General features: G+C 48.7%; 1 protein-coding gene across 1 annotated transcript; it reads right to left on the reverse strand.

Moving 5' to 3' along the window:
* Window positions 1-46115: 46115 nt before the first annotated feature.
* On the reverse strand, window positions 46116-47716 carry LOC100194008 (Peroxidase 64). Its single transcript, NM_001139072.1, has 2 exons — window positions 47287-47716; window positions 46116-47213 (listed from the first exon to the last, which is right to left on the reverse strand). Exons 1-2 carry the CDS (start codon window positions 47524-47526, stop codon window positions 46443-46445), a joined length of 1011 nt encoding a protein of 336 aa, NP_001132544.1. The 5' UTR covers window positions 47527-47716; the 3' UTR covers window positions 46116-46442.
* Window positions 47717-72089: the final 24373 nt, after the last annotated feature.

A 72089-nucleotide genomic window follows, 5' to 3' on the forward strand; every position in this document is an offset into this window, starting at 1 on the left:
AAGGCAAGAAGAAGTCGCAAGTGAAACGCGACGCCACCGACGCGGACCTTGTCGCCGTCACCGAGTACAAGAACCCTCGGAAACCTCCTGGAGGTGCCAACCTCTTTGACAAGATGCTCAAGGAGTCGTGCCTCTATCATCAGGGGCCCGTCAAGCACACCCTTGAGGAGTGCGCCATGCTTCGGCGCCACTTTCACAAGGCCGGGCCACCCGCGGAGGGTGGCAGGGCTCGCGACGATGATAAGAAGGAAGATCACAAGGCGGGAGAGTTCCCCGAGGTCCACGACTGCTTCATGATCTACGGTGGGCAAGTGGCGAACGCCTCGGCTCGGCACCGCAAACAAGAACGTCGGGAGGTCTGCTCGGTAAAGGTGGCGACGCCAGTCTACCTAGACTGGTCCGGCAAACCCATCACCTTCGACCAAGACGACCACCCCGACCGCGTGCCGAGCCCGGGGAAATACCCGCTCGTTGTCGACCCCGTCATCGGCAACGTCAGGCTCACCAAGGTCCTCATGGATGGAGGCAGCAGCCTCAACATCATCTACGCCGAGACCCTCGGGCTCCTGCGGATCGATCTATCCTCCGTCCGAGCAGGCGCTGCGCCTTTCCACGGGATCATCCCCGGGAAGCGCGTATAGCCCCTCGGACGACTCGATCTACCCGTCTGCTTTGGGACACCCTCCAACTTCCGAAGGGAGACCCTCACGTTCGAAGTGGTCGGGTTTCGAGGAACCTACCATGCAGTGCTGGGGAGGCCATGCTACGCCAAGTTCATGGCCATCCCCAACTACACCTACCTCAAGCTCAAGATGTCGGGCCCCAACAGGGTCATCACCGTCAGCCCCACGTACCGACACGCGTACGAATGCGACGTGGAGTGCGTGGAGTACGCCGAGGCCCTCGCCGAATCCAAGGCCCTCATCGCCGACCTAGAGAGCCTCTCTAAGGAGGCGCCAGACGTGAAGCGCCACGCCGGCAACTTTGAGCCAGCGGAGACGGTTAAATCCGTCCCCCTCGACCCCGGCAGCGACGCCTCCAAGCAGATCCGGATCAGCTCCGAGCTCGATCCCAAATAGGAAGCAGTGCTCGTCGACTTTCTCCGCGCAAACGCTGACGTTTTCGCGTGGAGTCCCTCGGACATGCCCGGCATACCGAGGGATGTCGCCGAGCACTCACTGGATATCCGAGCTGGAGCCTGACCCGTGAAGCAGCCTCTGCGCCGATTCGACGAAGAAAAGCGCAGAGCCATAGGCGAGGAGATCCACAAGCTAATGTCGGCAGGGTTCATCAAAGAGGTATTCCATCCTGAATGGCTTGCCAACCCTGTGCTTGTGAGAAAGAAAGGAGGGAAATGGCGGATGTGTGTAGACTACACTGGTCTAAACAAAGCATGTCCGAAAGTTCCCTACCCTCTGCCTCGCATCGATCAAATCGTGGATTCCACTGCTGGGTGTGAAACCCTGTCTTTCCTCGATGCCTACTCGGGGTATCACCAGATCAAGATGAAAGAGTCTGACCAGCTCGCGACTTCTTTCATCACACCCTTTGGCATGTACTGCTGTGTTACCATGTCGTTCGGTTTGAGGAATGCGGGTGCAACATACCAACGGTGCATGAACCACGTGTTCGGCGAACACATTGGTCGAACGGTCGAGGCCTACATCGATGACATCGTAGTCAAGACGAGGAAAGCCTCCGACCTCCTTTTCGACCTTGAAGCGACATTCCGATGTCTCAAGGCGAAAGGCGTGAAGCTCAATCCCGAGAAGTGTGTCTTCGGGGTTCCCCGAGGCATGCTCTTGGGGTTCATCGTCTCCGAGCGGGGCATCGAGGCCAACCCGGAGAAGATCGTGGCCATCACCAGCATGGGGCCCATCAAGGACTTGAAAGGCGTACAGAGAGTCACGGGATGCCTTGCGGCTCTGAGCCGTTTCATCTCGCGCCTCGGCGAAAGAGGCCTGCCTCTGTACCGCCTCTTAAGGAAGGCCGAGTGCTTCACTTGGACCCCTGAGGCCGAGGAAGCCCTCGGGAACCTGAAGACGCTCCTCACGAACGCGCCCATCTTGGTGCCCCCCGCTGCCGGAGAAGCCCTCTTGATCTACGTCGCCGCGACCACTCAGGTGGTTAGCGCCGCGATTGTGGTTGAGAGACGAGAAGAGGGGCATGCATTGCCCGTCCAAAGGCCAGTCTACTTCAGTGAGGTACTGTCCGAGACCAAGATCCGCTACCCACAAATTCAGAAGCTGCTGTACGCGGTGATCCTGACACGGCGGAAGTTGCGACACTACTTCGAGTCTCATCCGGTAACTGTGGTGTCATCCTTCCCCCTGGGGGAGATCATCCAGTGCCGAGAGGCCTCGGGTAGAATTGCAAAGTGGGCGGTGGAAATCATGGGCGAGACGATCTTGTTCACCCCTCGGAAGGCCATCAAGTCCCAGGTATTGGCGGACTTTGTGGCTGAATGGGTCGACACCCAGCTCCCAACAGCTTCGATCCAACCGGAACTCTGGACCATGTTCTTCGATGGGTCACTGATGAAGACAGGAGCAGGCGCAGGCCTGCTCTTCATCTCGCCCCTCGGGAAGCATCTACGCTACGTGCTACGCCTCCACTTCCCGGCGTCCAACAATGTGGTTGAGTACGAGGCTCTGGTCAACGGGTTGCGCATCGCCATCGAGCTGGGGATCCGACGCCTCGACGCTCGCGGTGACTCGTAGCTCGTCATCGACCAAGTCATGAAGAACTCCCACTGCCGCGACCCGAAGATGGAAGCCTACTGCGATGAGGTTCGGCGCCTGGAAGACTAGTTCTACGGGCTCAAGCTCAACCACATCGCCCGACATTACAACGAGACTGCGGACGAGCTGGCTAAAATAGCCTCGGGGCGAACAGCGGTTCCCCCGCACGTCTTCTCCCGAGACCTGCATCGACCCTCCGTCAAGACCGACGACACGCCCGAGCCCGAGACACCCTCGGCTCAGTCCGAGGCACCCTCGGCTCAGTCCGAGGCACCCTCGGCACGGCCCGAGGCACCCTCGGCTCGGCCTGAGGTACCCTCGGCCCCCGAGGGTGAGGCACTGCGCATCGAGGAGGGTGGAGCAGGGTCACGCCTAATCGAAACTGCCAGACCCCGTACCTGCAATATCTCCACCGAGGAGAGCTACCCCTCGACCGAGCCGAAGCTCGGCGGTTGGCGCGGCGCGCCAAGTCGTTTGTCTTGCTGGGAGACGGGAAGGAGCTCTACCACCGCAGCCCCTCGGGCATCCTCCAGCGATGCATTTCCATCGCCGAAGGCCAGGAGCTCCTACAAGAGATACACTCGGGGGCTTGCGGCCATCACGCAGCACCCCGAGCCCTTGTTGGGAACGCCTTCCGACAAGGTTTCTACTGGCCGACGGCGGTGGCCGACGCCACTAGAATTGTCCGCACCTGCGAAGGGTGTCAGTTCTACGCAAGGCAGACCCACCTGCCCGCTCAGGCTCTGCAGACCATACCCATCACCTGGCCGTTTGTTGTGTGGGGTCTGGACCTAGTCGGCCCCTTGCAAAAGGCACCCGGGGGCTACACGCACCTGTTGGTCGCCATCGACAAATTCTCCAAGTGGATCGAGGTCCGACCCCTAAACAATATCAGGTCCGAACAGGCGGTGGCGTTCTTCACCAACATCATCCATTGCTTTGGGGTCCTGAACTCCATCATCACCGACAATGGCACCCAGTTCACCGGCAGAAAGTTCCTGGACTTCTGCGAGGATCACCATATCCGGGTGGACTGGGCCGTCGTGGCTCACCCCATGACGAATGGGCAAGTAGAGCGTGCCAACGGCATGATTCTACAAGGACTCAAGCCTCGGATCTACAATGACCTCAACAAGTTCAGCAAGCGGTGGATGAAGGAACTCCCCTCGGTGGTCTGGAGTCTGAGGACGACGCCGAGCCGGGCCACGGGCTTCACACCGTTCTTTCTAGTCTATGGGGCCGAGGCCGTCTTGCCCACAGACTTAGAATACGATTCCCCGAGGACGAGGGCCTACGCCGACCAAAGCAATCGAGCTAATCGAGAAGATTCACTGGACTAGCTGGAAGAGGCTCGGGACATGGCCTTACTACACTCGGCGCGGTACCAGCAGTCCCTGCAACGCTACCACGCCCGAGGGGTTCGGTCCCGAGACCTCCAGGTGGGTGACCTGGTGCTTCGGCTGCGACAAGACGCCCAAGGGTGGCACAAGCTCACGCCTCCCTGGGAAGGGCCGTTCGTCATCGCCAAAGTTCTGAAGCCCGGGACGTACAAGCTGGCCAACAGTCAAGGCGAGGTCTACAGCAACGCTTGGAACATCCGACATCTACGTCGCTTCTACCCTTAACATGCTTTCAAGTTGTTCGTATACCTTGTTCACATGCAAAGTTTAGTCATCAAGGAAGGGTCAGCCTTGCCTCGGCAAAGCCCGACCCTCCCTCGAGGGCTAAAAGGGGGGAATCCCCTCTGCGTCAAAATTTTCCTCGGAAAAAGATCTTTTTTGCCAGAATGTCTTTCATGCTTTTCGACTACTTCGAAAGTGGATCCTGAAAACGACGAAGTACACGTAAGCAGCCAAGGCTGACCGAGCCGAGGGACTCCTACGCCTCCGGGATACGGATACCTCACTCATCACCTTCTGCGGTAAGTAACTCACGCTCGGATAAGTGATTCCGCGGACCGAACAAGTCTTCACGCTCGAAAACTCCTCTGCCGAAACGATTTTTCGGGTCTTCTCGACTGCGTCGGTGACAGAACCCCATGGACGAGTAAGAGTGCACGTAAGCGGCAAGGCCGACCGAGCCGAGGGATTTCTATGCCTCCGGGATACGGATACCTCACTCATCACCTTCCATGAAAAGTAACTCTCACTCGGACAAACAATTCAGTTACTGACAAATAAGTCCAGACACTCGAAACAAAAGGAAAAGAAATGCAGCTTTACAACACGACGGCAGTGTGTTTGGGCCTCGGCGGCCGCGGAAAACATACGCACACTACAAGATAACCCGATCCTACAGGCTCGGACCTTGACAGTTAAAGGGAGTAGCAGCACCCTCGGCGTCATCTACACCTTCGGCGGGGTCTGACCTAGCCTCGAACGGCGACGCGGTTGGAGGATCCCCACTCCGAAGGACGACATCAGCACCACGCCTGGCCCATCGCCGCCAGGGTCTTCTCTAGGAATCCGGCTCGAGCAGACGGCTCGGCCGGCCACCCCGAGGCCTCAGCCAGCTGTCCCCTGAGGACATCGGCCAGGCTGCGGCCCCGACAACTCGACTCCGGCGTCGGTCCCGCCAGTGGATGACCCGGCCAGGCTCTGGCCGACCAAATCTTCTTTTCGAGCCAACTCTGCCTCTGTCCGTGCTCACACCGCTACCTCCGGCTTCAGCTCATCGAAGAGCGGCCGAGGGTTCATTTAACTAAGCAAGAGAAGCCTCGGACAGCAAGGCCGACCGAGCTGAGGGACTCCTACGCCTCTGGGATAGGGATACCTCACTCGTCACCTTGGCACGAGGCAACTCACGCTTGGTGAAGCGGTTCAGATAGCCGACAGGCGAGACTTAGTGCTCGAAATGAGGAAAAAACACGGCTCCGTGCCGAAAATACATACATGTTCAGGCCCCGACAGCCGCAATGAACAAAACACCGACATTCAAGGTGCCATTACAAACGGAACCCCGGTTCCACCTCCGCAGGTACGAACAACCCCACACGATTGGGGGGCCTGCGGAGCAACAGAAGCCCGACGGATGGCTCACCGTCGCCCGCTCCAGCAGTAGCGACAACGACCCCGCTCCGGGTGGCCGAACTGCAGCAGCGATGGCCTCAGGGCAGACGCCGCAGCAACCTTGCCCTCGCCCACGCCGACGCTCGAGGGGCGAGGACAAGTACAAAGAGCCGGAGGCCCCGAGCGAGGATGGTGGCGGTGATCTCGCCGGCGACGAGGACTTCTCCAGCCGCCACCTCCGCACCGACGACAGGAGCCGTCTGCCCACCGGCAGATCCCCACTCGGATCCTCCCGGACGAGCGGAGCACCGACCTCCGCGCGGAGGCGCCGTACCGGAGCAAAGGCAGGACAGCCCCAGAACACGAACGCCGCCCTAGCAGCGCGCGACGCCTTGGGCGGTCCTCCGGTGCGTGCGGCACGACAACTGCCCTTGCGGCGGGAGGGGGCACCGGGAGCCAAGCCGGCGAGCCCAACGCGCTGAAGCTGACGACGCCCGCCGTCGATCGGCCCCGCGTTGTCGAAGTCCGCCCCTCCCGCTAGGCCAGTGAGCGCCCTCTCCCTTGAATGCTGAGGGAGAGGCTGATCCACAAACCCGCGCGGGAGGTAGAGCTCCGGCTCAGCCCGTCCTCCGCCCCAGCGAGGATGATGAAGATCCTTGAAGCTGAGGGCGGGACCAAGATCGCAGCCCGGTTCGCTTCTCCCCACCATCGGGCTGGTGGTCACCGTCTTGGGTGACCACCGGCGAGGGGGTACGGCCGGTTGCATGATGAAAATCCTTGAAGCCGAACGATGGTTGAAAGGTACCAACTTCCACGAAGTTGTGTCCCCCCAACGACAAGGCGGAAGAATCGCGGGCGTTCCCCATCCGGGGGTTCGGAAGGTGGAAAGACACGATGCATAAGGGAGCGCGAAGACATGGTCGCCTTTCAAGGGGATCACCCTCCTTTTAAAGGCGACTCTCCCCACTTGCGTCCTCAGCCATCGCGGGCTGAGTCTTCTCCAACACGCTCCAAGGTCCTCCCCCTACGACACGGAGGCTGGGTCCCACGCGTCATGCAAGCTGGCCCAGGGCGGAAGAAGCCAAACCGCCGCGCGCGGTGCATGCAACTGCCCAGCGGTTACAAGCATTCCTCCACTTTCGCCCAGACCAGCGGGTGAAAGGGCGGACAACCATGCAGGCAACATGCAACCGCGCCAAGCGGACACACCCCTTTGACTCCAACGCACCCAGCACGGAGTCCCAGGCCCACACGTCATGCAACCAGCGCGCCGCTTGCTACGTGCGAGCAACTGCACCACCACTCGTGCCACTACCGCACCTCCTCGACTGCGGAACCAGTACCGCGACTCGAGGCAACCCTGCGTATGACCCAATAGTGCCAGCCAGGCGCGACGGTCAATACAGCCAAAAATGGGCCGGCAGTAATGGCGGTGGCAGGCGGGCGGAAGCAGCAGTCACGTCGTCAGCCAAGCTTACGTCCCATCCAGGGACAGCAAGGGAACCCTCTCCCACGGCGTGAAGACGACGCGCCCGTGTTCCGTTCCTCGAACGGCTCATGCACGCGCAGCGGCTGCCCCGCGAACCACTCGCCCTGTCGCATTAACTCCGCGACGGGACAGGCGGCACCTTTGGCAGGAGAAGCGAGCGACGCTTCACCTTCGCCATAATGACCGCGTCAAAAAAGGTGCGCCACGTCATCTCGATTTCGTATTCTTTCCTTTTTCCTCTTTCTCTCTCTTACAACAGGGACCGGGAAAGGGGGATACCCCGAAAGGGATCCTTCTCCGCGAAGGAAACAGGCCCCGAGCCTCTCTACTGATCAGAGGTTCAAAGGCTGGCCCCTCCGAGGGGTTCAACAGCCGCCTCAGAGCGCTTGGGCTCCGCGCCCACTACTGGTCAGAGGTTCGAAGGCCGGCCCCTCGGAAGGGTTCAACGGCCGCCTCAGGCCACTTGGGCTCCGCGCCCACTACTGATCAGGGGTTCGTAGGCTGGCCCTCGAAGGGTTCACAGCCGCCTCAGACACAGAGCGAGGGATGACCCTGGGTACGTTCGATACATAACCAAGGCTCGGGCTACGCTCCCGAGGTACCCTAGGACATTTCCGAGACCAGCGGGAACGATCTTGTAACGGAATCCCATCAGAGGGAGGTATCGAGCCCTCGGACCCCGTCAAAAGGGGACCGGGTCCGGCAGATCACCCGCAGGTACTTTTGGAGCGCGCCTCCGGGCCTCTAGCCGACCCCTAACAAATGGGGCACGGGCGTCCACTCGGATAACCCGTCAGCAGCTCACTGGAGACACCATGTTCGGCGCCCTCCAAGGGCAACATGGCGCTTTCCCCCCTCCTCCTTGCGGAAAGGCGACGCAGGGGCGTATGTAAAAAAGTCGAGTCTGTCCCTGACCGTCCTCTCGCCCAGTGCGGAGGCTCGGGGGCTGCTCTAGCAAACTCGACTCCGGCCAAACCGTTGACAGCGTCAACATACCAGCCCGAGAACTTGGGACCCGACCGTGCACCCGGGCTACGGCCAACTCGCATGAGGGAACAACCAGACCGGCCGAAGCATTGCGAAATGCATTAAGACCTCAAAGGAGTCAAACCACTCCTCCGAGGCCTCGGGGGCTACACCCGGCGGGTGCGCTCGCTCGCACCCACCGGAACAAAACGCAACCGAGAAAGGCTGGTCCCCTTGCAAAAAATGCGACAAAAGCCTCCAAGCGAGTATTAACACTCCCTTCAAGGCTCGGGGGCTACTGTCGGGGACAATAATTAGGGGTACCCTCAAGACTCCTAATTCTTAGCTGGTAACCCCCATCAGCACAAAGCTGCAGAGGCCTGATGGGTGCGATTAAGTCAAGGATCGGTCCATTCGAGGGACGCGATCACGCCTCGCCCGAGCCCAGCCTCGGGCAAGGGCAGCCGACCCCGGAGGACTTATGTCTCGCCCGAGGCCCCCCTCCAGCAACGGACACACCTTCGGCTCGCCCGAGGCCCGGTCTTCACCAAGAAGCAACCTTGGCCAAATCGCCACGCCAACCGACCAAATCGCAGGGGCATTTAATGCAAAGGTGGCCTGACACCTTTATCCTGACGCGCGCCCTCCAGTTGACAGAGCCGAAGTGACCGTAGTCACTTCGCCGCTCCACTGACCGGCCTGACAAGAGGACAGCGCCGCCTGCGCCGCTCTGACTGCTGTGCCACTCGACAGAGTGAGGCTGACAGCAGCCAAGTCCGGCCTCAGGCGCCATAGGAAACTCCGCTTCGCCCGACCCCAGGGCTCGGACTCGGGCTCAGCATCGGAAGACGACGAACTCCGCTTCGCCCGACCCCAGGGCTCGGACTCGGGCTCAGCCCCGGAAGACGACGAACTCCGCTTCGCCCGACCCCAGGGCTCGGACTCGGGCTCAGCCTCGGAAGACGACGAACTCCGCTTCGCCCGACCCCAGGGCTCGGACTCGGGCTCAACCCCGGAAGACGACGAAATCCGCTCCGCCCGACCCCAGGGCTTGGACTCGGGCTCACCCCGGAAGACGACGAACTCCGCTCCGCCCGACCACAGGGCTCTGACTCGGGCTCAGCCCCGGAAGACGATGAACTCTGCTTCGCTCGACCCCAGGGCTCGGACTCAGCCCTGGCCTCAGCCGACGGTCTCCGCCTCGCCCGACCCAGGGGCTCGGACTCGACCTCGGCCTTGGAAGACAGACTCGACCTCGACCTCGGAGGAGCCTCAACCTCGCCCAACCCAGGGCTCGGACCGACCACGTCAACAGGAGGCGCCATAAATACCCTACCCCAAGCTGACTCAGGCTACGGGGAACAAGACCGGCGTCCCATCTGGCTCGCTCCGCTATACGAGTAATGATGGTGCCCCGCACACTCTATGACGACGACGGCTCTCAGCCCCCTTACGGAAGCAAGAGGACGTCAGCAAGGACTCGACAGCCCCGACAGCTGTCCTTCTGCCAGGCTCCGGCGCTCCTCCAACGGCCACGACATCACACGAACCGGGTGCCAAAACCTCTCCGGCTGCCACGATGGCATGTACTTAGGGCACTAGCTCTCCTCCGCTAGACACGTTAGTACACTGCTACACCCCCCCATTGTACACCTGGATCCTTTCCTTACTCCTATAAAAGGAAGGTCCAGGGCCCTCTTACAGAGGGTTGGCCGCGCGGAGAAGGACGGGACGGCGCTCGCGCAGGGCCGCTCGCTCCCTCCCGCGTGGACGCTTGTAACCCCCTACTGCAAGCGCACCCGACCTGGGCGTGGGACAAACACGAAGGCCGCGGGTTTCACCTCTCACGCCTGTCTCCCCCCGGCTTCTCTTCCCCCCTTCGCGCTCCATCTCGCGCCGACCCATCTGGGCTGGGGCACGCGGCGATAATTTACTCGTCGGTCCAGGGACCCCCCGGGTTCGAAACGCCGACAGGCGCGCTGCTTCCGTGCGCTTGTTGACGTAATCACTGCCAGTCCGCCTTCGGTCACGCCAACTGCCACGTCTGTCCCCGCGGCTGACTGACCCACGGCCCCCATGCATGATGGTTTCGCTGGGCCACTCGTGAGGTGCCTCGATACCGCTGCATTGGTTTTGAAAATTCGCCTTCTCTGTCTTCTGCGGCGGCCCCGAGGAGGCGCAGTGCTGGCACGAGCGGTGGTTCTCCTTCTTCGCACCTAGGAGCCGGTGCCCAAGGAGTATGACTCGTGGGCCCGGGCCCCCATGCCAGAGACTGAGCCATTTTTTCTTGCGGCGGAGATGAAGAGGCACACTACCGCGAGCGGCGGCTCGCTTTTTGGGCGCGCTCGGCGGTTCGCCTTCTCTGCACCTAGGAACCGAGACCCAAGGAGTATGACTCGTGGGCCCGGGCCCCCGTGTCAGCGACTGGGCCGTTGTTTTTGGTGGAGATGAAGGGGCGCACTACCGCTGGCGACGGTTCGCTCCTCGTGGCGGTTCGCCTTCTCAGCACTCAGAGGCCCGCACACCATTTGTATGACTTGTGGGCCCGGGCCCCCGTGTCATAGGCTGGGCTGCTTCAGTGCGCGCTGAGCGAGGTTTTCTGCGGTGTCTCGGGGCGTGAGCGGGAGTGTCTTCCTTGAAAAGGGATTCACCCCGCGTGCAGTAGTTATGCTTTCGCATTTTTTCCAACTGTTGCGCCCTTTCGCCTTCTAGTTCTCCGTGCCCCATTGCATTTGCGCTCCTCTGCTTTCCGCCGTCGTAGTTGCTGTGGCTTTGCCAGTCCATCCCGGGCGCTCCTAGTCCGAGGTGGCACTCAAACTGGTGCGCAACCTGCTCGGATGGGGGGCACCGGTGTTCGCCGAAAGGATCCACGTCGGCGCTTCTCTCCTCGGTGGTCTCGCTGCCGGGGAGTTTGTGCTCTTCGTCTTCTGCCTCTCCTATGGGTTGGTGCTGCCGATCTGGCCTATCTTCCTGCTGCTGCTGGAGGAGCTTGGCCTCCAACATCAGCACCTTACGCCCCACTCCATCCTTCAGGTGGCCATCTTCGCCCACCTCTGTGAGATGTTTGTGGGGGCAGCGCTTCTTCCGCCAGTGCTCGGACGAAAGGGTGTTGCGCAGCGACCTTCCGGAGATGGAAAGCGGGCTGAGCTGCGGCTCCATCTTCCGCACGAACTTCATTGCCTCCTACAGCGGCCTCGTCAGCTCCTCCCTGAGCTTCACCAGCACCTCGAGGTACGCCTCCAAGAACTGGTCGAGCTCCGGCTCCGTCTCAGCGGCCAGGCCACCGAGCGTCGTGTGCTGCCGCGCCTCCATCTCTTTGGCTTTAATGGCCTCGACATCGCCTCCAACGATGAGGGCTCCTTTGCCTTGACGCACGCACCGAGGGGCCGCCACTGTGTTCAGGTTGAGCGGCAGGTCCGCGCCCGGCGGTCGCGGCGGCAGCTGCACCACGACGACGCTGAGGGAGGATGCCCACGGGTCGTGGTAGTGATCGCTGGTTCAGTTGCTGACACTGAAGACGCCGCCCGGAAGGTCAAACAAGATGTCGTAGCGACGGCGGCCACGCGCTTCCAGCGCGACCCTGCTGATGTCGAGTAGCTCATACCTGTAGAAATGAGGCTAGGGCTCCGCTTGAAGGCGGATGTAATAACTCTTGTTTTTGTAAGATGCTTTTGAGAACTATCAATAAAACAGCTCTTATCTTTTATGGTATTTGTTCTTGCTGTGTGCGGCGTTACCAACTTCTCCCTTGGTACCTGGCCTTCCTAGGATGTAGGCTCGACGTGTCGAGACTGGATACCAGCATATCTAAGAAAGAGTTGGTGACCTGGTACCTGGACCTGTACACAACTTCGGTTAGGAAGTGTTAGTAGCACACCCATAGGACCCATCGTCTAGTATCAGCCGTCCTTTGATTCACGCAACAGGACCTGCAGGATTTAGCCTGGGAAGCCAAGCCGTGTGTCTGGACCCCTTAAATCACAGCTCCAGGTACTAGGACACCCATCGCAGAGTGGTGGAGCGTGCAGGCTTAGGGTACGGAACCAGGCTAAGCGGCTACACGGCTCCAGACCACCCCAGGAGACGTGCGTCCATTCTCTAGAACTGGACCCCGGGTTCCCGGACCCATAGGACTATAGTTCCAAATACTAGGGTACCTGTCGCAGAGTGGTGGAGCGTGCAGGCTTAGGGTACGAAACCAAGCTAAGCAGCTAAACAACTCCGGACCACCCTAGGGAACGACTACCCATTCTCTAGAACTGGCCCCCAGGCTGCCGGACACCCCTACTTTCGTAGAGGGGTCCTAAACTGCAAACCTGGCTACTCAATTCGGATGTCATCATACCAGCAAGGGTGGGAACTGTATGGGTGGGTTAGATAAAAAATAATATCCGGAATCTATAGCAGAATAAAACCATCATAGGAGCTCATCTGAGGGGGTAAATCCTTTCTTTATAACTTGACATGCATGGGTGCAGACCAACATGTCGGGCTTATGAGGGCGGACCTCACCGGGATGGCGTACACGTATGCACAACCTAGTTACAAGAAGAAACCTTAACACCCCAGACTCGCTCCTGTGGGTGGGACTTACGGAGATGCTCTATGCTCCAGGGATTGGGAAGAGGCACTCCTTCAGTTGTGGCGAGGCGGACACACCCGGGTCGGCATGCTTCCGTCACCTTGAAGGGTCCTTCCCAACTGGGGGAGAGTTTGTGGAACCCTTCTCGGTTCAGTACTCGCCGTAGGACTAGGTCCCTGACCTCGAGCTCCCTACTATGCACGAACAGTTGGCGATAGCGCCTGAGCGCCTAGTTGTATCGTGCATTTCGGGTCATTGCTTGCCATCTGCACTCGTTGATGAAGTCCACGTCCTTACGCCGCAGCTGTTCCTACATAAACCCATCAAAAAGACTGGGCCCGTGGGGAGCCCATAAGGGTTTCCGGGGGAAGGCATGCTTCGGCCCCGTAGACCAGGAAGAGCAGGGTCTCCCTGGCAGCTGTTAGGGTGTACAGAGCATGAGCCGCTGTTACCCCTCTGCGGCCGTGGGCGCTTGTTGCGCTCGTTTCGGCCCCCAGTCGCCGCTGCGACGACCAGAGCAGCAGACGACGACTTCTCGTGGCCGCGGTTCTTTTTCTTCTTCTTTTTGCCATCCTGAGCAACGGCACCCGAGCCACCTGTCTGGGCAGCCCCGGTCTGTGGCGCCGAGTGCCATGCACGGCCCTCGGTGGCTCTGGCGCACTTGTCGGCCAGAGCGAAGAGCGTGGTGACAGTCTCCACGTCATGTGCGGCTAACTTCTCCAACATCTTTTCATCACGTACTCCCTGGCGAAAAGCAGTGACGATGGAAGCATCTGAAATACGAGGTATGGTGCCTCGTACCTTGGTGAAGCAGGAGATGAACGCTCGGAGAGTTTCCCTAGGCTCCTGCCTCACTGCGTGGAGGTGAGCCTCCACGCCATGCTGTTGGTAAGCGTTGGCGAAGTTCGCTGCGAACCGCATGCAGAGCTCTTCCCAGGAGTAGATCGATCCTGGGGCAAGGTTCATGAGCCAAGTCCAGGCCGGCCCAGACAAGGCAACATGGAAGTATGTCGCCATTACGGCGGTGTCTCCACCGGCTACCGTAATGGCAGTGACGTAAACCTGCAAGAATTCCGACGGATTTGTCGTACCATCGTACTTCTCCGGCAGGTGTGGCCGGAACTTGGATGGCTAGGTCGCCACAAGGAGATGATCCGCTAGTGCGGCGCAGCCCACGCCGGCCACTGGGACACCCGCTTGGATCCCGGCGCCCGTTGGGGTCTGCGGTGCTACCGCAGCGAAGTCGTAGTCGAGGTTGCGACCCTCGACGTTCTGTCGGTGCTCACGCGCCCTCTCTAGAGAGACGCGAGCATCCTCGCCCGCACGCCTGTGGTTGAGTTCTGCCTGCAGGTCATTAGACCTCTCTAGAGAAACTGGAGCGTCCTCTCCTGCACGCTGGTGGTTGAGCTCCGCCCGCACGTCCTCAGTCGGTGCGGCCCTCACCGAGGGGAGCGCACTGATGCCGACGCATCATGTTGACGCCGGGATGACCGAGGCCAGGCCCTGGTTGAGCCAGAGTGCGCCATGCCGAGCAGGCGGTCGACGTCGTTGCGCCACTGCTTCATGGCCCCTGGCGAGGTCGTGGAACTAGGAGGGTGGTGCAGCAACTCTCTGGCCGCGGACAGCGCCCCAGGCGTCGCCCTAGACGTCCTGGACATTTGCGCGGCAGTGTGCTGCCACGCAGAGTGCACAGCAGCAGCTGCACCAGGTGCAGGGAGGTTGGTGGCCCGCGGTGTGGAAGAGGATGCCGCCTCCTCCACCATGAAGTCCTCGGGCATGAAATCATGGTGCTCGACGATGTGGACCATGGCGTCGAGCAGAAGAACAAGCAAAAACCTAAAGCTTAAGCCCCTACCTGGTGCGCCAAATGTCGGAGAGGAAACTCTTCGGCCGGGTGGCGGAACGCACCCGCCCTAAATCCTAAGATGAGGAGGGGCCTAAGCGTTTTGCCTGCTAGATGGAATCGGGAAGAACACAAGAACACACAAGGGTTTAGAGTGGTTCGGGTCGCCGGAGCGTAATACCCTACTCCACTGTGTGATGTATTGAGCTTGAGAGCTTGTATGAACTTGTGAGTCTGAGAGTCTAAGTGAGCTTGATCCTAAGTTGGGTCTGCCTTGTAACGTTGTGTGCCCTCCCTTTTATAGCTCAAAGGGGGGCACGTACAAGGGTGCTGAGCCCCACATGTGGGCCAGTGGCAAAACGGAGGGAATACAAATAGAAGTATCCAATGCCAGTGTCGCCCAGAAGATCTCCGAGCGCCATAATGTTCGTAGTCCATATAGTATTAATATCTCGCGGCTGCTTCCTCGGTAACGCGCGAGCCATGATGAGCACAGTGTATGCCGCAGCACGGGCGTACTGCCTACCAACAGAATGGACAGGCACGCCGCCTGCAGGATGGCCTGGTCGCCGCCCGTCAGCGGAGTGGACAGGGCACATTAAATGCTGAGGCGGCACATCACCTGCTAGTGGATTGGACAGGGCGCATTAAATGCTGAAGCGGCACATCGCCTGCCAGTGGAATAGACAGGCAGCGTGCCTTATCCGCAATAAATGCAGCGACCACGCGGCCCAGAGGCCTTACGTTAGGCTCCGCCTGCTGGCTTACATCACGTACAGTCGCCCACGTGGCAGCATCGGGTCTCCGCTTGAGCAGGGAGCAGGAGCGTACTCGGTATGGTCCGAACACGTGTCGGCTCCGGACCCCCGCCTGGCCTTGATTAAGGCCTGGGTATTCTTTGTCCCAGAATCCCGAGACCCTGCTGAGAGTGGCCCGGACCCCACACAGAGAGGTCCAGGACCCGTCTCAGGGGTTCGGTCTGTACCCGCGGAGGTCCTGGACCCTGCCCGAAGGTCTGGTCCGTATATGCAGGGGTCCGACACTTTCCCATGGGGGTCCGGATCCATTGTTGATACCTTGGAGGATATTGTCTTCTTTGGCCACGTGGCGGCCCTGGATCCGTCCACGTGGTGGGGTCGGGTGCTGTTCGCCACGCGACTAGAGATAGTCGTGCGGGCACCGCGTCTTCATACTGTAGTAAGGGGTACCCCTGTTTCAGGGTACCGACAACAGTGCACCATTAAGGTCATGCGTGATGAACTAACAGATGATGAATCTGAATTCATCAAATAAAAATAGAAATAGTACTTAAATAGAGTAACTCATGTGTGATGAACATACATATCTTGTTTAATGACCACTTGAGGCACATACAATTCATTATAGCAAACACATTAAAACATTGTAATCAAGACATGAAATTTTTTCTTACCACTGGAGCTCGAGAATCCATTTCATTGGTTGGTTCATCTCCAAAATCTTCAATGATGACAGGGTCAATAGGTGTAGAAATAGCAAATCGACCTCCACCACGACTACTAGTGCCTCTCCCCCTAACTCCACGGCAACCTCGAATTGCACCTCGGGCATGAGAAATAGGAGCTGAAATGGATTTGGTGGATTGAAATAGTGTGCGCGCTGATCTACCACGACCAAGAGGAGGCAAACCTAGGTCGGATCCACCATCACCTGACTGGAGAACATCTTGGTAGGATGAGAGATATGGAAAATCGGTACCCTAGGACTGGGAGTTTAGATCAAGAGCTTCAATGCGACTGCGAGGTGCTGGGACATTGATGCGTGGTGGCAAAGCAAACGGCGACTGCGAGAAGGTGCCGAAGTCGTCGTCCTTGGGAGCTTCATGACCAGTGCGGCTCCTGGACGTCGATGAAGAGCAACCTTGGGATAAGAAGTCCTTGAAGTTGCAGTGGTTCTCCATCTTGCGATCGGCGGCAGAGAAGAAGGGGCGAGCGCTGCTGCTTTGCTTCTAGGACAGAAAAAAGAAAGAATTAAAGCACTGAAATAGGAACACAATAGCCAGAAGTTGATATCCAAACAGTGCCCTCCTCCCCTCTCTTTTGGTAAACGAAATCAGATGCATTCTGAACCTTGTTCAAAAGTTAGCAGTATGCCTCCTATGGTAAACGTAGTAGGATGGATTCTGAACCGATTTTTTGTTAGGAAGTACTATTTCCAAATGTTCTGCATTTGTTCACATCCATGCAAGTGGAACATACACGACGGCGGTCGGGTAAGTAGGAAGCGACTATCAAAAAATTAAAGAAAAAACTTGATGAATGAAACACTCACTGGTGTCTTCCGACTTCCTGGTCTGATATGATGAGCGAAGGATGCAGAAGGAAAAAACACGGAAAGGAATCCAAGGCAAAGCAAGCATGAGGCTGTGACGCACGGTGTGAAGCGCCTTCTCCGCCGTGAAGAGGACCGCCTTGGGGACGAGCGCGAGTGGTAAAGGGGCGCGCGCGGTGACGGGCTGTGGCGGCGTGAAGGGGAGCGCGCTCGGGCTGCTGCGGCGGCTAGGGTTTTTTGCCGCGTTCTGCTACGCGCGTGCTGCTGCGGCCGCTCGAGGGCAGGAGAGGAAATTTTGCGTTTAGTCCCGTTTAGAAGCCCTTGGAGGGACTAGAGACTAAACTGGTTTAGTCGCTCTATTAGTTCTTGTATTTGGAGAATTAGGGACTAAAAGGTACTAAAAGGTATGGACTAAACATTAGTCCTATGGAACCAAACGGAGCCTTAGTACACCCGCCAGCAAAAAAAACTAGTGGGTATAATTTGTAGTATCTAATTTTGTTATGTGCATTTTGTATATGATGCAAGCACTATCACATCTTGCGGATTTACAGGTAGGGATGCCATTCGATGACTTGGACTCAGTAGAGAAGTTGTACAAGGATTATGCACAAAAACTAGATTACAACAATAGATGCAAGGCAAGGATATATAAGATAGATCCCCAAAAAGAGACTGTATCCATCTATCAATCAGGGAAGCATGTAGGGAGGCTGTACGCAACGCGATTTTGGTTGGCTGCGGCAAAGGGCAGAGTCGAGCCCGTCTTAGCCCAAGGCCAGGAAGCGGCCCAGCGCGGCTTTGGCCCAGCCAACGGAGGCAGACGTGTTCGACGAGGATGGTGACGCTGCAGGTGTCTCAGAACAGCGGTAGCGTTGAGCTCGCCCGCGGCAGCCTGGGCAGGAGGAGAGCGAGAGAGAGGTAGGGGGAGAGCCGGAATGCTCGGGCTCGGAGAACTGACAAAATACATGGTGGTTGCCGGCTTTCGTTCCCCAGGGCCAAACACGGGAATCCCATCCGGAATTTTCCAATACAGAAATCGTTAATACCAAAAATGAATTACATTCCTCGAGATGATTTACATAACCGAGCCACATAACCTTATCTGTGCGCCATCACGTGAATTTTCGTTACCATCACACTATATCTAAGCTTGAGAGAGGATTTAGAGTGGTTCGGAGAAATCCTCTGTGTTCAATATGGTGTCGAAGTCTTTATTGATGTTTTGGAGTGTGTTACAAGGCGGAGCATGGAGCTCTCATGCTTGTGTGATGTAAACTTGCTACTGGCTTGCTTGCTTGGTTGCTTATATGCCCCCTTGTGAAGGTCCTATCCCCCATTATAGGAAAATTTCTTTAAATACCAGATGTAAAGAATCTTTTTTACAGCCCCTCACATACACCAGCTGCTGGTCCATATAAATAAAAGAAAAACAAATTACTAAAGGGTTATTTTGTAAATTTTGATATGTCTTTGTGCGCCTTCAAGATGTGGATGTGGGGGGCTGTAAAAGATGATGTTTACATCCAGTATGTACAGTCAATGGGTGACCCTTTCCATGCCTATGGTTTGACGGCGTACGATTACTGGCTCGTCAGACCCCAAGGCCCTATCACTTCTGACCTTACCGGGAAAAGGGGGTAGCTGGGTCTTGTAGAGGACATTTGAGTCTTGCAGAGGCGCATAAGATGCCTTATTGTGAGGTGTTTCGGAGGAAGTTGTATGAGTGGTTGGCCTCAAAAGTCCCTTCCCACTTCTCATGTCTTGTTTAGGGTCGCTTGACCGCCTTACACCTATGACGAGCACTCATCATGGCCTTCTATCGATATGATTGGTCCTTATAGTCCTTTGAAGAGTAGTTAGAGAGCCATAAATGCTTACACCTATGACGAGCACTCATCATCCTCAACATCCTTTGAACCATGTCTGCATCATTCAGCGCATGCATAATCTGGCATGTGCGCCAAGTAGTTAGAGAGCCATAAATGTGTTAGCCCTGCATAGAAATTCATATGACTTATAGGTCATGACATCAAAGAGTCTAATCAGGTTAGTAAGACTTAGGTCGATTTGGCAGAGTGACTAGGGTTGGGACTGGCCTGGTCAGGTTAACAAGGTCGAGGCTACCTTGGTCAGGTTCAACCTAGTTTGGGTGACCAAGTTAGGGATGTTGTGGTCCGGGTTTGACCTGGTTAGGGCGACCAAGTCAGGGTTCCTATCATTAGGGTCGAATCTAGTCGGGTTGACCAGGTCGTGGTTGATGTGGTAGGTGTGACCTAGCTCAGGGTGACTAGGTCAGGGTTGACTAGGTCGTTCTTCGGTCTGACTCGAGTTTTGTTGGTGGTCTTCTGATCTTATACCATACTTTTGGATCATCTTGAGATACCTCTGGTATGGGTACACATCATATTTGCTTCACCAGGAAGTATTTATAGAGGTGTGTAGGAAACGATGACGCCTAAGAGGAGGGGGTGAATTAGGACGTCTAAAAACTATCTCTAAACTAGGCCACAAATAAATCCCTAGACCAAAACCTATGCAAATAAACAATATAGAATGTGTAAACTAGGTTTAGTCTATGTGTTGCTATCTCTACCGCAAAACCTAAGTTTCAATCATAAATATTCTAACTAGAGAAGAGAGATTGAAACTTAAGTTCTAAATGTAAATGTGTAAGGTAAAGACCAAGGGTAGAGATGCAAACTCATGTGGACGACGCCGGTATTTTTACCGATGTATCCAGAACCACGCAAGGTTTCGACTAATCCTCGTTGGTGCCCCTACGCAAAGGATAGCCCACGCGAGGGCCAAGCACCTCGATCGAGTAACTCCATAGAGAGTTGTGGGCCTTCTCCACGCACAAGTGGTGCTCCGCTTGTGGCTCATCTCGAACGCTCCTAGCCGTATCCACTGTCGAGCTTCCAACCGAAACGCCGTGGGCCTCGTTCCCTTCGGTACACGGTGGCGATCGTGACACAAACTTGGTTGTCACGATCTCGCAAGACTCTCGCCTGACTCGGTACAATATTACAATGGCTCACACAAGAGCCGAGGGTTTTGTGGGTTTTTCCAAACTCACTCAACTTACTAGGAACAACCTATAGCAAGAGCATAAGCGGTCTAACTAACCTAAGCACTTCACAAAGCACATCTACGCTAATCACCGAGTGATTCTATTAAGTACTTGAGTGTTTGAGCACTTGTAAATGTCTATAACATGTGTTGGCATGTTGCTTGGTCTCCCACACCTTCAAATGACCGGTTGGGTGAAGTATATATAGGCCCCAACTCGAAACTAGCAATTCGAAAGAAGTTCTGCATCTTTATGTGGCGCACCGGACAGGTGCACTAGACATTCCACGTGTACTAGCCGTTGAAGGTAGCCGTTGGAGCTTCTAAAGATGGCACACCGAACATGGAGCACCGGACCGTTCGGTGAAACAACCCTTATGCTGATGCAGTTTTTTTAGCAATTCCAACATAGTATTGTGGGCATAACTTTTAGCTCTGAACTCCGATTTTGATGATCTTGGACTTTTTGGAAAACTTATAAAATTATCTACATCTCAGAGTTGAAGCCATGTCAGTTTTAGTAGATTTGAAATCATGAAACACTCCAATTCAGTCAGCCCTTCCTCTCAACTTTGTCAACTTCACTTTTGTTTTGTTGTTTTGCATCCCACTTCTACTTCTTATTGTGTTGGACTCTTAGCATGTATAAAGTGTCTTCAATATGGCTTCATAATTCTTCTATGGGTCTTATAATATCTTCTTTTAGGTGTTGCTTCATCAATGCCCAGTCCAAATCACTTTGCATCCTATGAACTACAAACACAAACACTAGCAAATACATTAGTCCACAGGTTATGTTGATCATCAAACACCAAAACCATTTAGTCAAATGGGTCAGGTCCATTTTCCTTACAAACTGGTTACCAAAAATAATACATTTGTTATGTAGATCTTGGAGTTTATGGTGTATTAATGATAAAAATGTTGTTATGTAAAATTGCAGGTGACGTTGAGAACTGCAACATTTTTATATACCATGTTAATATTCAAGGTTGTTTGAATATTTAAATTTCTCAATTCGAGAATCCGATAACTTAAAAGAAATAACGAGACTTTTGTCACACCCGGATTTAAGGGGTAAAGCCGGGTGCGTCTCATATATGCGCCAAAGAAGAACATAACATATAATGACATAGTGTATAGAGATAAATGTCACAAGTATCATTATTACATAGCGGAAGTCTTACAAAAATAAATGATAATAATAAAGTGAACTAAACATCCATCCTTGGCAACATAAAGCTGACTGGTAGACGCCACCTAGATTAACTCGTACTCCTCATTGTATGGCTCCTCCTGGACCACCTGTTCTTCTTCTGTGGGGGGATTTATATATCGCAAGGGTGAGCTCACAAAAGATCATAGCTCAACAAGTTGTGGGAATAATATGTATGAACTCACCAAAGGTGGGAGCTCATGTGAAGTGTAAGGCTGATCAATAAATAAGGGGTAAAGCTGAGTATTACTTTTAATAAGTTAGTCAAGTTTTATTAGCAGTTACTAAATGTAAGTAGATACCAAACCAGAGTAATAGTAGATCAAAATTAATAATAAATCCCAATGCGATACAAATGACAAATTGGATTTAATTCCATAAATTAATCATGCAAGAGTCTTGAGCTGCTCATGACCGCGAGTACGGCTAGTATACTAGTTTTACACTCTGCAGAGGTCATACCCTGTACCCACAAGTCGTGTATCCCGTCCAGCCTAGGTTTGCAAGGCCCTTAGACACTGCCGAGGTGAATAGCTAGGGATCCACTACGAGGCCTTTACAAAGTTCCACTAGCTTCAGAAAACCCGCTACAGTTCTAGGAAGAGCAATGCAGGAATCCCTCGTCTGACCGCCATCGCAGCAAAATCAACCCGAGAACCTCCCTACACGGCTACTCCCCTACTGCCCTTGCCCCTTTAGGGTAAGGTAGTTGAAAGTCGCCTAGAGGGGGGGTGAATAGGGCGAAACTGAAATTCTCAAAAATAATCACAACTACAAGCCGGGTTAGCGTTAGAAATATAATAGAGTCCGTGAGAGAGTGTGCAAAACAAATCGCAAGCGAATAATGAAGTGAGACACACGGATTTAATTTACCGAGGTTCAGTTCTTTTAAACCTACTCCCCGTTGAGGAGGCCACAAAGGCCGGGTCTCTTTCAACCCTTTCCCTCTCTCAAACGGTCCCTCGGACCGAGTGAGCTTTCTCTTCTCAAATGCTTGGAACACAAAGTTCCCACAAGGACCACCACAAGATTGGTGTCTCTTGCCTCAATTACAAGTGAGTTTGATCGCAATGAAGATCGAAAGAAAGCACGATTGCAAACACCAAGCGACAAGAGCGACAAATAACACACGGATCACTTTCTCTCTCAAGTCACTAATCACTAATGATCTCTTTTCTCAATTGTGAAACTTGGAGAGATGGAGGCTTTGAATGTGTCTTGGAATGGATTGCTAGCTCTTGTATTGAATGTTGAAGGTTGGAATGCTTGGGGTGAAGTGAATGGAGGTGGTTGGGGTTGTATTTATAGCCACCAACCACTTCCTAGTCGTTGCTCCATTCTGCTGAGCGCGGACGGTCCGCCCGCCAGGTCCGGACGGTCCGCCCCTGTAGATCAACGGCTGAAAATGCAACGGTCAGCAGTAACGTCTATATCAACGGCTATATTGCATTTAATGCGTCGTCAGATGTCAGACAGACCCAGTCGCGGACGGTCCGGTCGTGCACCCCGGACGGTCCGCGAGGCCGCTATAATTCATTCTTCCGAACCCATCACCTTCGGGTTTTTCGGATCCTTGCCTACCGGACGGTCCGCGCCTGAGGCCGGACGGTCCGAGCGAGGTCTCAGACGGTTCGTGCTTATCCTTCGGACGGTCCATAGTGCAGACTCAGATTTTTGCATTGGTTCTGTCCGAGGGTCATCCTTGTGTCGCGGACGGTCCGCCGCAAGGGCCCGGACGGTCCGCGCTTGGCCTGTTTTTCCAAAAAGCTTCTCCTGTCCGGAATAATCTACGGTATTCCGGATAGTCGATTTAGTATAGTTGTAGATGAACCTTTGATACCTGTAGAACATATAATCTAGAGCAAACTAGTTAGTCCAATTATTTGTGTTGGGCAATTCAACCACCAAAATCAATTAGGAAGTAGGTGTAAGCCTAATTCCCTTACAATCTCCCCCTTTTTGGTGATTGATGCCAACACAAACCAAAGCAAATATAAAAGTGCATATTTGGACTAGTTTGCATAATGTAAGTGCAAAGGTTGCTTGGAATTGAGCCAATAAGAATTCTTGCATGGATTGTTTCTTTATTTTTAACATTTTGGACCACGCATGCACCACACGTTTTGTTTTTGCAAATTCTTTTGTAAATCTTTTTCAAAGTCTTTTTGCAATTAGTCAAAGATAGATGAATAAGATTTCGAGAAGCATTTTCAGGATTTGAAATTCTCCCCCTGTTTCAAATGCTTTTCCTTTGATTTAAACAAAACTCCCCCTAAATGAAATCCTCCTCTTAGTGTTCAAGAGGGTTTTGAGATATCAAGTTTTGAAAATACTACTTGCTCCCCCTTTAGAACACAAAGAGATACCAATTTGAAATTTACCAATTGAAAATCATTAATTTTTTAAAAAATTAGGGTGGTGGTGTGGTCCTTTTGCTTTGGGCCAATACTTTCTCCCCCTTTGGCATGAATCGCCAAAAACGGATACTAGGAATGAAGTATAGGCCCGTTCTAGCTACTTTCTCCCCTTTGGCAAGGAAAACATATAAGTGAAGATTATACCAAAGATGGAGAGTGATGCGGAGCGACGACGAAGGATGAGTAGTAGAGTGGAGTGGAAGCCTTTGTTTTCGCCGAGGACTCCAATTCCCTTTCAATATACCTATGACTTGGTTTGAAATATACTTGAAAACACATTATTCATAGCATATAAAAGAGACATGATCAAAGGTATATTTATAAGCTATGTGTGCAAATTAGCAAAAGAAATTCCTAGAATCAAGAATATTGAGCTCATGACTAAGTTTGGTAAAAGTTTGTTCATCAAGTGGCTTGGTAAAGATATCGGCTAATTGATCTTTAGTGTTAATGTATGAAATCTCGATATCCCCCTTTTGTTGGTGATCCCTAAGAAAATGATACCGAATGGCTGTGTGTTTAGTGCGGCTATGCTCAACGGGATTATCCGCCATGCGGATTGCACTCTCATTATCACATAGAAGAGGAACTTTGGTTAATTTGTAACCGTAGTCCCGCAGGGTTTGCCTCATCCAAAGCAATTGCGCGCAACAATGGCCTGCGGCAATGTACTCGGCTTCGGCGGTAGAAAGAGCGACTGAATTTTGCTTCTTTGAAGCCCAAGACACCAGGATCTTCCCAAGAACTGACAAGTCCCCGATGTGCTCTTTCTATTAATCTTACACCCCGCCCAATCGGCATCCGAATAACCAATCAAATCAAATGTGGATCCCCGAGGGTACCAAAGCCCAAACTTAGGAGTATAAGCCAAATATCTCAAGATTCGTTTTACGGCCGTAAGGTGGGATTCCTTAGGGTCGGATTGGAATCTTGCACACATGCAAACGGAAAGCATAATGTCCAGTCGAGATGCACATAAATAAAGCAATGAACCAATCATCGACCGGTATACCTTTTGATCGACGGATTTACCTCCCGTGTCGAGGTCGAGATGCCCATTGGTTCCCATGGGTGTCTTGATGGGCTTGGCATCCTTCATTCTAAACTTGGTTAGAATGTCTTGAGTATACTTTGTTTGCCAAATGAAGGTGCCCTCTTGGAGTTGCTTGACTTGGAATCCTAGAAAATACTTCAACTCCCCCATCATAGACATCTCGAATTTCTGTGTCATGATCCTACTAAACTCTTCACATGTAGATTCGTTAGTAGACCCAAATATAATATCATCAACATAAATTTGGCATACAAACAAATCATTGTCAAGAGTTTTAGTGAATAAAGTAGGATCGGCCTTGCCGACTTTGAAGTCATTTGCAATAAGGAAATCTCTAAGGCATTCATACCATGCTCTTGGAGCTTGCTTGAGCCCATAAAGCGCCTTAGAGAGTCTATAGACATGGTTAGGATACTCACTGTCTTCAAAGCCGAGAGGTTGCTCAACATAGACCTCTTCCTTGATTGGTCCATTGAGGAAGGCACTCTTCACGTCCATTTGATAAAGCTTGAAGCCATGGTAAGTAGCATAGGCCAATAATATGCGAATTGACTCAAGCCTAGCTACGGGTGCATAGGTTTCACCAAAATCCAAACCTTCGACTTGTGAATACCCCTTGGCCACGAGTCGAGCTTTGTTCCTTGTCACCACACCATGCTCGTCTTGTTTGTTGCGGAAGACCCACTTGGTTCCTACATCATTTTGGCTAGGACGTGGAACTAAATGCCATACCTCGTTCCTCGTGAAGTTGTTGAGCTCCTCTTGCATCGCCATCACCCAATCTGAATCTTGAAGTGCTTCCTCTACCCTGTGTGGCTCAATAGAGGAAACAAAAGAGTAATGCTCACAAAAATGTGCAACCCGAGATCAAGTGGTTACCCCCTTATGAATATTGCCGAGGATGGTGTCGACGGGGTGATCTCGTTGGATTGCTTGGTGGACTCTTGGGTGTGGCGGCCTTGGTTGTTCATCCTCCTTGTCTTGATCGTTTGCATCTCCCCCTTGATCATTTCCGTCGTCTTGAGGTGGCTCATCATTTTGATCTTCTCCTTCATCAATTTGAGCCTCGTCCTCATTTTGGGTTGGTGGAGATGCTTGTGTGGAGGAGGATGGTTGATCTTGTGTATGTGGAGACTCTTCGGATTCCTTAGGACACACATCCCCAATGGACATGTTCCTTAGCGCGATGCACGGAGCCTGTTCTTCACCTATCTCATCAAGATCAACTTGCTCTACTTGAGAGCCGTTAGTCTCATCAAACACAACGTCACAAGAAACTTCAACTTGTCCAGTGGGCTTGTTAAAGACTCTATATGCCCTTGTGTTTGAATCATATCCTAGTAAAAAGCCTTCTACAGTCTTAGGAGCAAATTTTGATTTTCTACCTCTTTTAACAAGAATAAAGCATTTGCTACCAAAGACTCTAAAATATGAAATATTGGGCTTTTTACCGGTAAGGAGTTCGTATGATGTCTTCTTGAGGATTCGGTGTAGATATAACCGGTTGATGGCGTAGCAGGCGGTGTTGACCGCCTCGGCCCAAAACCGATCTAGTGTCTTGTACTCATCAAGCATGGTTCTTGCCATATCCAATAGAGTTCGATTCTTCTTCTCCACTACACCATTTTGTTGTGGAGTGTAGGGAGAAGAGAACTCATGCTTGATGCCCTCCTCCTCAAGGAAGCCTTCAATTTTAGAGTTCTTGAACTCCGTCCGTTGTCGCTTCTAATTTTCTTAATCCTTAAGCCGAACTCATTTTGAGCCCGTCTCAAGAATCCTTTTAAGGTCTCTTGGGTATGAGATTTTTCCTGCAAAAAGAACACCCAAGAGAAGCGAGAATAATCATCCACAATAACTAGACAGTACTTACTCCCGCCGATGCTTATGTAAGCGATCGGGCCGAATAAATCCATGTGTAGGAGCTCCAGTGGCCTGTCACTTGTCATGATGTTCTTGTGTGGATGATGAGTGCCAACTTGCTTCCCGGCTTGGCATGCGCTACAAATCCTGTCTTTCTCAAAATGAACATTTGTTAGTCCTAAAATGTGTTCTCCCTTTAGAAGCTTATGAAGATTCTTCATTCCAACATGGGCTAGTCGGCGGTGCCAGAGCCAACCCAAGTTAGTCTTAGCAATTAAGCAAGTGTTGAGTTCAGCTCTATCAAAATCTACCAAGTATAGCTGACCCTCTAACACTCCCTTAAATGCTATTGAATCATCACTTCTTCTAAAGACAGTGACACCTACATCAGTAAATAGACAGTTGTAGCCCATTTGACATAGTTGCGAAACGGAAAGCAAATTGTAATCTAAAGAATCTACAAGAAAAACATTGGAAATAGTATGGTCAGGTGATATAGCAATTTTACCCAATCCTTTGACCAAACCTTGATTTCCATCCCCGAATGTGATAGCTCGTTGGGGATCTTGGTTTTTCTCATAAGAGGAGAACATCTTCTTCTCTCCTGTCATGTGGTTTGTGCACCCGCTGTCGAGTATCCAACTTGAGCCCCCAGATGCATAAACCTACAAAACAATTTTAGTTCTTGACTTTAGGTACCCAAACGGTTTTGGGTCCTTTGGCATTAGAAACAAGAACTTTGGGTACCCAAACACAAGTCTTGGAGCCCTTGTGTTTGCCCCCAACAAACTTGGCAACTACCTTGCCAGATTTGTTAGTCAAAACATAAGATGCATCAAAAGTTTTAAATGAAATATCATGATCATTTGATGCATTAGGAGTTTTCTTTCTAGGCAACTTGGCACGTGTTGGTTGCCTAGAGCTAGATGTCTCACCCTTATACATGAAAGCATGGTTAGGGCCAGAGTGAGACTTCCTAGAGTGAATTCTCCTAATTTTGCTCTCGGGATAGCCGACAGGGTACAAAATGTAACCCTCGTTATCCTGAGGCATGGGATCCTTGCCCTTGACAAAGTTAGACAAATTTCTAGGAGGGGCATTAAGTTTGACATTGTCTCCCCTTTGGAAGCCAATGCCATCCTTGATGCCAGGGCGTCTCCCATTATAGAGCATACTTCTAGCAAATTTAAACTTTTCATTTTCCAAGTTATGCTCGGCAATTTTAGCATCTAATATTGTTATATGATCATTTTGTTGTTTAACTAAAGTCATGTGATCATGAATAGCATTGATATCAACATCTCTACATCTAGTACAAATAGAAGTGTGCTCAATGGTAGATGTAGAGGTTTTGCAAGATTTTAATTCTACAACCTTAGCATGTAGTATATCATTCTCATTTCTAAGGTTAGAAATAGTAACATTGCAAACATCAAAATCTTTAGCCTTAGCAATTAATTTTTCATTTTCAATCCTAAGGCTACCAAGAGAGATGTTTAATTCTTCAATCTTAGCAAGCAAATCATCATTATTATTTCTAAGATTGGGAATTGAAACATCACAAACATGAGAATCAACCTTAGCAATTAAACTAGCATTTTCATTTCTAAGGTTATCAATGGTCTCATGGCAAGTGCTTAGCTCACTAGACAATTTTTCACATTTTTCAACTTGTAGAGCATAAGCATTTTTAACCTTAACATGCTTTTTATTTTCCTTGATTAGGAAGTCCTCTTGGGAGTCCAAGAGGTCATCCTTCTCATGGATGGCACTAATTAGCTCATTTAATTTTTCCTTTTGTTCCATGTTAAGATTGGCAAAAAGGGTACGCAAATTATTCTCCTCATCACTAGCATTATCATCACTAGAGGATTCATATTTAGTGGAGGATTTAGATTTAACCTTCTTTCTTTTGTCGTCCTTTGCCATGAGGCACTTGTGGCCGACGTTGGGGAAGATGAGTCCCTTGGTGACGGCGATGTTGGCGGCGTCCTCGTCGGAGGAGGAGTCGGTGGAGCTCTCATCCGAGTCCCACTCCCGGCAAACATGGGCATCGCCACCCTTCTTCTTGTAGTACCTCTTCTTTTCTCTCCTCTTTCCCTTCTTGTCGTCGCCCCTGTCACTGTCACTAGATATAGGACATTTTGCAATGAAATGACCGGGCTTACCACACTTGTAGCAAACTTTCTTGGAACGGGATTTGTAATCCTTCCCCTTTCGTTGCTTGAGGATTTGGCGAAAGCTTTTGATGATTAAAGCCATCTCCTCATTGTCGAGCTTGGAGGCGTCAATTGGTTGTCTACTTGGTGTAGACTCCTCCTTCTTCTCCTCCATCGCCTTAAATGCCGCCGGTTGCGCTTCGGACGTGGAGGGTTCGTCAAGCTCGTTGATCTTCTTTGAGCCTTTAATCATACATTCAAAGCTCACAAAATTCCCAATTACTTCCTCGGGAGTCATTAGTGTGTATCTAGGATTACCACGAATTAATTGAACTTGAGTGGGGTTAAGGAAAATGAGAGATCTTAGAATAACCTTAACCACCTCGTGGTTATCCCACTTCTTGCTCCCGAGGTTGCGCACTTGGTTCACCAAGGTTTTGAGCCGGTTGTACATATCTTGTGGCTCCTCCCCTTGGTGAAGACGGAAGCGACCGAGCTCCCCTCGATCGTTTCCCGCTTGGTGATCTTGGTGAGTTCATCACCCTCGTGCGCGGTCTTGAGTAGGTCCCAAATCTCCTTTGCATTCTTCAACCCTTGCACCTTGTTGTATTCCTCCTTGCTTAGAGAGGCTAGGAGTATGGTTGTAGCTTGAGAGTTGAAGTGCTCGATTTGGGCCACTTCGTCCGTATCATAATCTTCATCCCCTACGGATGGTACCTGTGCTCCAAACTCAACAACATTCCATATACTTTTGTGGAGTGAGGTTAGATGAAATTTCATTAAATCACTCCACCTAGCATAATCTTCGCCATCAAAGGTTGGCGGTTTGCCTAATGGAACGGAAAGTAATGGAGTAGGTCTAGATGTACGAGGATAGTGTAAGGGGATCTTACTAAACTTCTTGCGCTCTTGGCGCTTAGAAGTTACGGACGGCGCATCGGAGTCGGAGGTCGATGTTGATGAAGTGTCGGTCTCGTAGTAGACCACTTTCCTCATCCTCTTGTGCTTGTCGCCTTTCCGATGCGACTTGTGAGAAGAAGATTTTTCCTTCTTCTCTTTGTGGTGAGAAGAGGAGGATCTTTTCTCCTTCCGTTTGGAGGAGTCCTTCTTCTTCTCCTTCCTCTTGGTGCGGGACTCTTCCGATGAAGTGCTCCCATGGCTCGTAGTGGGCTTGTCGCCGGTCTCCATCTCCCTCTTGGTGTGATCTCCCGACATCACTTCAAGCGGTTAGGCTCTAATGAAGCACCGGGCTCTGATACCAATTGAAAGTCGCCTAGAGGGGGGTGAATAGGGCGAAACTGAAATTCTCAAAAACAATCACAACTACAAGCCGTGTTAGCGTTAGAAATATAATAGAGTCCGTGAGAGAGTGTGCAAAACAAATCGCAAGCGAATAATGAAGTGAGACACACGGATTTAATTTACCGAGGTTCAGTTCTTTTAAACCTACTCCCCGTTGAGGAGGCCACAAAGGCCGGGTCTCTTTCAACCCTTTCCCTCTCTCAAACGGTCCCTCGGACCGAGTGAGCTTTCTCTTCTCAAATGCTTGGAACACAAAGTTCCCACAAGGACCACCATAAGATTGGTGTCTCTTGCCTCAATTACAAGTGAGTTTGATTGCAATGAAGATCGAAAGAAAGCACGATTGCAAACACCAAGCGACAAGAGCGACAAATAACACACGGATCACTTTCTCTCTCAAGTCACTAATCACTAATGATCTCTTTTCTCAATTGTGAAACTTGGAGAGATGGAGGCTTTGAATGTGTCTTGGAATGGATTGCTAGCTCTTGTATTGAATGTTGAAGGTTGGAATGCTTGGGGTGAAGTGAATGGAGGTGGTTGGGGTTGTATTTATAGCCACCAACCACTTCCTAGCCGTTGCTCCATTCTGCTGAGCGCGGACGGTCCGCCCACCAGGTCCGGACAGTCCGCCCCTGTAGATCAACGGCTGAAAATGCAACGGTTAGCAGTAACGGCTATATCAACGGCTATATTGCATTTAATGCGTCGTCAGATGTCAGACAGACCCAGTCGCGGACGGTCCGGTCGTGCACCCCGGACGGTCCGCGAGGCCGCTATAATTCATTCTTCCGAACCCGTCGCCTTCGGGTTTTTTGGATCCTTGCCTACCGGACGGTCCGCGCCTGAGGCCGGACGGTCCGAGCGAGGTCTCAGACGGTCCGTGCTTATCCTCCGGACGGTCCATAGTGCAGACTCAGATTTTTGCATTGGTTCTGTCCGAGGGTCATCCTTGTGTCGCGGACGGTCCGCCGCAAGGGCCCGGACGGTCCGCGCTTGGCCTGTTTTTCCAAAAAGCTTCTCCTGTCCGGAATAATCTACGGTATTCCGGACAGTCAATTTAGTATAGTTGTAGATGAACCTTTGATAACTGTAGAACATATAATCTAGAGCAAACTAGTTAGTCCAATTATTTGTGTTGGACAATTCAACCACCAAAATCAATTAGGAAGTAGGTGTAAGCCTAATTCCCTTACAGTAGTCCACCACTAGCTTTCCTAGTTAGTCAGCCAAGGGTGTCTCATTCCACCCTTGTGATGGCACGTGTTTCTCAAGTTAAGCTCGATGTTCCAATTAACATAGTGGTCTTATCATGAACAGAAATAGAAAATAATAAAGAATGATAATGTGTAATAGTTATCTCAACACCCAAAACCATATATAGCAATAGCAAAGACTACCCAAAAGTTCAGGGGTAAACAAGGTGAAAAGATAACCAGACTAGGGTGTCCTATTGGGTCCCATCAAAATTAAGCCTATGCATGATAAAAAATGATTATATAGAACATTATTGGGTAAATAAAAGTGTTCAATGGCACAACTTGCCTTCAATGAGCTCCTGCTCAGCAACCTCTACCTGCTGAACACCTGGATCCTCGGCCACTGGCTCGTCTACTCGAAGCAATACAAGCAAACATGGTACAAAGGAGAAATTAACATCACACCAAACATGAATACAAAATACATATTAATAATCTATGCGTTGTAACGAAATTGTAGGAACAAGAATCACTAAATTCGGAGTTACAAATTTTGAGATATGATTTTTCGAAGGTTTTACGTGTTTGGTACGAGATTAATTATGTGAACAATTTTACTAGGGGTTTCATGCTAAAACAATGTTACTAAGTGATAAATAATATTAATACAAAATTATAGGAACTGGAATAGACTAAAAAGGAGTTAAAATGAATTTACTAGGAATTAAACAAGTTCCTGTAATTAATTTTGTACTAAAAACATTTCCTAAACTAATTTCTATGTTTTGTTTACTGCCGGGACTGCGCGCATTAATACTGGAAAGCGCAGGGGTTGCTACGCGAAAAATCCCGAGACTCAGAGCGCATCAACTGTGGATTGCAGGTTGAATAAGTTAAAACACAGTGTCTTTTAAACAAAACTGCCCGACGAAACGGTATGAGTCAATCCTGACCGTCCGACCAGAACCGAAGGGCTGCGATTAGATCTCTCCACCACCGAAACGATGCGCGCTGGCATTTGTTCGATCGTCGATCAACACACTAGATTTAAAATGCCCTAACCAGACGTAGCACCGCTCGATCAAGATCTAAAGGTATTGATTCACCTGGCCGAAGGGGTATCTGTGTTCTAACCGCGGTCGTTTCTATCAGATCCAACGACCCCCGTTCTTTTCCCCCGACCGAGACACGAGTACGGCGGCGCCGGCGAGAACCGCGGCGGCGACCATGGCCGAAGCGCCCCTGTTCTACGCAGCAAGCCACTAAATCCTAAATTGAACCGTGCTACACGAAGCCTAGAGCAGGGTGAACAGTAGGGTACCCAGCTTACCTCGGTTTGGGGTGAAGATCCCTCTGTCCACGCGGTGACGCGGATCCGCGGCGGAGCTTCAACCACGACGAAGAATCCCCGCGGCACCGGTGGCTAATCCCGAGCAATTCCAACGCGACTGCCTTCCACTCGGCTGAGAGGATCCCTTGGGTCCCCCACCGAGAGCGCAGACAACGATAAGCTCGGATTCCCTCGTGGCGGGACCCCTCTCCCTCACTAATGGTGATGTCGGCCTTTGGTGGTTAGGGCGGCGCGGAACTTCAGCACATGGGACGAGCAAGAGGGACTGCGGGGTGCCCAGAGGGGTCTTATCCACACGACGCGGCGGACCCAGCCCAGCTCCCGGACTCCGCGCGGAATTGTCGCAACGACATCGCCGAGATTGAAGGAGCCTGACATGCGGGGCCACCGATCAGTGAGACATGTGCGCCAACAATGGGAAAAACGCGTTTGACTGACAGTCCGGCCCCAGTGCTCAGCGCCAAAGAGGGCCCCAATCGCACGCGCATAGGTTCACGGAGATCGGTTATTTCTCGGGCCCACGTGCCAGTGAGCGTTGCAACTGCCGCGTTGCAAGCGGTCGAGTGGTGGCTGTTAGGTGGGCCACCATTGTCGCGCCAGTACGTGGAGAGTGAGCCTCGCAGTGGAGTAGGGAAACATGCTGAATTGGAGATCTGGGCCCAATTAGCTCATGTTATTTTTCTTTCTTTCCTTTTCTATTTTTTTATTTCAAATTTGAATTCAACTTTGATTGTGGGTTTCACACTTTGGCCATTTGCACAAATTCAAAACCTATCATAAATAGTATTTATTTATATATTTTATTTTATTTTATTTATATAGGATTTTCTTTCTCCCCTTTTCTTTGTTATTTCCCTTTTCCAATTCTCCAATTTAGGACTTAAATCCCAATTTTATACTAATTTATTTCCATTAATAAGATTACTATTATTATTAAATGCACACACAAATAAAAGCCAACATGATGCACAAATTAATAATGTGTCATTTGTTAATTATTTACTTTTAGATGTGGGTGTTCACATGTGATAGTAGGTAGAAGCAATTTATATAAGGAAATTATCTCCTTTCTTATTCTTTACAACTTGGGTATTACACCTTTAAACAATGTCAAATAAAAAATTATCATCTATAGAACATTGATTTTGGCATGCTTACAATTTTTAAATAAATGTTGTCTTCATTTACCGTGATAGCTATTTTTAGAGGCTATTGCTTAATAGGCCCACCAAAAGAAATCGACTTTTTAGAGGGGATCTATAGTGGATCTACGTCTATAGTAGATTCCAATTCCTCAAAATGAAAGGAAACAAACGGAGCCTAAGCGATTTTATATATAATAGACTTACCTTGAAAGTGAATTTCTAGAGACGGAATTATGACCTTGTGGTCTCTAGATGATTTCGAGAGATGGTAGATCAAGAGGCATACCTTTGAGTATAAAGAATCAGTGTTTTTTGAAATTGTTTTTTAGTAACGTGGATAAGATTATTAGTTGCTTATGTGTCGAGTGAACCGATAATAGTCCACTTGTATACAATACTCTCCTCTCTCATTCCACTTCCACTTCCCGTGATACCACTCCCGTGATAGACTGATTTTGTAACCCTACTCCTATACTGACTTTGTAACCGTTCCATAATATATAGACACATTAGTAGTTAGTTGCTCGTGTATTGCTATGGTTTATATATGTGATATACAGTTTCTTTGTACAACAGAAACCAATATGGGATGTAATGGTTTAGAGGTGAGTGCTCTTTTCGTAGAGATCACGATTTGAATCCTACAAGCTACACTTTTTTATATTTTATTTCGCTGGCGCGTAGGCGGGGATTTAAGACGAAACTACTCCTTTATATTAGCAAGGATAAGGATTCTCTTGTATTGGATCCTTTTGTTTGCATCATTTTTCTTGTTTCTAACCCCCCTTATTTAAGTATTTATCTGTTTTTTAAAAATCATTTTTAATTTCAACCTTTAACGTAAACACATTAAATACGATATACGTTGTTAGCTTTATTTATTTAATAATAGCTTGGACGCGTTATAGCAAAATATGTGTAAGAGTACCTCTTGTGTTAAGTTTACGTTATGACAATGGTCGTTTATTTATCATCGTGTGAAGGGGCGCTCTATTTTCCTTCTCCTATTGATGTGCTGGTAATTTCTAGGCACCTAGCTAAAAGGATGAACACGGAGGGGCCCTTTTGTTGATATAAAACTAAGATAATACTACCTGCGTCCCACACACAAAAAAAAAGTCATTTTGGTTTTGTCATCTTAAGTTTCAATAAGTTTATTACAAAAATGATATTAATATTTATGATGCCTTATAAATATTATTCGATTGTTGGCATGTGATATATTCGCATAGGAAACATAGTTGTCGTCATAAACACCTTCTCTCTAAAGGTTTTGTCGATATAAAAATATTTTGACTTCGTATGAAACCAAAACACGCCAGTCTATGCGAGAGAGATATATAGTGTAGAAGACAGTTTTTTTATCATATCTTGCTACTTATTACTTCCTTCGTTTTTTAGTTGATGTTTATAGTGTAAAATTGCATTAGCCAGCGTCAAGTATAAAAAACATACACCGAATCCATGGATGATAGGTACCTATATGCACTAAACCAAAAAAGTTTGAGATTGCTACGCCCTTCCTTCTTTTTTATTTGTTACGTTTTAATTTAAAAATAAACTAGTGTACGACAAATATTCGAGAACGTATGTAATACTTTGCAAATACATGACTTTATCAGTATCTACAAATTAATGTAGCGCCAAACGTGTAATTAAGGGGGGTGTACAAATCATAATCATGAGCCAATCTCCAGAGAAGTATGTAAAGGCCAGCAGAGATATGACTATTCAAAGGTGGTGGAGGAAAGAAGGAGAGGAGGAAGAAGAAAAGGAAAAGAAAGGAGAAAGGAAGGGCATGCATGAAGCACAGTTAGAAGAAGCATGTGCATGATTGTGTCAATCATGTGTGCGCGTGCCATGTCGGGCCACACAAGGATCCAAAGCGCTCCCCCGCATTATTAATTCTGGTCCAGAAGGCACAAGGATCCAAGAGGAGGAGCACTGCCTGCGTCCGTCTCTGACGGAGCAGAAGATTCTTCTGCCCACCCATCCATCCATCCATCCACCTCCTCCCCTGCTGCCCATTGCATGCCAGTGGAGCGAGAGAACCTTGGCGGCTTGGCCCCATGTCCGGCATCTTCTCTCTTTTAGCTAAGAACGTGGATCAAGTGACGATGATGATTCAAGATCCGTCGACTTGGATGGAGCTAAAAGAAACAAGGAAAGAAATAAAGGTTGCAGTAAAGAAATGCGTGCGTAGGTCGTGCAAGTATTCTATCCAAGTCAACCGCTGGCACTACACACACAGTGAGCAGTGTCAGACTGACTGACTCTGACTGTGACTGGTTGGTTCTACTCCATTCCTCGGGCGCCGATCCCGAGGCCGGCTGGGGCGAAAAACCTCCTCGCTTTCAGAGTTCCAGCAGTCTGCAGTCCACTGGGGCCCATGGCAATAGTAAACGCCGCAGCGCAGGGGGAAGCTCTTCTCGCCGTCGAGCGTTTCCGGACTCTAGAGGTTGCCCACATGTTCCAGACCGAGACAGGCAGGGTTGTCGTCTCGTCCCCAAGCTCTAGACAGCTATGGTAGACAGAAACATTTTAAAAGGGGTGGTCGTTTTACATGCGATTGTTCACGAGCTGAAAACTAAAAAGAAGGGGTGAATTTTGAAAATTGATTTTGAAAAGACTTATAACAAAGTTAGATGTGATTTTCTGGAGGAGGTCATGGTCTCAAAAAAAACCCGTGGGTCAAGATGGTGATGAACACAGTCAAAGACTCAAAGGTGGTAAGGTCTATGCCCCTGCCTACCACCCAGCATGGGCGAAGCTAGCCAATAACACTGTCGGTGGCATCACCATTACATGAACTCATAAAGTATCGTCTACACTGTAAAACAGTAAATTATATTGTTTCTTCATTGGTTTTTCCAAAATCTACCGGTGTCAAGTGACACCAACAAAAGCCTCTAGCTCCGCTCCTGCCACCCAGACACCCCCTCCTTCCTGGTTGAACTCTCTGAGCTCTTCATTTCGGTTTAAGGCCCTAGCTCTTGCTTGGGGACTTCAACCTTGTCCAATCACCAGATGAGATAAGCTCTGGCTGTGTCAACAACAGACTTTACTCTTCCTTCAACTTTACCCTCAATGACATCTGCGTGACGGAGCTCCCCGAACTTGGATGCTCCTTTACCTAGTCCAACTATCGTTCTAACCCCACCCTTGCCAGTCTCGATCGCGCCTTCTCTAACACATGAATGCTCGCCCTTTTCTCCTCCATCTCCCTGAATGCTCTCCCTCGCCCCACTTCAGATCACACACCCATCCTAGTCTCCATCTCCACAACAATTCCAAAGTCCAAAATCTTTTGCTTTGAAAATGCTTGGCTTCTCAACCAATTCTTCCTCCCCGTCGTGCTCCCGGCTTGGCACTCCGCCCCTGTCCTCCCTGACGCTGCCGCGATGCTGGCCGCCCGCCTAAAAAAACTAAGGCGCTCCTTCAAACACTAGGGCTAGGGCTGGAAACGAGCCGAGCCGAACCCAGTCTGGGGCGTTTACACCGACACAAATCCTCCTCGGTCGCTGACTGCACCTTCATCATCATGTTGCTTGACACCTTGGATGAAGACATAAACCTTTCTCCTGCTGAATCTCAAGCCCGAGGGCTATGAAGATCATGGTTGTCGTAGTCTCCTTGAGCGAGCTACCAACTGGAAACAAAAGAAGCAAGCAGAAAGCCATCAGAGAAGCAGATGAAAATATTGCTTTGCACCATGCTCACGCATGTGCTCGAAAGAAGAAGTGCTTCATCACCCGAGTATAGGTTGGCCAAGTCGTCTACTCAGGCGGGGAAGAAAAAAACCCAAAACTATCACCGAGTACTATGCCTCATCTATGGGGGGTGCTCCCGTACCTATCCCTACCTTCGACTTCCAGAATCTATATCCCCACTACCCTCCTAGCCAGCTTTGACGCTCCCTTCAGAGTAAAAGAAACCCTAGATGCCATCCTCGCCATGCCTTCCCAAAGCGCCCCGGCCCTGAAGGCTTCGGCCCCAGTTTCTACAAAGCTAGGATTTGGAGAATTTATCAAGGATCTTAAGATACTTGGTACAATCTTCTTAAAGCCAAATATATGCCAGAAAACAATTTCTTCCTCTCAAAAAACAAAAAAAGCAAAAGGAGGTTTACAGAAAGTAAAACATTTATTTCAGTGGGGGGCTATGAATAAAGTTGATAATGGGGAGGGTACTCTTTTCTGGCAGCACATTTGATTGGGTGATGTGCCAATTAGTGTGAGGTATCCCAGAGTCTTTGACATCTGTTCGAAAAAGGAGGTTCGTGTCTCTGAGTGCATGGAGGATGGGAGCTAGGATTTAGATTTTGCAAGACCCTCACAGTTTCAAAAAATGATGAGTGGAAGGACCACTATTCTAAGCTTCAATGTTACACCTTTTTCTCAAGGGGGAGACTTGGTGTTCTAGGCACTAGATAAATCACACCAATTCTCTACTAAATCCCTATTCAAGTTTAGGACCGATGGGGATGCATGGGGGTATTACGAAAAACATCCGTCTAATAATCTAGAAGTGTGTAGGGTGCCTTTGAAAATCAAGATTTTCCTTCGACAACTTTATAATAGGAAAATCCAAGCTGGGATGGTGATAAAGAAAAGAGGTTGGAAAGGATTTGGCGCAAGGGAGAGGCGGGAGAAATGCGTGCCATAGGCACGTGGTGTACGAAGCGCGCACGCCACTGAGAAATTGGATATCGGATATGTATTCATTTCATATCCGGATTCAGCAACAAGTTGGATATAACAACAAGTCGGATATCTGAATCCAAATCCACAATTGCTTGCTAAGCGAATATGAATATATACATTTTGTGAACCAGATTGAATACGAATATTCATATTTATATATTTTCGAATACGGATACAGATAATTCGAATATTTTCCCATCCGTATCCATCTCTAAAGAAGAGTTGTTTTTCCTACGTGGGCTTAGTGTTGTAGAAGTCGATAGGCACTACCGGAATCGGCTTCTTTGCCGAGTGCCTGAAGCACTCGGCAAAGCCTGAAAAACAATCGACACAGGCTTTATCGAGTGTTGCACTCGGCAAAGAGGGCTCGACGAACAGTACATCGGCAAAGGCTTCTTTGCCGAGTACTTTTTCTCGGGCACTCGGCAAAGACTTTGCCGAGTGCCAGAAAGTACTCGGCAAAGAAAAGCCGCAGTCACGATACCGGGGTGACGGAGACGGCGTCTTTGCAGAGTGTCTTAGGTGACACTCGGCAAAGAAGTTACTCTTTGCCGAGTGCCTCCTAATACACTCGGCACAGAAGTTAATCTTTGCCGAGTGTCTGCCGGCCAGCACTCGGCAAAGAGTCCGTCAGCGGGTCCCCATGTCAGGTTCTTTGTCGAGTGCTGTATAGGGCACTCGGCAAAGCGTGCCTCTTTGCCGAGTGCCAGGGACGCCGCACTTGGCAAACAACCTATACCGGTGCCCAGGCCTTGGTTCTTTGCCGAGTGTCACACTCGGCAAAGTGACCAGTTGACATCTTTTTTATTTGTTTTTCCTATTCTATCCAAACAAACAAAAGAAACATCTTTGCCGAGTGCCAGAGCTCGGCGCTCGGCAAAAGGTAACGACCGTCAGCTATAGACGGCTGCTGACGGCCCTTTGCCGAGTGTATACCTGTACCGAGAGCGGGGCTTTACCGAGTGCGGCACTCGATAAAGGCTTCTTTGCCGAGTGTCCGACAAAAAGCACTTTGCAAACAGCCGAGCAGTCGGCAAAGCCACGGATTCCGGTAGTGAGGGGAACACTTGTGTCCGTTTGTTTCTGGTTTCCCTCTGGTAGCCTGCAGTGCTCCGATCTAGCGGTGGTTTCTCCTGTAATGCCTGGACCTCTTAATTTGCTTTCTTAAAAGCATACTCCACCACCCAAAAAAAGTAGGTAACTAGAAGCTGCAGGTAGCCATGGCGGTCCCTCCCTGGACCCGGCCGTTCTCCTCCATGCATGCATGCCAAACCGTACTTGATAACCAGCAGATGCGCCGGCGGCCCGAACAGGAGAATGGCGCAGGTGCCACTACAGGAAAACGACCAGTTTCCGACGGCCTACACTGTTTCCGACGGTTCTTAGGGTACCGTCGGAAATAGCCTTATTTCCGACGGCCTTCGGCCAGCCGTCGGAAATAAGTCTATTTCCGACGGCCCACCACCTTGGCCGTCGGAAATAATTCAATTTCCCTAACGTCGTCCGTTACCCCGCGCACGGACGCACACAACGCACACACGCCCGCACAGCCGCGCGCCCGCACACCCACCGCGCCGCCGCCGCCCGTCCGCCGCCGTCGCCCGCACAGCGCGCCCACGTCCCTCGTCGACGTCCGCGCCGCCGCCCGCACACCCACGTCCGCGCCGCCGCCCGCGTCCGCGCCGCCGCCCGCGTCCGCGCTGCCGCCCGCGTCCGTGCCGCCGCCCGCACAGCGCACCGCCGCCGCCCCGGAGGCTCGCCGGAGACGCCAGAGACGCCACACGAGCCCCGACAGCGCCTCGAAGGTGGTGCAGCGGCCGAGGGCGCCGTCGGCAAGCGTCAGCCCGCGGACGCGCTCCAGCCGGTCCGGGTCGAAGCAGAAGGAGCGGTACTGCAGCTCCTGCGCGCCGTAGAGCGCCGCCGTGTCGGAGACGTCGGGGATCTCGGCGAACTCGTGGTGCGGGAAGGTGTGCACCGGCGGGTCGCCAGAGCCGCGCACCGCCGCCCGGGGGGCTCGCCAGACCCTTGGACAGCGCCGCCCGTGGCCGCCGCCGCCCGGGGGGCTCGCGCGCCAGAGCCGCCGCCGCCGCCCCTGGCCAGAGCGCCGCGGTGGACGCCGCGGCCTCCCCGCCCCTGGCCAGCGCCGCCCGTGGCCGCCGGGACCTCCCCGCCTTGGCCGCCGCGTTACCCGAGGCCGCAGCCGTCCCCAAGCCCGAGGCCGTCGTCGAGTCTTGTCACGTGAGCGCGCGCACGTGGCCGTTCGCACGGGCCCGAACGTGGCCGCACGTGAGCGCGTGCACGCAGCTTCACACCGGTCGCCAGTCGTCACTCCTGTGGGCAATTCAGGTAATTTTTAACTTTATTAATGTCATGTTGTAGTATAATGTGATGCTGTAGTATAATTTGATGTGATGTTGTAGTATAATGCGATACTATACTAAAATAGGTTTAAACTTATGCGTCACCCGTTTCGGTCCAACACATTGCTTAATAAAGTAGTGTGTTGTACCGAAATTGTCCCTTTTTGGACAGCCTTAGAGTGAACGACATATCAAATATGATTTATGATTAGTCAATGAGTTTGAGCGAGATTTCGACAGCATAACCCTCTTGTTCTCCGTTGCACCATTACGGGCGTGCAATGGAGAACAACAGGGTTATGCTGCCGAAATTTCGTTCAAACTCATTGACTTATCATAAATCTGTGATATGTCGTTCACCCTTAGGTGGGTTTAGGACCTATCCTTTCCTATAATTGTAGGACCACCGGCTCATAATATATCTAGAAATTAATGAACTTGTCTTGATCTTTAATTAGTCGAACGATGGGTGATAGTCGTCGCTGGATGTATGAAGGCTGGCGAAAAAATGATCCTTCGCTTGAGTGGATACAGAAAACCGAAGATTTTATCAATCGTGTTTTTTCTTCGTCAAGAAATGGTCGAGTGTGGTGCCCATGCAGTGTTTGCAAAAATTATCAACGTCAAACCAAGAAAGAGATGTCTGGTCATCTTTGCAAAAATGGCTACGTGCCAAATTATGAAGTTTGGGTGCATCATGGTGAGGAGCTTCCCCGTGGATATGCTCCAGAAGGTCAAGACGATTTTGACCCGGATTTAGACCGAATGGAGGAGATGGTTCAGGATTTAAGAGAGGATCCCGATTTAGTGTTTCCAGATAATCCTGAGGATCCTCAACCGCCGGAAGTTAAAAAATTCTTTGAACTTCTCAAGGCAGCAGAAGAGCCGTTGCACGAACACACGAGAGTAACCATTCTTGCTTTTGTGACGCGACTTATGGCTATCAAGTCTAAGTTCGCATTCTCCATCAACTGCTTAAATGAACTTTTGAATTTGATTAGCGACGTATTACCACCAGATCACAAAATGCCCAAAGACGTGTATCAGTCAAGAAAGTTACTCTCTGGCTTAGGTATGGAGTATCAAAAAATTGATGTTTGTCCAGATAACTGTATGCTTTTCTGGAAGGAAAATGAAAAATTAGACAAATGTTTGAGATGCAGCAAATCAAGGTTCGTTGAGGTCGTAAATGAAGATGGAGATAAATTGACAACAGAAGTAGCAAAGAAGCAACTTCGTTACATGCCTCTCACGCCTCGTGTAAAACGGTTGTTTCTCTCAAAAAACACCGCTAAGCAGATGAGATGGCACAAAGAACGTGACCGCGAGAACCCTCAAGTTATGATGCACCCATCTGATAGTGATGCGTGGAAGGCGCTTGATGATTTTGATTCGGATTTTGCTAGTGAAGCTAGAAATATTCGAATCGGGTTGGCGACGGACGGGTTCTCACCTTTCAATATGACCGCATCGCCGTATTCTTGTTGGCCTGTATTTGCAGTTCCATACAATCTTCCACCTCACCTTTGCATGAAATACGATTACATGTTTCTGTGTCTAATCATTCCTGGACCAGAACACCCTGGAAAACATCTCAATGTAATGTTGGAACCTTTAGTCGATGAGTTGAAAAAATTGTGGGAAGGAGTCGAAGCTTACGATTGCTACAAGAAAGAGAGATTCAATCTTCGAGTTGCGTACTTGTGGTCGATTCATGATTTCATGGCCTACGGTATTTTTGCTGGATGGAGTTGTCATGGAAAGTTGACATGTCCAATATGTGGTAAGGATACAGATTGTTTTCGTCTTGAGTTTGGTGGGAAGATCTGTTACTTTGATTGCCACAGATGTTTCTTGCCTCTCGATCACCCGTTCAGATTTGAGGCAAATCAATTTCGAAAAGACACCATTGTTACCAAAGGCCCACCGAAGCGTTTGAGTGGCGCAGAGATTCATGCTGCGCTCGATAATTTGAAACCAGACGGTACTGGTTACCTGGGATTTGGAATAGAACATAATTGGACACATAAATGTTCTTTGTGGGAACTCCCTTATACGGAGGCCTTGATTCTGATGCACAACATTGATGTCATGCACCAAGAGCGGAATGTTGCTGAAAGCATTATTAGTACATGTATGGATTTTCCCGATAAAACCAAAGATAATATAAAGGCCAGAAAAGATTTACAGAAAATTTGTAACCGACCAAGCCTAGTCTTGCTTCAGAGTGGTGCTAAGCCACGTGCGTCATTTTGTCTAAAATCTAAGCAAAAGAAAGAGGTGATGGTGTGGTTGAAAAACTTAAAATTTCCAGATGGTGGAGATGGGTGGTCTTCCGGTGGTGGTCAGTTTGAGGGTGGATGGTCAGCAGGCGGATGGGACTCATGGCCTAGCAGTGATGCTGGAGCTTCTAGTGGTGGAGGGTCTTCTCGGGCACGGAAGTCGAGGAAAACACATTGGGTGCCTCCTCCTAAAGTTCCTGCTCGTGAGGAGGATAAGATTTTGATCGTACCGTGTGGCGACGAGTGAGTTGATTCTAATGTTAAATATTTGTTCATGCATTATATGAAATTTGTTAATGCTTCTTTTGTACAATGTGGTTGCAGGTCTTGGATTGATGCATCTTTTCAAGGTCAAGGACGTCGCACACAGGTGAATAAAGTTTTGGGAAGTATATGCAAATATCTCTGGCCTGGTGTAGTGATGGAGAAAGGCGTTGAGGTGCCTTGTATGTCTTGGGATCAGTACGGGCTCGCGTTCAATGCGGAACATAGGAATGCCCAAGGTGCTGTGTGGCATGAGTTCTGGGTATGTTCTCTAGCCCAACTTGAATTGATTCAACTATACAATGTGCTAAAAATCTTGTTTCTTGTTTTTTTCAGAAACGTTACAAGTTGCCTGAAGATGGAAGTATGAACGATCGTGCACGGATCGTTTTTAACAAGAGCGCGACTACCTTGGTTAGGGATCAGATGTATTATGCTCGGATCCAGGTCACTTCTGATTACATATTAAGGCAGGAAGGACGTCGGCCACGTTCCAAAAGTGAGGCATCAAACAAATACTTAACCGAAGAAGAATATCTTGAGGTAAATTGTTTTTATCCTAATTCATGTCCAAGTGTTAGTACTAACAATACATTGGATCGAAATAAAGTTTTCAGACTCGGTGCCATGGATGGCATCAAATGAGGCTGGTTGGCGGGCTGTATGCAAATATTGGGCAACAGATGGATTTAAAGGTGTTTCAATGAGAAACAGCTCAAATCGTGGGCATGATGTTCACCACAGATATGGTGGTGATGGCCACGTTCGTTTGGCAAAGCGCATGGTAAGTGTAATTTATGGTCGTGCATATCATGAATCTTCTATGTGTTTATGTTATTTTCTCTTGCCTGTAGGAAGCTAGTTCTGGTGTTACGCCGAGTGATGTTCAGGTTTACCTTAGAGGTCACAGGGGGTCGGATCCTACAAATCCAGAACAGTTGTGTTCTCAGTCAGCTGCTGAGCGTGTGGTGAGACTTTCGCAACTAGTTACAATGCACTTCTATTCTAAGAGTCGAGAAAAATATAACTGCATTGTTTATTATTTGTCAGGCCTCATATGGTGCTTCCATGATGTCGGAGCATGGGCAAGACTATGATTGGATGAATCAGCCTATCGATCCTCAGGTTGTGTATGCTAGTGGAGGCGGAAAACCTCATGGACGGTGAGTTTGCTATTATTAATTCGTCGATTTGATCTTTTCTAACATGATGTGTTGCGTGTTTAACTTCTTTCTATTTTTTCTAGTTACCCCATGTTTGGTAGTGTTATCGACTCGACTCAGGTGAGGCCTGAAAGGTCTCGTCCATCGAGGTCGTCTAGCCGTGGTCCTCGCTCTAGTACCCAAGGAAACGCCGAGCTGATCCGGATGCAGGAAGCTTTGAGGCGGCAGGAGGAGTATAACAAGCAACAACAAGAGTACTGGGCTGCTCAATTTGCACGACAACAGGAGATGATGCAGGTAATTAGATCCTCGTGAGCCTCTACTATAATTGGAGCACATATTTTCTAATATATCCTCGTAACATAGCTTTCAATTTCTTTCAGCAAATAGCACTAGGGCAACGTCCAGATTTTTCAGCGATGACTATGCCACCTCCTCCACCTATCCCGCAGTTTGTACCGACTCCACAATTTAGTTGGGCCACACCTGCACCTCAGGTTATATTACTTGACTTTTTCTTTTGACGTTGCATAACAAGAATTTAACTACTAACATTTTTTTGAATGTTGTAGGTCCCTCCAGGAAACTTGCTAACTCCGGGAAATGAGGACTCTGAAGATGCGGTCGCTTCTTTTGTGGACGGTCTTCTAAACAGTGGAGGAGCTAGCGGATCAAATCAACCACATCCATTTGATCAACCTCCTCCATTTTGAGTAGCCTGTCTGCTTGTGTTTTTCTCGTACTATGGACTTGTGAACTTGTGGTATTGGGAACTTGTGTTATTGTGAACTTCTGAACATGTGAACTTGTGAACTTGTGAACATTGTGAATTTGTGCTTTAACTTGTGAACTTGTGCTTTAACTTGTGAACTTGTGTTATTGTGTGTTTCATGTGGTATTGTATGTGATTCTGGATGAAAACTGGATATTGTGTACAGATTGAATCTGTGTGATTGTTTGTAAAACAAAAAGCAGACAAATTCTGTTTCTCTGTTTTTTAATTATTTCCGACGGCCGCTTATTTCCGACGGCCCCGTCGGAACTAAGCTGTGACGGCGTCAGGCGCCGGCGGCCGGCCGTCTGCGGGGCCCACCTCGCTTTATTTCCGACGACGCTACCCTGGCCGTCGGAAATAAGTTTACTTCCGACGGCCCCGTCGGAAACGCTGACACTTCCGACTGGGTATCCCCTACGGCATTACTTCCGACGGGACCCGTCTTATGCCGTCGGAAGTAACTATTTCCGACGGTTCAGAACTTATTTCCGACGGTTTAGGCCGTCGGAAACTGGTCATTTTCCTGTAGTGTGCTGACACTGTGAGTGCATGCAATAATCGTCAATGATGGAGGCCCATGCACATGCACGCATGTTCTCGGTTCGCTCGTTCGCCTCGTGTGTAAAGAGATCGAGACCAATAAGCATGCTAGCTAAGCTAGAGATAGAGAGGCAAGGCAAGAGATCGAGTGCACGACAGCGAGCGCAGCGACAAGCGAGAGTCAATTAGACAGGCAACATGCATGCGTGCCAGTTGTTGCCTTCAGTTGCATGCGTGGCTAGCTTCCGCAGACCAGATCAGCTTGGATCGTGAACAATAATTTATTATGCATGCATAGCTAGGGCCACGAATTTCTCAGTAATCATCATCTCTTAATTGTATGCCTCATACATACTTACAGTCATGCGCGCAATTGGTATATATGTTACTTTTTTCTTTTCAAGAAACAACAATAATAATAGTATACAAGCTAGGCAAAAAAAAGTGCAGGTAGTACGTGATCCCATGTACAATTAAGTACACACATGAATGAATCATGCAGATGAAGTGCATATCGTCGAGAGTGATGGTGAAATAATCTCTGGCTCTGGGCCGGCTTGACTTGACGCGATTCCCGCTGCTGCTACTAGCTAGCTTAGTAGTACAGGCAGCTGACCCTCACCTAACTCCAATCCCCCCGATCAGTTGACCTTGTTGCACTTGAGCCTGACCTCCCCGGGCGGCCCGGTGAGCACCTCGATGCTGCCCATCTTCACCATGGCGGCGGCGAATCGCTGCGACCAGAGCGTGCGGTTGGCGGCGTACAGCGCCACGAGCGCGGCCGTGTCGTTGCGCCCCGCGAGCGCCTGGTCCGACGAGAACACGGCCTCGTGCGTCACCACGTTGCGGTAGTACTGGTTGTCCAGCTGCAGCGGCGTGGCGAAGTCGAGGTCGACGACGCGGTCGCGCCGCCCGCCGCCGCCGGCGGGGCACCGCGCCCTGAGCCGCGCCCCCAGCGTGGCGTTCATCGCCGGGTCCAGCTGCGGGTACAGCCTGGCGGGCGCGAAGGACGAGCAGTGGGAGCGCCCGATGGAGTGCGCCCCCGACAGCGTCACCAGGTCGTCGGCGCTCAGGTTCTTGGACGCGAAGCGGCCCAGGAGCTGCGTCAGGTTGAAGGACGCCGGCGGCAGGTTGGCCGTGGCCTCCGACGCGTTCGACACGCGCCCGTCCAGCCGCCCCGACGGCATCGCGAACCGGATGCCGCCCATGATGCGCGCCGCGTCGCGCGCCGCGAACGCCACGATGTCCGCGCACGACACCGTCCCGGGGCACCGCCGCTCCACCACGCGCTTCGCGCGGCTGATCACGCTGAACCCGCGCAGGCTAGGGAAGTTGGGCGGGGACGTCTTCTCCACCGTCCTGTTCCCCGGGCTGCCCGTCGGGTCGTCCAGCAGCACCGACGCGTCGCATCCCTGTCAAGGAGCTCAGTTGCATTATTGCATTGTCCGATTGGGCTGGGGCTGGGCATCGAATAATCCTACGTACCCTGACGAAGCAGTCGTGGAAGAAGAGCCGGATCAGGCCCGGCCCGTTGCCGGCGTCCTTGCGGACGGCGGCGTGGACGATGGTCTCGATGAGGCTCTCGGCGGCCGGGCAGCTGCCGTTGTAGTACCCCACCTGCAGCTGCGTCGCCTCCGAGGAGTAGAAGCATGCCACCGTCACCGCCACGGCCGCGACGAGCTGCCGGCGTACATGGGCGGCCCCAGCTCTGGTCTTGGCGCTCATCGTCGTCCCAGGCCAGCCGCCAGCTGCTACCACTACTGATCGAGTGGCACTGAGTAGCCTATCTATCTATCTATTCTATTCTATGATGGATAGGATAGAGACGGGAGAGCACCGCCACCGGCCGGCCCACAGCTCGCAAGCCGGCTACTGTACACTGACAGAAGGAAGCAGCCAGCAGCTAGTAGCTTGCTCGGTGGAGTGGCAAGGAAAAGAAGATCGAGGAACCTTCTATTATATATACAGATCGATCGATCGATCCAGGCATCCATGTGCAGAGTGAACTGGTGAAGAACGTACAGTGGCTACTTAATTAGGTATACTGCGTGCGTAGCTAGAGGTAGGGAGGAGGAAGAAGGCACCTAGCAACATGGCCAGCGGTGTGTTGTCATCTGGACGAACATGCACGCCATCCGATTGGGCCTGTAGCCATGACCAGCTGCTAATTAACGTACACGAATCTTGTCTTGTCTAATTATACAAACCTGCAGTAGTGCAGACCGAGCGCTGTGCCCTGCACTGCACTGCACACACCTGTGATGTGCTGTGCCTGTGCTTCGCCGCCGGCCGGGCGTCGCTTCTTGCTCGTTGACATCACACTGAGACTTCGGAACTGTCTTTGTCAGGTAATTTGGCGCAGTGAATTCAGAGGCCGGCCTGGTGGGAGGAGTGGTGTGGTAGTGAATTGAGTGCTCTGCGCCTGCCTGAACAGCTAGCTGCTGGTTTAGCGCGTAGATCCATCCATTCCAGCGTCAGGTTCAGTTTGTTTTAGTAGCAGTAATTTAGCTTCAGATCTAACGACCCTACTTGCTGCCGTAAGAGTATGCCGGAGAGCAAGAGATGGAAACATGGTCCTCGCTAACAATATCTCTGATTACTAGCTTGTCATCATTACCCACTCATGCCCAGACGGAGGGTAGCGTGCAGTATGCAACTCGGTAGCGGTAGGGACACAGCGAGGGGGTCGAACAAGTGACCTGTTACTCGAAATCCTTAACCATACGCTAGAAAAGCTCTTTCGCCTACATACCACAATTTACGTTTAGACTGCGAGCCTCATGAACGTTGGCTGTTGTTAGAGCAACTCCAATTGTTGTCTAAACAATTTCCTAAATCTTAAATTTAATAAGTGAACAAAAAAATTGTTTCTCTAATAGTTCTCTAAATAGACTTATTAATATAGTTACTTATTATCTAACCCTATTTACTCTCCAAGTTTGGCAACAGGATACAAACTCCCTAAACGCAGTTGGTACTGATCTCTTCACGCAGCGTGCTCATTTTTTTCTCTTTTTCCACGCCGCGATGTAGCCAGGTTCGATGTGCTTTTCCCCCTTTCCCGCGCAATGAGGTAGCCAGGTCCGATACACGTCACACAAGCTTCTTCTCCACCGGCAAACCACCGCCGCCCCATAGGCTGTGTTGCCAGACCACTGCTTGTCACACCCGGGTTTTAGGGGTCCAAACCCAGGCGCGAACTTCACCAAGTGTGTGCTAGGATCAAGTCTCACACATATGATGACTAATGGTACAAAAACGAATATAATATCTTTAATATATAATGGAGTTTTATACAAAATAGTTAAATAATTACATCATACGAAGACAACGATCCAGCAACCAAAGTTGACTGGGAGACGACGGCCTAGACCACTCATGAACTCATCACAACATCCTTCATGCTCCTCATCCTGTGGTACCTGTCCTTGACCTGGGGGATGTGAGTACAGCAAGAGTGAGCTCACATACTTTCATCGCTCAACAAGTTGTGGGGAATAATGTGTATGAACTCACCAAAGGTGGGAGCTCATATGAAGCGTAAGGCTTACCAAAGGAGATAGTTAAAGCTGAGCATTGCTTTTAGAGCTGGTCAAAATTTTATTAGCAATTACTAAGTATAAGTAGATACCAACCCAAATGAGTACGAGATCAAAATTAATAACAACACCCACAATGCAATGCAAATGGCAACTTAAGTTTAGTTCCATAGATTAATCATGTGAGTGTCTGAGCCGCTCAAGACCGTGAGCACGACTGATATACCAGTTTTATACTCTACAGAGGTTGCACATCTTACCCACAAGTCATGTATCCCATCTAGCCAGGGTTTCCGGCTCTTAGACACTTCCGAGGTGAATGTCTAGGGATCCACTACGAGGCATTTACAAAGTTCCACTAGCTTCAGAAAACCCGCTACGGTTTCTGAGAAGGGCAATATAGGAATCCCTCATCCGAAAAGCCATCGCAGCATGATCGACCCGAGAACCTCCCTATACGCAGCTCCTCTACCGCCCTTGCCCCTTTCGAGTAAGGTAGTCCTCCACTAGCTTTCCTTATTAGTCAGCCAAGGGCGTCTGACGTCCCATACCACCCTTGTGGTAGCACTGTTTTTCCGAGTGGTTCTCCATGCTCCAATTAACATAACGATCTTATCATAAACAATAATCAACAACAACAAAATTAGAGCATGAATATAATATAACATTACTTTCCCAAAACCAGGTAGATCAATAGCAAAACTACCCAATAGTTCTTTTGTCTGCAAGGTGTGGGATAAATAATGCTAGAGAAGCCTATTAGGTTCCATCAAATTAACCTAAGCATGTCACAATGATTAACATGAACGTTATTGGGTAAAGATAAAAGTGATCAAGGGCGCAACTTGCCTTAGACTCGAGATTCCCAGGTGACTCGTAAAAGTTATGGTTAACACCAACTTTGTCTTCAAGTGACTCGTAACCTCGCTGCTAATCGTAGCAATACAAACAAACATAGTATAGGCAAAAATTAATAGTACACCAAACACAAGAACATACTGCATAATAATGATCTATGCTTCGCAACTAGATCCTAGGTTTGAGCACCACTAAATTCGGAGATATGGTTAAAGAGTTATGATTTTTCGAAGGTTTAAGTGTTTACTATAAAATAAATGAGGTAGAAGATTTAAACATGGGTTTCATGGTAATACAAGGTTACTAGATGATAAACAATATTAATATGAGATTAATGCAACTGGAATGGATCAAAAAAGAGTTAAAATTAATTACTTATAAATTTAACAAGTTTCTAGAATTATTTTTATACTAGAAATCATTTTTCTGATTTAATTCTGAATTTTCCTAATGATTCTAGACAGCGGACACAATTATTATAAATCCCAGGATCTAATACGCAAATAACAGGACCTAATCTGAATTACTTTTACATTCACATGGACTGCGGGTTTATTTTGAAATTTCACAGGGTCTCTTACGTGAAATCGCACAGCCGAAGGGGTTTGGATGGATCTCGACCGTCCGATCAAACTCCTACATGCCAGATTAGAACACACTTCAACCGAACCGTTATCCATTTTGGGCCCTTGGATTCTGGATCCGCGGTTCGATCGGTGACCACGCCGTAAGCTACTCCAAACCACACACTAAAGGATCAAGAGCCCCGATTTAACCACTGAAGAGGTACGCGCCACGGCTAATCTGAGGCGTCCCTTTCTAGATCAACGACCGAGGTCGTTCTTCTCCCCCAGGCGTTTGCCACGACAAGCAGAGCTCACCGCACGGCGGCGGTGCCGCCGGAGCAACACCCGCACACCACCCAATGCGGCTCCTAACCTACCGACGGTTGTATCGCAAGGAGGGGAAGAGGGCGAACATGAAGAGGGCATCATACCAGTGGTGGTCACACGAAGATGCGGGTTCACGGCGGTGCTGGCACTCTGGCGACGAATCCATGATGCACCAGCCGGTTCCCCTTCGATTGAACCCTCCCACATCTTCTATGCGACCAGGCCACCCTCCGGTAGCCACGCAGGAGCTCGAGACAGGTTGGTAATGAGTATCCGTGGCGGCGGCGGCTGGCTTGTTCTCCCTCCCTCCTTGCTCTCGGTGACATCGCCAGGGTTCAACGAGGAAGACAGAGGACAAGGTCCCATGGTGCTCGACTTTTATATCCGCCCACCAACCCTACCCAACCAGCACGGAATCTGTCCGGAACGCCCGAGATCCGAGTGAAGTCTATCGTTCGCGCGGGGTCTGTTGTGAAGCGTCGCAGAGGGGATGACAGCGCGGGCCCCAAGGGTCAGTGTCGGTGTGTGGGTGAGAATGACAGCGCTGGCCTAAAGGTCGGCGCAGTGGCGTGGCCATCATGCGGCTGTGGGTGGACCCGGGCTGGCAGACGGGTAGTGGGCCGCAGGGAAGGCGCAGGTGGGCCAGGTCGTGGGAAAATGGCCCAACTGTTGCTTTGGTCTTTTTTCGTTTTCTTTTCTATTTCAAACATTCAAGCCAAATTCAAATTTCTGTTTTGAATTTCAGGTGTCCAATCTCAAAGATAATCCTAATGTGAATATAATTCCTACTATTTTCAATATTATTATTTATTCTCCTTCACATTATTTAATTCTAGAAGTAATAAATGACTTTATTACAATTTCATTTCTCATTTTATGTTTTATTTTTTCATTTATAATTTGAGGTCAAATTAAGTTATGATTCTTTTATTTCAATAAAATGCATCACAACAAAATCGTCATCATGAAATGCATAATTTTTATTTATTTATGGGTTAATTGACTAATTTGACTCCATTAATTGATTATGAAAAGGAAGGGAATTAATAAATCTCCAAAGTTTTTCAAAAGTTCCCAGAACACTAAAATAAATAAATTTATTTATTTATCTCATTATTTTCCTGTGATACACATTTTTGGGCTTTACAAATCCTACCCCCTTAAAAATAATCTCGTCCTCGAGATTAGTAAGAAAGGGAATGTATTAGAGTCTTGCCTCAAAACATATGCACAAGCAAGAATTTAGATATGATGCATAGCTTGTTATTTAAAACATATGTTCAAATAAACCTTTTTATTATTCCTAAAATAGTAAATACTAGCTACTACCTAATGTATTATTTAGGTCTTACAAATACTACTTTCTATATATATATATACTATAATCTTGTTGCTCGTTGCTTTCTTCATCGGCTTCTTCACCTTCAACCGGCACCTCTTTCGGGTTTTCGGGTTCACCGGGTTCAGCTTCTGCTTCCACATGGTTGACCTGACCCGATCGACAGATAAGGCCTGACTCTTGCCTCCTGAGGCCTGACCTTGCTTCATCGGAGCTAGAGTTGTATAAGCGGCCCTGTTGGGACAGTAGTTGGCATAGTGTCGAGTCTGTCCACATTTGAAGCATGACCTGTTTATGGATGTATTAGGAGTAACAGGTCCAGCTGGAGTGCTTGTTTGAGGAGGAGCTGATTGAGTCTGTTGAGTCTGTTGCCCGGAACTGCCACGAGCTAGTGTGCCTTGAGGTGCAGCACAACGGGGACGAGAACTACTTCCAACTCTCTTGTTTTCCAGAGCGATTGCCTTGTCTAGCAGTCTCTGGAAAGATGAAAATATGTGCGACATTAGTTGGTATTGTAGTGGCCCGATCAAACCCTCTAGAAATAGCTCCTGCTTTTTCTCATCATCATCAACCTCCTCAGGAGCATATCGAGATAGCTGGATGAATTTGTCTCTGTATTCGCTTACTGACATGCCTCCCTATTTGAGGGATAGGAAGTCTTTCTTTATAATCTTCATAAGGCCAACAGGAATATGGTAATTCCTGAAGTGAGTGGAGAATTCTGCCCATGAGATGGTGTTAGCAGCAGCGTGAGCAGCGCAGTATGCATCCCATCAATCCGCAACGGGGCCAGTAAGGCGACTCGATGCATATAACACTTTCTCCCTGTCGGTGCACTGGGCTATATTGAGCATCTTTTATACGGACTTTCACCAGACGTCAGAATGTAGTGGGTCTGAGGAGTTAGAGAATGTAGGTGGCTTGTGACTCATAAGCTCCCGGTGCTTATCCCTGGGCGGAGCTGGTGGTGGTGGATGTGGTGGTTGTTGCCGTTCTTGACACATTTTCTGTCGTTCTTCACGGATCTGTGCTTGCATTTCTGTCATTGTGTTGGCCATTTGTTGTAATAGTCACATTTGAGCAGCAGTCATGTTGAAAGTCGACTAGAGGGGGAGTGAATAGGGCGAATCTGAAATTTATAAACTTAAGCACAACTACAAGCCGGGTTAGCGTTAGAAATATAAACGAGTCTGAGAGAGAGGGCGCAAAACAAATCGTGAGCAAATAAAGAGCGAGACACGATGATTTGTTTTACCGAGGTTCGGTTCTTGCAAACCTACTCCCCGTTGAGGTGGTCACGAAGACCGGGTCTCTTTCAACCCTTTCCCTCTCTCAAACGGTCACTTAGACCGAGTGAGCTTCTCTTCTCAATCAAACGGAACACAAAGTTCCCGCAAGGACCACCACACAATTGGTGTCTCTTGCCTTGGTTACAATTGAGTTTGATCACAAGAAGAATGAGAAAGAAAAGAAGCGATCCAAGCGCAAGAGCTCAAATGAACACAAATGTCGCTCTCTCTAGTCACTATTTGATTTGGAGTGATTCCGGACTTGGGAGAGGATTTGATCTCTTTGGAATGTCTAGAATTGAATGCTATAGCTCATGTAATGTGTTGAAGGTGGAAAACTTGGATGCCATTGAATGTGGGGTGGTTGGGGTATTTATAGCCCCAACCACCAAAATATGGCCGTTGGAAGGCTGCTGTCGCCAAAGTTCTAGTATCTAATGTCAAAGGATCCAAAACCATTTGGGTACCTAAAGTCAAGAACTAAACTTGTTTTGTAGGTTTATGCATCCGGGGGCTCAAGTTGGATCATCGATAGCGGGTGCACAAACCATATGACAGGGGAGAAGAAGATGTTCTCCTTCTATGAGAAAAATCAATATCCCCAAAGAGCGATCACATTCGGGGATGGAAACCAAGGTTTGGTCAAAGGATTGGGTAAAATTGCTATATCACCTGACCATTCCATTTCCAATGTTTTTCTTGTAGAATCTTTAGATTACAACTTGCTTTTAGTTTCGCAATTATGTAAAATGGGGTACAACTGTCTTTTTACAGATGTAGGTGTTACTGTCTTTAGAAGATGTGATGATTCAATAGCGTTTAAGGGAGTGTTAGAGGGTCAGCTATACTTAGTAGATTTTCATAGAGCTGAACTCGACACTTGCTTAATTGTTAAGACTAACATGGGCTGGCTCTGGCATCGCCGACTAGCACATGTTGGAATGAAGAATCTTGACAAGCTTCTAAAGGGAGAACACATTTTGGGACTAACAAATGTTCATTTTGAGAAAGACAGGATTTGTAGCGCATGTCAGGCAGGAAAGCAAGTTGGTGTTCATCATCCACACAAGAACATCATGACGACTGATAGGCCACTCGAGCTCCTACACATGGACCTTTTCGGTCCGATAGCTTACATAAGCATCGACGGGAGTAAGTACTGTCTAGTTATTGTGGATGATTGTTCTCGCTTCACTTGGGTGTTCTTCTTGCAGGAAAAATCTCATACCCAAGAGACCTTAAAGGGATTCTTGAGACGAGCTCAAAACGAGTTTGGCTTAAGGATCAAGAAAATAAGAAGCGACAACGGGACGGAGTTCAAGAACTCTCAAATTGAAGGCTTCCTTGAGGAGGAGGGCATCAAGCATGAGTTCTCTTCTCCCTACACCCCACAACAAAATGGTGCAGTGGAGAGGAAGAATAGAACTTTATTGGACATGGCAAGAACCATGCTTGATGAGTACAAGACTTCGGATCAGTTTTGGGCCGAGGCGGTCAACACCGCTTGCTACGCCATCAACCGGTTATATCTACACCGAATCCTCAAGAAGACATCATATGAACTCCTAACCGGTAAAAATCCCAATGTTTCATATTTTAGAGTCTTTGGTAGCAAATGCTTTATTCTTGTTAAAAGAGGTAGAAAATCCAAATTTGCTCCTAAGGCTGTAGAAGGCTTTTTACTAGGATATGATTCAAACACAAGGGCATATAGAGTCTTTAACAAGTCCTCTGGACAAGTTGAAGTTTCTTGTGACATTGTGTTTGATGAGACTAACAGCTCTCAAGTAGAGCAAGTTGATCTTGATGAGATAGGTGATGAAGAGGCTCCGCGCGTCGCACTAAGGAACATGTCCATTGGGGATGTGTGTCCTAAGGAATCCGAAGAGCCACCTCAAGCACAAGAACAACCATCTTCCTCCACACAAACATCTCCACCAACTCAAGATGAGGATAAGGCTCAAAATGATGAAGGAGAAGATCAAGAAGTTGAGCCACCTCAAGAGGAGAGCAATGATCAAGGGGGAGATGCCCATGATCAAGATGAGGAAGATGAACAAGTTCCGAGACCGCCAAACCCAAGAGTCCACCAAGCAATTCAACGAGATCACCCCGTGAACACCATCCTCGGCGACATTCAAAAGGGGGTAATTACTCGATCTCGTGTTGCTCATTTTTGTGAACACTACTCGTTTGTTTCCTCTATTGAGCCACACAGGGTAGAGGAAGCACTACAAGATTCGGATTGGGTGGTGGCGATGCAAGAGGATGTAATACCCAAAAATGTATACAAGGGAATATAGTTGATCTCCCTATTTTATGTGCCATATATTCATCATAACAAAAGCATACCTATATGTAAGAGTGATTAGTTAAAATAAATGGTACTAAAATGGAATATGCATCATGTTGGAGTTATATGTTTGTGCATTAAATAAAAATAAAAAGGATAATAACAATAAGATAATAAATATTAGAAGTGGAATTAAAACCCTAAATTTGAAGGTAGGGTTTTATAAATAAGAAAGAGAGAAAGGTGATATAAATAATATATATAATTATATTTCTAAAAATTGGGATTTTAGATTTCACAATATCATTTGAAAATAAATTCGGCACTAATTTGGATTCAAAATTTGAATTGGATTTGAAAATAAAAAGGGAAATGAATAGAAAAGAAAAGAATAAAACCAACCAGCCTAACTGGACCCCAACCTTGTATTCGGCCCAGTAAGCAAGTCAGCCCGCGCCAGCCTACTGACAGTCGGGGCCCGCCCGTCGGTCCCACAGCTTGTGCGCTCTGTTTATCAACCTAGCGCCGACACAAGGGTCCCACCGTCCAGTCGCTGTCTCGCGCTCGTCCCTTCTCCCGTTCCCTGTCGCGTGGGTCCAAGATGTCAGCCAACGAGCGCGCAGAGTCATCAACAACCTCCGAACGACGCGGCATGGGCGGTCATGCCGAACTCCGCGGTTCCGCCGCTGACCGAATTCGGCTGGGGATCCGGGGTCGGTCTCTCCCGCGTGCTGGTATAAATTCAGGACCCTGGGACTTCTGCCTCGCATCTCCGAGCTCGGCCATCCTCAAACCCTACCCATCAGTGCTCACTCCGTCGTGGCGGATTCGGGATCGAATTCACCAACCGGGGCGGCCGCCATGGGTGGCGCTCGGGGCCCTGGGTTCGGTCAGTGGAGATCACCGTGGTGTGCCTGACGTACGCGTTGCGGTGTCTTGTGTGGTAGACGACCGTGGTGCCGCGAATTGCTCGCCGGAGTCATTGACTCCGCGGATTGCCGCCCTCCGCCGTGGATAGAACTCCTGCTCACGTAACGCGTGGTAAGTGCCCTCTCATCCTGTGTGCCATAATCTCCTCTGCGCGTAGCTCGCTTCCAGTGGGGCTTGGGGCTCCGGGGGCGCCGACTTCGAGATCTCCGGCAAGGTCACCGCCGCCTATGGGGTCTGCGCCGCCATGGAATGATCGTAGGGATGAAGAAGAGCCTGTAGCCGTCGATCTGTGATTGGGCGCGCATGATTAGATCTGGGGGGGAACTGAATCCTAACCGTTGGATCCAGCTGGAACGGCCGAGATTAGATCCCAGGTACTGGTTCGGCCAGAAGTAATCCAAGCCGTTGATCGATGGATGGAGGGGCCAAGGGTGATCCTGGCGTTTTAGAATCCAGGGCATTGATCTCAGATCCAAGGGCTCATATTACATACCGTTTCATTTAAAGCACGATCTAATCCGGGCCGCCCGATTTCTATCCTGCGGCTCAGCTCTAACCGTACCCCTTCGCGAGCGTGTTTTTCAAAAGAGTCCCTGGACTATATAAGAATCAACCCGCCATCCTACGCGACTATGCTCTGTGTCTTAGGAGTTTTACCCCGAGCCCCCTGCTGTTCTCAGATTTTGAGGCGCAGTCCAGGAATTAAATAAAACCAGAAAAATAGATTTAGAAATTGATTTTGAGTATAAAAATAATTGTAAAACTTGGGTAATTCATAGAAAATTCATATTAAGCCCAAATTAATCCGTTCCAATTCCTATAATTTTGTAATATTATTGTCTATCATCTAGTACTACTGTTTTGACATGAAAGTCACATCAAAATTTATATCCCATTTAATCTTGTACAAAACACATAGAATCTTCATAAAATCATAACTCCTCTGTTTTAACTCCGATTTGATTCGTTCAAGTTCCGTTAGTCTCGTATCAGCGTAGATTATTATTATTCAGTTTGTTCTTATGTTTGGGGTGATGTTAATTTTGCCTATACCATGTATGTTTGTATTACTACGACTAGCAGTGAGGTCACGAGAATCTGAAGATCATCCTGGTACCTGGAATCTCAAGTCTCAGGCAAGTTGTGCCCTTGATCACTTCTTTTACCCACTCATGTTCTAATTAATCATAATGATCTGCATAGGTTAATTTTGATGGGACCTAATAGGTTACCCTAGTTTGTCTATCTTTATGCCTTGTTTACCCCTGAACTTTTTGGGTAGTACTTGCTAGTGCTATATGTGGTTTTGGGCATTGAGATACACATTATTCATGATTATACTTTTGTTATCCGTTGTTATTTACTGTTCATGTCAAGATCATTAATGTTAATTGGAACATAGAGCTTAACTTGAGAAACACGTGCCACCACAAGGGTTTATGGACGCCCTTGGCTGATTAATTAGGAAAGCTAGTAGAGGACTACCTTACCCGAAAGGGGCAAGGGCAGTAGGGGAGTGGTCAGTGTAGGGAGGTCCTTGCTTGATTTTGCTGCGATGGCGGTCAGGCAAGAACCCTGCATTGGAGCTTCCTATAAACTGTAGCGGGTTTTCTGAAGCTAGTGGAACTTTGTAAAGGCCTCGTAGTGTTACCCTGCCTCGCCTCCTCGGTAGAGGTGTATGGGAAGTCGCGATCCCTTGGCAGATGGGTAACATGACTTGTGGGTAAAGGGTACCACCTCTGCAGAGTGTAAAACTGGTATACTAGCCGAGCTCACGGTCATGAGCAGCTCAGGACTCTCTGATGATTAATTTATGGAACTAAATTCAATTTGTCATATGCATTGCATCGCAGGTGATGATGTTACTTTTGTTCTACTACTTAATTGGGTTGGTATTTACTTATACTTAGTAACTGCTAATAAAATTTTGACCAACTTTAAAAGCAATGCTCAGCTCTAACCATCCTCTTTGGTAAGCCTTACACTTCACGTGATCTCCCACCTTTGGCGAGTTCATGCACATTATTCCCCACAACTTGTTGAGCGATGAACGTATGTGAGCTCACTCTTGCTGTCTCACACCCCCCCACAGGTCAAGAACAGGTACCACAGGATGAGGAGCATGGAGGATGCTGTGATGAGTTCGTGAGTGGTCTAGGTCGTCGTCTCCCAGTCAACTTTGGTTGCTGGACCATTGTCTCCTTATAATGTAATTATTTATTTTGTATAGAACTCCTGTTATGTAGTAAAGTTGTGACATTCGATCCTGTGCCATGATGCATCATATGTGTGAGACTTGGTCCCAGCACACCTGGTGTTTATGTTCGCGCCCGGGTTTTGGACCCCTAAAATCCGGGTGTGACAGAGGAGCTCAACAACTTCACTAGGAATGAGGTATGGCATTTGGTTCCATGTCCTAACCAAAATGTTGTAGGAACCAAGTGGGTTTTCCGAAACAAGCAAGACGAGCATGGTGTGGTGACAAGGAACAAAGCTCGACTTATGGCCAAGGGATATTCACAAGTCGAAGGTTTGGATTTCAGTGAAACCTATGCACCCATAGCTAGGCTAGAATCAATTCGTATTTTACTTGCCTATGCTACTTACCATGGCTTCAAGCTTTACCAAATGGACATGAAAAGTGCCTTCCTCAATGGACCAATCAAGGAAGAGGTCTATGTTGAGCAACCTCCCGGCTTTGAAGATAATGAGTATCCTAATCACATATATAAGCTCTCTAAGGCGCTTTATGGGCTCAAGCAAGCCCCAAGAGCATGGTATGAATGCCTAAGAGATTTTCTTATCACTAATGGCTTCAAAGTCGGAAAGGCTGATCCTACTTTATTTACTAAAACTCTTGACAATGATTTGTTTGTATGCCAAATTTATGTTGATGATATTATATTTGGGCCTACTAACGAATCTACATGTGAGGAATTTAGTAGGATCATGACATAGAAATTTGAGATGTCAATGATGGGGGAGTTGAAGTACTTCTTGGGATTTCAAGTGAAGCAACTCCAAGAGGGCACCTTCATTAGCCAAACAAAGTATATTCAAGACATTCTAAACAAGTTTGGGATGAAGGATGCCAAGCCCATCAAGACACCCATGGGAACCAATGGGCATCTCGACCTCGACACGGGAGGTAAATCCGTTGATCAAAAGGTATACCGGTCGATGATAGGCTCTTTACTCTATTTATGTGCATCTCGACCGGATATTATGCTTTCCGTATGCATGTGTGCAAGATTCCAAGCCGACCCTAAGGAAGCTCACCTTATGGCCATAAAACGAATCTTGAGATATTTAGTTCATACTCCTAAGTTTGGGCTTTGGTATCCTCGGGATCCACATTTGATTTAATTGGTTATTCGGATGCTGATTGGGCAGGGTGTAAAATTAATAGAAAGAGCATATCGGGGACTTGCCAGTTCTTGGGAAGGTCCCTGGTGTCTTAGGCTTCAAAGAAGCAAAATTCCGTAGCTCTTTCTACCGCCGAAGCCGAGTATATTGCCGCAGACCATTGTTGCGCACAATTACTTTGGATGAGGCAAACCCTTAGGGACTATGGTTACAAATTAACCAAAGTTCCTCTTCTATGTGATAATGAGAGTCCAATCTGCATGGCGGATAATCCCGTTGAGCATAGCCGCACTAAACACATAGCCATTCGGTATCATTTTCTAAGGGATCACCAACAAAAGGGAGATATCGAGATTGCATATATTAACACTAAGGAACAATTAGCTGATATCTTTACCAAGCCACTAGATGAACAAACTTTTAACAAACTTAGGCATGAGCTGAATATTCTTGATTCTAGGAATTTCTTTTGATGTTTTGCACACATAGCTCATAAAAATACCTTTGATCATGTCTCTTTTATATGCTATGACTAATGTGTTTTCAAGTGTATCTCAAACCAAGTCATAGATTGAAAGAGAATTGGAGTCTTCGGCAAAGACAAAGGCTTCTACTCCACTCCATCAAACTACTCATCCTTCGCCGTCGCTCCGAGCATCTCTCCGTCTTTGGTATAATCTTCACTCATACTTTATTTGCCAAAGGGGAGAAAGTAGTTAAAAAGGGCTTATATTTCACTTAAGTATCTGTTTTTGGCGATTCATGCCAAAGGGGGAGAAAGTATTGGCCCAAAGCAAAAGGACCGCACCACCACCCATATTCAAAAGGTTTTAAAATGATGAATTTTTCAATTGATATCTTATTATATTCAAAAGGGGGAGAAAGTAGCACTTTCAAAATTGGTATCTTAAAACCCTCGGATTTTATTAAGGGGGAGTTTTGTTTAGTCAAAGGAAAAGCATTTGAAACAGGGGGAGAAAATTTCAAATCTTGAAAATGCTTCTCAAAATCTTATTCATTTACCTTTGACTATTTGCAAAAGGACTTTGAAAAGGATTTACAAAAGAATTTGCAAAAACAGAACATGTGGTGCAAGCGTGGTCCAAAATGTTAAAGATAAAGAAACAATCCATGCATATCAAATGAAAATATTTATTGGTTCAATTCTAAGTATCCTTTGCACTTACATTATGCAAACTAGTTCAATTATACACTTCTATACTTGCTTTGGTTTGTGTTGGCATCAATCACCAAAAAGGGGGAGATTGAAAGGGAATTAGGCTTACACCTATTTCCTAATTGATTTTGGTGGTTGAATTGTCCAACACAAATAATTGGACTAACTAGTTTGCTCTAGTCTATAAGTTCTACAGGTGCCAAAGGTTCACAATAAGCCAATAAAAAGACCAAGAAAGGGTTCAAACAAAGAGAGCAAAAGACATCCCAAAAGGCACCCTGGTCTGGCGCACTGGACTGTCCGGTGTGCCACCGGACAGTGTCCGGTGCACCAGGGCACTCGAAGCTAAACTTGCCACCTTCGGGAAAATCAGAGGGCGCTCCGCTATAATTCACCGGACTGTCCGGTGAAGCACCGAACAAGGAGCAACGACTACTTCGTGCGCAACGGTCGACTGCAACGCATTAAATGCGCGCCTGCGCGCGCAGAGGACAGAGGACGCATAGTTGGCGCACCGGACAGTCTACAGGACCTGTCCGGTGCACCACCAGACAGCCCAGAGGCCCCACAAGTCAGAGCTCCAACGGTCGAACCCCAATGGTCCGCTGACGTGGATGGCGCACCGGACTGTCCGGTGCGCCATGCGACAACAGCCTTCCAATGGCCATTTTTGGTGGTTGGGGCTATAAATACCCCAACCACCCCACATTCAATGGCATCCAAGTTTTCCACCTTCAACACATTACAAGAGCTATAGCATTCAATTCTAGACACTCCAAAGAGATCAAATCCTCTCCCAAGTCCAAAGACAACTCAAATCAATAGTGGCTAGTGAGAGAGTGATATTTGTGTTCATTTGAGCTCTTGCGCTTGGATTGCTTCTTTTCTTTCTCATTCTTTCTTGTGATCAAAGCTAAATTGTAACCGAGGCAAGAGACACCAATTGTGTGGTGGTCCTTGCGGGAACTTTGTGTTCCGTTTGATTGAGAAGAGAAGCTCACTCGGTCTAGGTGACCGTTTGAGAGAGGGAAAGGGTTGAAAGAGACCCGGTCTTTGTGACCACCTCAACGGGGAGTAGGTTTGCAAGAACCGAACCTCGGTAAAACAAATCATCGTGTCTCGCTCTTTATTTGCTCATGATTTGTTTTGCGCCCTCTCTCTCGGACTCGTTCTTATTTCTAACGCTAACCTGGCTTGTAGTTGTGCTTAAATTTATAAATTTCAGATTTGCCCTATTCACCCCCCCCCTTTAGGCGACTTTCAGGTATTTATAGCCCCAACCACCAAAATATGGCCGTTGGAAGGCTGCTGTCGCATGGCGCACCGGACAGTCCGGTGCGCCAGCCACGTCAGCAAGCCGTTGGGGTTCGACCGTGGGAGCTCTGACTTGTGGGGCCTCTGGGCTGTCCGGTGGTGCACCGGACAGGTCCTGTAGACTGTCCAGTGCGCCAACTACGCGTCCTCTGTCCTCTGCGCGCGCAGGCGCGCATTTAATGTGTTGCAGTCGACCGTTGCGCGTGAAGTAGTCGTTGCTCCGCTGGCACACCAGACAGTCCGGTGTGACACCGGACACTGTCCGGTGCTTCACCGGACAGTCCGGTGAATTATAGCGGAGCGGCCTCCCATTTTCCCGAAGGTGGCGAGTTCAGCGTCGTGTGCCCTGGTGCACCGGACACTGTCCGGTGCGCCAGACCAGGGTGCCTTTGGGTTGTCTTTTGCTCTCTTTGTTTGAACCATTTCTTGGTCTTTTTATTGGCTTATTATGAACCTTTGGTACCTGTAGAACTTATAGACTAGAGCAAACTAGTTAGTCCAATTATTTGTGTTGGGCAATTCAACCACCAAAATCAATTAGGAAAAAGGTGTAAGCCTAATTCCCTTTCACATGTCATCAGCAGGCGGGGGATTCGGAGAAGGATTCATTTCTGGTTCTAGATTAGCTACAACCCTTCTTCAATGAATTCGTGTGGGTAGATCAACACCTCCTCCCCACCTGGTATTAACCATCTAGGTTAGAGGCATATGGTAAGATGGTTTGGAAGAAGGATAATTTAATAGGCAGAACATATAGCCTAGTAGTTGGTCATAAACTGAAGGATCTTAGGCAGAACTTTGATCTGTTGTTTTGTGTCTATGTCGGGATAACTAAGCTTATTAGATGAATCTCCAAGGATAAGATGGAATTTGATAAGATAGATATGTGATATTAGCTACATTTTAATATGGAATAATCTAGGTTGGCTAGTTATCTTATAAACACATTTTTATGCCTATATGTATACGCAGATGTAATTGTGGACATTACTCCACAACTCATCACACTCAATCAAAGAACCAAATCAAACGGTTATCGTAAGAACAAACATTCAAGCATATAGATACCTAAAAAATAGTTTTGTTTTTGTTCCTAAGATTAGGTCTCCTATTCCTAAAGGTCACTTTAGGTACAAGATTTCAAAGTGTGAAATCCACTTTTGGTTTCAGGAAAAAAGGTCAAAGTAATCAGAGTAAAGCAGCAATAGATGACAAAAGATTAAGGTAAGTTTAGAAAAAAATAGAGTAGCAAAGTTAAGGGTTGTCTAGTTCTATCTAGGTTTCGTCCTATAGTCAATATTGCTCTGATACCACTTCTGTCACACCCAGGTTTTAGGGGTCTAAACCCGGGTGCGAACTTCACCAAGTGTGTGCTAGAATCAAGTATCACACATATGATGACTCATGGTACAAAAACAAATGTCACATCTTTAACATATAATAGAGTTCTATACAAAATAGTTAAATAATTACATCATACGAAGACAACGATCCAGCAACCAAAGTTGACTAGGAGACGATGGCCTAAACCACTCACAAACTCATCACAACATCCTTCATGCTCCTCATCCTGTGGTACCTGTCCTTGACCTAGGGGGGATGTGAGTACAGCAAGGGTGAGCTCACATACGTTTATCACTCAGCAAGTTGTGGGGAATAATGTGCATAAACTCACTAAAGGCGGGAGCTCATGTGAAGTGTCAGGCTTACCAAAGGAGATGGTTAAAGCTGAGCATTGCTTTTAGAGTTAGTCAAAATTTTATTAGCAATTATTAAATATAAATAGATACCAACCCAAGTGAGTATGAGATCAAAATTAATAACAACACCCACAATACAATGCAAATGGCAAATTATTTTTAATTCCATAGATTAATCATGTGAGTGTTCGAGCCGCTCATGACCGTGAGCACGACTAATATACCAGTTTTACACTCTGCAGAGGTTGCACATCTTTACCCACAAGTCGTGTATCCCGTCTAGCTAGGGTTTGCAAGGCCCTTAGACACTTCTGAGGTGAATGGCTAGGGATCCACTACGAGGCCTTTACAAAGTTCCACTAGCTTCAGAAAACCCGCTACGATTTCTGAGAAGGGCAATATAGGAATTCCTCGTCCGAGAAGCCATCGTAGCATGATTGACCCGAGAACCTCCCCATACGCAGCTCCTCTACTGCCCTTGCCCCTTTTGGGTAAGGTAGTCCTCCACTAACTTTCCTAATTAGTCAGCCAAGAGCGTCTCATACCACCCTTGTGGTAGCACTATTTTCTCGGGTGGTTCTCCATGTTACAATTAACATAATGATCTTATCATGAACAGTAATCAACAACAACAAGATTGGAACATTAATATAATATAACAGTATTTTCCCAAAACCAGGTAGAGCAACAACAAAACTACCCAATAGTTCTTTTGTCTGCAAGGTGTGGGATAAACAATGCTAGGGAAGCCTATTAGGTCCCATCAATTTAACCTGAGCATGTCATAGTGATTAACATGAACATTATTGGATAAAGAGAAAAGTGATCAAGGGCACAACTTGCCTTAGACTCGAGATTCTCAGGAACCAACTTGGTCTTCAAGTGACTCGTAACCTCGTTGCTAATCGTAGCGATACAAACAAACATAGTATAGGCAAAAAATAACATTACACCAAACATAAAAACACACTGCATAATAATGATCTACACTTCGCAACTAGATCCTAGGTTCGAGAACCACTAAATTCGGAATTACAGTTAAAGAGTTATGATTTTCCGAAGGTTTAAGTGTTTACTATAAACTAAATGAGGTACAAGATTTAAACATGGGTTTCAGGGTAATACAAGGTTACTATATTATAAACAATATTAATATGAGATTAATGCAACTGGAATGGATAAAAAAGGAGTTAAAATGAATTACTTATGAATTTAACAAGTTTCTAGAATTATTTTTATACTAGAAATAATTTTTTTTGATTTAATTCTGAATTTTCCTAATGATTCTAGATTGCAGACACAATTATTATAAACCCCAGGGTCTAGTACGCAAATAGCAGGACCTAATCTGAATTACTTTTACATTCACATGGACTGCGGGTTTATTTTTAAATTTCACAGGGTCTCTTACGTGAAATCGCACAGCCAAAGGGGTTTAGATGGATCTCGGTCGTCCGATCAAACTCCTACGCACCAGATTAGAACACACTTCATTCAAACCGTTATCCATTTTGGGCCCTTGGATTCTGGATCCGTGGTCCGATCGATGACCACGCCGTATGCTAATCCGAACCACACGCTATAGGATCAAGGGCCCCGATTTAACCACTGAAGAGGTACGCGCCACTGCTAATCTAAGGCGTCCCTTTCCAGATCAACAACCGAGGTCGTTCTTCTCCCCCAAGCGTTTGCCATGGCGAGCATAGCTCATCGCGCGGCGGCGGTGCCGTTGGAGCAACGCCCGCACTCCACCCAGTGCGGCTCCTAACCTACCGACAGCTGTATCACAAGGAGGGGAAGAGGGCGAACATGATGAGGGCATCATACTAGTGGTGGTCACGACGGAGAGGTTGGTCACACAAAGATGCGGGTCCGCGACGGTGATGGCACTCCGGCGACGAATCCGGGATGCACCAGCCGGTTTCTCCTTATATGAGCCCTCCCTCAGCTTCTATGCGGCAAGGCCACCCTCAGGCAGCCACGCGGGAGCTCGAGCCGGGTTGGTAACGAGTATCTGCGGCGGCGGTCAGCTTGCACTCCCTCCCTCTTTGCTCTCGGTGACATCGCCTGGGTTCAGCAAGGAAGACTGAGGACAAGGTCCCATGGTGCTCGACTTTTATAGCCGCCCATCAACCCTACCTAGCCTGCGCGGAATCCATGAGGGTCGTGCCTAGGGCAGGGCGTGAGAGGCGGCCGACCTGGGCCCCCATCTCCCAGGGGCCCCACCGCACACATTTACACAAAGTCCAATAGAAATATATGATCAAAACTAGGTTAGTAGGGCAGCCGCACCATCCTTACTCCTGTTGGCTGTTGCATGGCTGCCTGCCGCCGCTGCAGCGCTGCTGGCTTGCTGCCTGCCGCCTCCTTTCTTGCCGCCTCTCGAATTTGCCGCTGCTGCTTGCTTGTTTACCTTCACAATTCTTGCTCTTGCTTCATGCACAGCAGGTAGGAGATCTAAATACTCGAGACAATCTGTGGTACCTGCTACACCGATGCATTTGGTACATTTCTCCTGAAAAAAAAGTACACAGGAGGCAAAAGCTTGAAAAAAAAACATGTCTTGTGATTTCGTGCACATTGTTTTATTAATTTCTTGCAGATTGTTGTTGACATTATGCCTTCTAGAAAATATGCATCAGGTAGCCAAAAAAGAAAAAGAAGGAAACACAGATGATTTTGTCTTGTCACAGAAAGGAGCCATAAATAAATTTCTGTGGTACATCAAGTATAATTAGTTGATATATATAATAGTAAAAAATAGTTTTTTATGGTGTTGGAGCCTCTGTTTATAATTGAGAGCACCTAGAGGGGGGGGGGTGAATAGGTGATCCTGTAAACTTCAAAACTTAAGCCACAAAACTTTGATTAAGTGTTAGCACAGTTAATTGCCAAGTGGCTAGAGAGGAGCCAAGACACAATAATCACAAGAAATCAATCACAGAGATGACACGGTGGTTATCCCGTGGTTCGGCCAAGTACAAAACTTGCCTACTCCACGTTGTGGCGTCCCAACGGACGAGAGTTGCACTCAACTCCTCTCAAGTGATCCAATGATCAACTTGAATACCACGGTGTTCTTCTTTTCTTTGATCTTTTCCCGTTTGCGAGGAATCTCCACAACTTGGAGTCTCTCGCCCTTACAATTGAATTTCACAAAGAAGCACGGAGTAAGGGAGGGAAGCAACACACACAAATCCACAGCAAGATGCGCACACACACGGCCAAGAAACGAGCTCAAGAGACTATCTCAAAGTTCACACTAGAACGAGCTCGAATCACTGAGAATGACAAACGAATGCGCAAAGACTGAGTGTGGATGATCAAGAATGCTCTAAGGTTGCTTGGTTATCTCCTCCATGCGCCTAGGGGTCCCTTTTATAGCCCCAAGGCAGCTAGGAGCCGTTGAGAGCAAATCTGGAAGGCTGATCTTGCCTTCTGTCGTCGGGCGCACCGGACAGTCCGGTGCACACCGGACACTGTCCGGTGCCCGATTTCCTTCCTTAAACAGCGCAGTCGACCGTTGCTGATCTGGGAGCCGTTGGCGCACCGGACATGTCCGGTGCACACCGGACAGTCCGGTGCCCCCTTCCGACCGTTGGCTTGGCCACGTGTCGCGCGCAGAATCCGCGGCCGACCGTTGGCCCTAGTCGACCGTTGACTCACCGGACAGTCCGGTGCACACCGGACAGTCCGGTGAATTATAGCCGTACGCCGTCGGCGAATTCCCGAGAGCGGCCTGTTCGGCCGAGGCAGCCTGGCGCACCGGACACTGTCCGGTGCACCACCGGACAGTCCGGTGCCCTAGACCGAAACAGCCCCTTGGCTGTACACAGCCACCTTTTTCCTTTTCTTTTTCTTCCTGTTTCCAGTACTTAGACAAGTATATTAGTACACAAAACCAATGTACTAAGACTTAGAAACATACCTTTGCTCTTGATTTGCACTTTGTTCATCCATTGCATAAATTCACATTTTAAGCACTTGAGTTGGCACTCAATCACCAAAATACTTAGAAATGGCCCAAGGGCACATTTCCCTTTCAATCTCCCCCTTTTTGGTGATTTATGCCAACACAACATAAAGCAACTAGAACAAGTGCGAAATCACTTCAAATAAAATTCAAATTGATTTTGACTCAATTTTGGCATATATGGATCATCCTTTGCCACCACTTGGTTTGTTTTTGGAAATCAAACTCAAATCTCTATCTCTATGTCAAACACACATATTGAGGCATAAAGAGAGTCATTCCGAAAGAGATTGATCAAAGATTTCAAAACTCCCCCTATTTCCCATAATCAACATTTCTCCCCATACGAAGCCAACTTTTGACAAGAGAGACAATAAAAGAGTTTAACAAAACAAAAACTCTATTCTACTACTTTCAAAATCTCTCAAGTGGTAGCTGATCCATTTATCCATTTATCGCTTTGGCCTTTATTTTCTCCCCCTTTGGCATCAAGCACCAAAACGGGATCAATCTTGGCCCTTTAACCCCATTGCCTCACCAAAATCTTCAGTAAGAATACAAAGGCAATAAGAGTCTAAAGATGAACTTGGAATAAGTTACCCTCTCATCGGAGTGCAGTGGAAGTCTTTCATGGTCCAAGTCCACCTTATCCCTTTCAACCCTCCTTCGAGACTAAATCATCAAACTCAAGCACATGGTTAGTCTCAAAGGGTCAAGTTGTAACACATCTCCCCCTAAACATGTGCATCACTTTGCAACGGACTTGTGAGGTCCAGGGAGTGTTTGTACAACTTGAGCACCACAATAAGCAACAAAATGCAAAAAGGAACATGATCAAAAGCATAACTACATGTATGCTACAATTCAATCCAGGTTCCGCGAATCTAAGACATTTAGCTCACTACGCAACCTGCAAAAGGTCTTCTCATCTAGAGGCTTGGTAAAGATATCGGCTAGCTGGTTCTCGGTGCTAACATGAAACACTTCGATATCTCCCTTTTGCTGGTGGTATCTCAAAAAGTGATGCCGGATGTCTATGTGCTTTGTGCGACTGTGTTCAACAGGATTTTCCGCCATGCGGATAGCACTCTCATTATCACATAGGAGTGGGACTTTGCTCAGATTGTAGCCAAAGTCCCGGAGGGTTTGCCTCATCCAAAGTAGTTGCGCGCAACACTGTCCTGCGGCAACATACTCGGCCTCAGCGGTGGATAGGGCAACGGAGGTTTGTTTCTTAGAATTCCATGACACCAGGGACCTTCCTAAGAATTGGCACGTCCCTGATGTACTCTTCCTATCGACCTTACATCCAGCATAGTCGGAGTCTGAGTATCCAACTAAGTCAAAGGTAGACCCCTTTGGATACCAGAGCCCGAAGCAAGGCGTAGCAACTAAATATCTAAGAATTCGCTTCACCGCCACTAAGTGACACTCCTTAGGATTGGATTGAAATCTAGCATACATGCATACGCTAAGCATAATATCCGGTCTACTAGCACATAAATAAAGTAAAGATCCTATCATTGACCGGTATGCTTTTTGATCAACGGACTTACCTCCTTTGTTGAGGTCGATGTGTCCGTCGGTTCCCATCGGCGTCTTTGCGGGCTTGGCGTCCTTCATCCCAAACCGCTTTAGCAGATCTTGCGTGTACTTCGTTTGGGAGATGAAAGTGCCATCCTTGAGTTGCTTCACTTGGAACCCAAGGAAGTAGTTCAACTCACCCATCATTGACATCTTGAATTTCTGCGTCATCACCCTGCTAAACTCTTCACAAGACTTTTGATTAGTAGAACCAAATATTATGTCATCGACATAAATTTGGCACACAAACAAATCACCATCACATGTCTTAGTGAACAGAGTTGGATCGGCTTTCCCAACCTTGAAAGCATTAGCAAGTAAAAAGTCTCTAAGGCATTCATACCATGCTCTTGGGGCTTGCTTAAGTCCATAGAGCGCCTTAGAGAGCTTACACACGTGGTCGGGGTACCGTTCATCCTTGAAGCCAGGGGGTTGCTCCACATACACCTCCTCCTTGATTGGCCCGTTGAGGAAAGCGCTCTTCACATCCATTTGAAACAACCTGAAAGAATGGTGAGCGGCATATGCTAGCAAGATACGAATTGATTCTAGCCTAGCCACAGGAGCAAACGTCTCCTCAAAGTCCAAACCTGCGACTTGGGCATAACCTTTTGCCACAAGTCGAGCCTTGTTCCTCGTCACCACCCCGTGCTCGTCCTGTTTGTTGCGGAACACCCACTTGGTTCCCACAACATTTTGCTTGGGACGAGGCACCAGTGTCCAAACTTCATTGCGTTTGAAGTTGTTGAGCTCCTCCTGCATGGCCAACACCCAGTCCGGATCTAGCAAGGCCTCCTCTACCCTGAAAGGCTCAATAGAAGAGACAAAGGAGTAATGCTCACAAAAATTAGCTAATCTAGATCGAGTAGTTACTCCCTTACTAATGTCTCCCAAAATTTGGTCGACAGGATGATCCCTTTGAATCACCGCTCGGACTTGGGCTGGAGGTGCCGGTTGCGCATCTTCCTCCATCACATGATCATATTGTGCTCCCCCTTGATCACACGTCTCCTGTTGATGAACCTGTTCATCGTCTTGAGTTGGGGGATGCACCGTTGTTGAGGAAGAAGGTTGATCTTGTTCATCTTGTTCCTGTGGCCGCACTTCTCCAATCGCCATGGTTCTTATAGCGGCTGTCGGAACATCTTCTTCATCTACATCATCACAATCAACAACTTGCTCTCTTGGAGAGCCATTAGTCTCATCAAATACAACGTCGCTAGAGACTTCAACCAAACCCGATGATTTGTTGAAGACTCTATACGCCTTTGTATTTGAGTCATAACCTAGCAAAAACCCTTCTACTGCTTTGGGAGCAAACTTAGAATTTCTACCCTTCTTCACTAGAATGTAGCACTTGCTCCCAAATACACGAAAGTAAGATACATTGGGTTTGTTACCGGTTAGTAGCTCATACGACGTCTTCTTGAGGAGACGATGAAGGTAGACCCTGTTGATAGCGTGGCAAGCCGTATTCACGGCTTCCGTCCAAAAACACTCGGGGGTCTTGAACTCTCCTAGCATCGTCCTTGCCATGTCGATGAGCGTCCTGTTCTTCCTCTCTTCCACACCATTTTGTTGTGGTGTGTAGGGAGCGGAGAACTCGTGCTTGATCCCTTCTTCTTCAAGGAACTCTTCAACTTGAAGGTTCTTGAACTCGGACCCGTTGTCGCTCCTTATCTTCTTCACCTTGAGCTCAAACTCATTTTGAGCTCTCCTGAGGAAGCATTTGAGGGTCCCTTGGGTTTCAGACTTATCCTGCAAAAAGAACACCCAAGTGAAGCGGGAAAAGTCATCAACAATAACTAAACCATACTTACTTCCTCCTATACTCAAATAGGCGACGGGTCCGAAGAGGTCCATATGCAGCAGCTCCAGGGGTCTTGAAGTGGTCATCACATTCTTGCTGTGATGTGCTCCTCCCACTTGTTTACCTGCTTGACAAGCTGCACAAGGTCTATCTTTTTCGAATTGCACGTTAGTCAAACCTATCACGTGTTCTCCCTTTAGAAGCTTGTGAAGGTTCTTCATCC

The sequence above is a fragment of the Zea mays genome, chromosome 8 (genome assembly GCF_902167145.1).
Source record: "Zea mays cultivar B73 chromosome 8, Zm-B73-REFERENCE-NAM-5.0, whole genome shotgun sequence".
NCBI classification, from domain to species: Eukaryota; Viridiplantae; Streptophyta; class Magnoliopsida; order Poales; family Poaceae; genus Zea; species Zea mays.

Bases quoted from the DNA above. Each gene is read 5' to 3' on its own strand.
- LOC100194008 (NM_001139072.1), bottom strand. From the start codon at position 47,526: ATGAGCGCCAAGACCAGAGCTGGGGCCGCCCATGTACGCCGGCAGCTC. The intron at 47,214-47,286 runs GTACGTAGGATT...GCTCCTTGACAG, and splicing joins TCCACGACTGCTTCGTCAGG to GGATGCGACGCGTCGGTGCT.